The sequence below is a fragment of the Caretta caretta genome, chromosome 5 (genome assembly GCF_965140235.1).
Source record: "Caretta caretta isolate rCarCar2 chromosome 5, rCarCar1.hap1, whole genome shotgun sequence".
Taxonomy (NCBI): Eukaryota; Metazoa; Chordata; order Testudines; family Cheloniidae; genus Caretta; species Caretta caretta.
Genome location: NC_134210.1, coordinates 49404966 through 49477054, shown reverse-complemented (window position 1 = coordinate 49477054; position 72089 = coordinate 49404966). Strand labels below are relative to the sequence as shown.

The 72089-nt window shown below is 42.6% G+C and overlaps 1 protein-coding gene across 2 annotated transcripts; it reads right to left on the bottom strand.

The window, feature by feature from the left end:
• Positions 1-17382: 17382 nt before the first annotated feature.
• LOC125636366 (uncharacterized) lies at positions 17383-61304 on the bottom strand. Of its 2 annotated transcripts, none has more exons than XM_048849337.2 (3): positions 61070-61304; positions 18603-19924; positions 17383-18031 (listed from the first exon to the last, which is right to left on the bottom strand). In XM_048849337.2, exons 2-3 carry the CDS (start codon positions 19348-19350, stop codon positions 17757-17759), a joined length of 1023 nt encoding a protein of 340 aa, XP_048705294.2. In that variant the 5' UTR covers positions 19351-19924; positions 61070-61304; the 3' UTR covers positions 17383-17756. The 2 variants fall into 2 exon arrangements, with proteins under 2 accessions (XP_048705294.2, XP_074984342.1); XM_075128241.1 differs by lacking the exon at positions 61070-61304 and adding an exon at positions 32853-33011.
• Between the last annotated feature and the right edge of the window lie 10785 nt (positions 61305-72089).

The window sequence follows — 72089 nt, the reverse complement described above, 5'->3', positions numbered from 1 at the left end:
CAATGGCATAGAGAGTACACTTATAAAGTTTGTAGACAATACCAAGCTGGGAGGGGTTGCAAGTGCTTTGGAGGATAGGATTAAAATTCAAAATTATCTGGACAAACTGGAGAAATGGTTTGAAGCAAATAGGATGAAATTCAATAAGGACAAATGCAAAGTACTCCATTTAGGAAGGAACAACAGTTGCACACATACAAAAAGGCAAATGACTGCCTAGGAAGGAGTACTGTACTGTGGAAAGGGATCTGGGAGTCATAGTGAACCATAAGCTAAATATGAGTCAACAGTGTAACACTGTTGCAAAAAAAAAGTGAACATTGTTCCGGGATGTATTAGCAGGAGCGTTATAAGTAAGACACGAGAAGTAATTCTTCTGCTCTACTCTGCGCTGATTGGGCCTCAGCTGGAGTATTGTGTCCAGTTCTGGTTGCCATGTTTCAGGAAAAATGTGGACAAATTGGAGAAAGTTCAGAGAAGAGCAACAAAAATGATTAAAGGTCTAGAAAACATGACCTATGAGGGAAGATTGAAAAAATTGGGTTTGTTTAGTCTGGAAAAGAAGACCGAAAGGGGACATGATACAGTTTTCAAGTACATAAAAGATTGTTACAAGGAGGAGTGAGAAAAATTGTTCTTTTTAACCTCTGAGGATAGGACAAGAAGCAATGGGCTTAAACTGCAACAAGGAAGGCTTAGGTGGGACATTAGAAAAAGCTTCATAACTGTCAGCATGGTTAAGCATTGGAATAAATTGCCTAGGGAGGTTGTGGAATCTCCATCACTGGAGATTTTTAAGAGCAGGTGTGATAAAAATAAAGGGAAGAGTAACCACATTCAGCACAGCTTATTTTACCAGCCATTTAACAAAAGGAAATCTAATGCATTTCTAGCTAGATTACTTACTAACTAACAGAAGTTCTGAGACTGCATTCCTGACTGTTCTGGGCTTTTTTCATTGTTACACCTCAAGATAATCTGGTCTTTAATAACAGACTTGTGATGGGTGCCCCCCAGGGTGCCACCTGGACCTGGGGTACCACTGAGCCCCCTTGACCCACCCACCTTGACCTTTTACACCGGACTGCTGTGACAAGCTGCCAAACCCTCTCTAGTCTGCACTTTCACCAGCATACACATAGGTAAGGACACATCCAGCTGCAGTTACATGCAGGCAGGCTCTCTGACTAGCCCCAGCATGGGAAGGATTCAGCTAGGGGTACCTCCCAGCTCCTCAGGCACTCACCCCCTCTGGAGTATAAACCCAAAATTATACTGTCTTGCATTGCACAGGGAATCGTACTTCTTAAGCATTAAGATTTGCCCCCTTCCTCAGTGTGGAAAGGAATATGAAACAGCTTTCTGCCCCTAAGTTATGATTTCCACACACTAGTTTAGATAAAGCAAAAACAAATTTATTAACTACAAAAGATAGATTTTAAGTGATTATAAGGGATAAACAGATCACAGCAGATTGCCTAGAAAATAAACAAAAAATGCAAACTAAGTTTAATATACTAAATAGATTGGATATAAATAGCAGATTATCACCATAAGTGATGATACAAGCAGGCTGCAGATTCTTAAGGGGCAAGCTGCACTTGCTTATAGCTTAGAATCCCCAGGTGTTCCATTCACAGGCTAAAAATCCCTTTAGCCTGAGTCCAGCACTTCCCCCAGTTCAGTCTTTGTTCCTCAGGTGTTTCCAGGAGTTTTCTTGGGTGGGGAGGCAGTGAAGAATCCAGATGATGTCACTCCCCTGCATTATGTAGCTTTTGCATAGGGCGGGAACCCTTTGTTTCAAAGCTCCGTTCCTATGCCAGTCAGTGGAAAAATACTGACATCCCAAGATGGAGTCCAGCACCAGGTGACCTGGTCACATATCCCTGTAGAGACACAGCAGCAATCCCTCACAGGCTGTTTGAAGCGTTCACAGAAAGGCCCACCAGGTACGAGATAAGCTTCTCCTAAGGCCCATTGTTTCTTCCTAATGGCTTATTAACGTGAATGGGCACTTCCCAGCCAGCCATCTAGACTGAGAGAATTTTGCCTAGTGAGCATTGTGACACTACTCCTATTCTTCATAGAAATATCGTTATAATATGATTTTGGCATAACTATGATCTATTTTGTGCAAGATAAGGCATGTGAGGTATCACTGCAAAGATAATGATTTACTGAATATGATTGTCCTAATTGTATGCATGTATCATTTCTGTATCTGAAATTAGGAATATTCACTGTGTATCAATTACAAAAGTGCTTGCACCTGGGGAACACCCACCAGACAGAATGCAATCAGTCTGGATGGGCCATTAGGAGGAACAATAAGACTTTGAAGATGCTAATCTCCCACCTTCCTGAGAAGCTTCCTGGGATGCTACAAACAACCTTTGACTCATGGCTGCTTTGATACTGCAGTCATGTGATTAAGTCATCTGGTACTGGATTCCATGATAGAATACCAGTATTTTTCCATGGGAGAAATCACACTGGCAAACAAAGGGTTCCTGCCATATGTAAAACCTATTTAAGACAGGGGAGTGACTTAATCAGTGTTCTCCACTGTATCACCACCCAGGATGACTGCTGAAAACATCTAAGAAAGAAGGACAAAAAAAACGGGGGGGAAGAAGAGCTGAGCCCAGGTTGGAAAAAGGTGTCTGGCCTGTGAAAGAAATGCCTAAAACAACATTTAGGGTGAGAAATTACTATTTGTAATGATTTTTTTTAATGTATTAAGGTTAGTTTGCGTGTTTGTTTTATTTGCTCAGAAATCTGTTTTGATCTGTTTACTATCTCTTATGATCACTTAAAATCTATCTGTTGCAGTTAATAAACTTGTTTTTGTTTCAGAATTCATAACTGGGGGGCAAAAACCTGTCTTCCTCCACATTCAGGGAGGGGGCGAATTTCATGAACTTATGCTGCATAGTTCTCTGTGCAGTGCAAGCCAATGTAATTTTGGGTTTACACTCCAGAGGGGTGGAGGGGTGCACTTGAGTGCTGGGCAATTCCTTAGCTGAAGCCTTCCCATGCAGTGCTGATTTCAGTGTCTCTGTCTTTCTGCAGCTGGGTGTGTCCCTACCTGTGTGTGTGCTGGAGGATGCTTGAGGTCCTGGCTCAGCAGGACAGTGCAAGGGAGCCCAGCCTGGTGGAACAGGCAGGCTCAGTGGTACCCCAGTACATCAGGTGGCACCCCAGAGTGGGGGGTAACCCATCACAGGAGTTGCCCAGGAATAGCTACATGTGAAATACATACATAGTCAATATTTATAACTTTGGATAGAAAAATGATACATGAATACAAATAGGATAATCATACTCAGTAAATCATAACCTTTCCAATGACATCTCTCATGACGTATCTTGCATAAAATATATCATAATTATATCCTACTAATATCACTATGAAGAATATGAGGTGCAGGGTCACAAGCGTCTCTTCATATTCCATGTTCACAGGACTGACTTTTTAGTTTTAAATCTGTGATGAACTCCTGTTGTTCTGTGGTCTCATCCTGAATCTATATTTCTCATAAGTAACCTTTTTATCTAAGGACGCAATGATCCTCAAGCATTTTCATTATTTCTGCAAAGCTTTCCTCTCTCTTGCCACCATCATCTTTTGCTCATTCTCCACTTCATTTGCCCTGTGGCTATCTGAGCCATTTTCCAGGCACATTCAGCATTTCCCCTGATTCTCAGGGCTGGTGATGGAGTTATGTGCAGTTTCACAGGCTCTGTAACAGCCATTTCAGTGTTTCCTTTCATTGGGTCTTCCAGCACACTGTGCCTTCCACTCCTGGTACCATGTAGCATCTTACTGACAGGCAGAGAGAAACCCTTAATTATGAACAGGGCATTAACAGAAAAGAGGTAACAAACATTCTTCTGCTCTCTGTAGCTACAGCTTGTGACTGCCTTGTCCTGGGCTGCTTTTTCTCTGCCCAGCACAAAGTGTGTCCTAGGAAACCAAAGATGGCATAGAGAATACAGGAAGTGTAGCATCTCTCACTTCCTGGAGGACTAACTATAGCATGCCACTTTCCATCCAGGCCAGCCAATGGAAGGATAGAATACTGTACCCAATACAAGTTAGGAGCCTAGGAAGCTGCTGTGGCAGTGACCCGGAGGCCCTCTTCTGAGAGTCAGAAATCCTTCTGGGGATTTTGACTGTAGCATAGCATTCCCTAGACTTCAGCATGCATGAGCACAATCTAGCCCTTCAATGGGTCACGGTAGAGTAATTTTCTAATCAGCACAGAGATAAGCTATATTCTGGATGGCAATGAATTCAAAACCAGAGGCTAAAGAAGAAGCATTGCTCTCTGCTTGGGTCAAAAAAAGAGGACTTTACTTAGAGGGAATTGAAACAACAACCAAAAAATTGGCAGAAGAGACTTGCCTCCATCATCAGGGCTATTGTACCTCAACCAGTTGTACGGGTCTAAATGGTTATTTGCAGAAGAAATTTTACACCTTTCGATTGTTGTATTCTCCATTCATCTAATCCACTGCAGCTTTCCTCTATGGGCAAAGTTTTACCCTGGGGAACAAAAGACATGAAAGTTCAAAGGCAGTTTGAGCCAAAACAAAATATATTTGCCTATCTAAACGTATTCCTCTGAGCAGCTGAAGGACCTGATTCTACTCAGTTACCCCAGTTTAAATCTGGAATTGCCCCCATGAGCTCATTTTAACTGAGAGCAGGATTTTGCCCATCATATTTTTGCCAATTTCAAACTATATTCCAGAAAGCCATTTAGAAAAAATGAAACAGTAAATTGTATCCATGTATGCAAGATCATCATGTGTCTTGTACAGACATTTTCAAGATCTGTCTCAGTAGAAGAGCACTAGGGGAATTTAGTTTTGTGTGCTCACTGAGGGGGAAAAATGAATTAATGATCGTTGTTTCTATTTTGGCAGTTCTTCTTAGCTTTGTTGCCTTTGAACTGTGTCTGAAAACAAATACCTTTTCTTCTTTATTTTCCCCTTGGGCCCGTCAGTAGATCTGCTTTCAGGTAGTTTAATGAGAAACAAGCCTCTGTTGACAAGATTTAAGGAACATGATTAATTGCTTGAGTGAGAGGCTGCTGGGTGCCTCAGCCTATTATCTGGAAAACCAGAGTTCAGTGGCAATGTTGTGTCTTCTGAGGTGTGACTGCTCCCAAATGCAAAAAAAAAAAAAAAAAAAGTCTCTGAACCATGACATTCTGCAAACAGGCAATTACAGCACTATTTATGTTTTCATCTGCACAGTCTCCACTTACATATTTGCACCTGTGTGTGTCTGCCTTGTAAACTTAATCCTATAGTTTAATTTTTAAAGTCTGTGGGCCAGATCCTCAGGTACAAGATTCATAGATACGAAGGTCAGAAGGGACCATTATGATCATCTAGTCTGATCTCCTGCACAACGCAGGCCACAGAATCTCACCCACCCACTCCTGCGAAAAACCTCTCACCTATGTCTGAGCTATTGAAGTCCTCAAATCGTGGTTTAAAGACTTCAAGGAGCAGAGAATCCTCCAGCAAGTGACCCGTGCCCCATGCTACAGAGGAAGGCGAAAAACCTCCAGAGCCTCTTCCAATCTGCCCTGGAGGAAAATTCCTTCCCAGCCCCAAATATGGTGATCAGCTAAACCCTGAGCATATGGGCAAGATTCACCAGCCAGATACCCAGGAAAGAATTTTCTGTAGTAACTCAGATCCCACCCCATCTAACATCCCATCACAGGCCATTAGGCCTATTTACCATGAATATTTAAAGATCAATTAATTACCAAAATCATGTTATCCCATCATACCATCTCCTCCATAAACTTATTGAGTTTAATCTTAAAGCCAGATAGATCTTTTGCCCCCACTGCTTCCCTTGGAAGGCTATTCCAAAACTTCACTCCTCTGATGGTTAGAAACCTTCGTCTAATTTCAAGTCTAAACTTCCCAATGACCAGTTTATATCCATTTGTTCTTGTGTCCACATTGGTACTGAGCTTAAATAATTCCTCTCCCTCTCCGGTATTTATCCCTCTGATGTATTTATAGAGAGCAATCATATCTCCCCTCAACCTTCTTTTAGTTAGGCTAAACAAGCCAAGCTCCTTGAGTCTCCTTTCATAAGACAAGTTTTCCATTCCTCGGATCATCCTAGTAGCCCTTCTCTGTACCTGTTCCAGTTTGAATTCATCCTTCTTAAACATGGGAGACCAGAACTGCACACAGTATTTCAGATGAGGTCTCACCAGTGCCTTGTGTAATGGTACTAACACCTCCTTATTTCTACTGGCAATACCTCGCCTGATGCATCCCAAGACCGCATTAGCTTTTTTCACGGTCATATCACATTGGCGGCTCATAATCCTCCTGTGATCAACCAATACTCCAAGGTCCTTCTCCTCCTCCGTTACTTCTAATTGATGCGTCCCCAGCTTATAACTAAAATTCTTGTTATTAATCCCTAAATGCATGACCTTACACTTCTCACTATCAAATTTCATCCTATTACTATTACTCCAGTTTACAAGGTCATCCAGATCCTCCTGTATAATATCCCGGTCCTTCTCTAAGTTGGCAATACCTCCCAGTTTTGTATCATGTGCAAACTTGATTAGCACACTCCCACTTTTTGTGTCGAGGTCAGTAATAAAAAGATTAAATAAGATTGGTCCTAAAACCGATCCCTGAGGAACTCCACTGGTAACCCCCCTCCAGCCTGACAGTTCACCTTTCAGTAGGACCCGTTGTAGTCTCCCCTTTAACCAATTCCTTATCTATCTTTCAATTTTTGTATTGATCCCCATCTTTTCCAATTTAACTAATAATTCCACATGTGGCACCGTATCAAACGCCTTACTGAAATCTATGTAAGTTAGAACCACTGCGTTTCCTTTGTCTAAAAAATCTGTTACTTTCTCAAAGAAGGAGATCAGGTTGGTTTGGCACGATCTACCTTTTGTAAAACCATGTTGTATTTTGTCCCATTTGTCATTGACCTCAATGTCCTTAACTACTTTCTCCTTCAAAATTTTTTCCAAGACCTTGCATACTACAGATGTCAAACTAACAGGCCTGTAGTTACCCAGATCACTTTTTTTCCCTTTCTTAAAAATAGGAACTATGTTAGCAATTCTCCAATCAAACAGTACAACCCCTGAGTTTACAGATTCATTAAAAATTCTTGCTAATGGGCTTGCAATTTCATGTGCCAATTCCTGTAATATTCTTGGATGAAGATTATCTGGGCCCCCTGATTTAGTCCCATTAAGCTGTTGGAGTTTCGCTTCTACCTCATATATGGTAATATCTACCTCCATATCCTCATTCCCATTTGTCATGCTACCATTATCCCTAAGATCCTCTTTAGCCTTGTTAAAGACTGAAGCAAAGTATCTGTTTAGATATTGGGCCATGCCTAGATTATCCTTGACCTCCACTCCATCCTCAGTGTTTAGCGGTCCCACTTCTTCTTTCTTTGTTTTCTTCTTATTTATATGGTTATAGAACCTTTTACTATTGGTTTTAATTCCCTTTGCAAGGTCCAACTCTACTTGACTTTTAGCCTTTCTCACTTTATCCCTACATGTTCTGACCTCAAAAAGGTAGCTTTCTTTGCTGATCCCTCCCATCTTCCACTCCCTCTATGCTTTCTGCTTTTTCTTAATCACCTCTCTGAGACGCTTGCTCATTCAGCTTGGTCTACAACTCCTGCCTATGAATTTTTTCCCCTTTCTTGGGATGCAGGCTTCCGATAGCTTCTGCAGCTTTGATTTAAAGTAATCCCAGGCCTCCTCTGCCTTTAGATCCATAAATTCTTCAGTCCAATCCACTTCCCTAACTAATTTCCTTAATTTTTGAAAGTCAGCCCTTTTGAAATCAAAAACCCTAGTTGCAGATTTATTTTTGTTAATCCTTCCATTCAGTTTGAACTGAATTAGCTCATGATCACTTGAACCAAGATTATCCCTTACAACCATTTCTTCTATGAGGTCCTCACTACTCACCAAAACCAAATCTAAAATGGCATTCCCTCTAGTCGGTTCAGCAACTACTTGATGAAGGAATCCATCAGCTATCGCATCTAGCTGAAAATCTGAGCCCTATTATTATTACTAGCAATCGTCCTCCAGTCTATATCCGGGAAGTTAAAGTCTCCCATGATCATGCAATTTCCATTAGTATTTACTTTATTAAAAACATTGAAAAGGGCTCTTATTAGATATCCAAATTAGATCCCGGTGGTCTATAGCACACCCCAAGCACTATCCCAGGGGAGGCTCTAATAGTTTTCTTCCCAAATGTAATTTTTGCCAAGACGGACTCTGTCTTATCCATTCCATCGCTTCTTATTTCTTTACATTTTACCTCATCATTGATATACAATGCTACTCCACCACCTTTACCTTTATTTCGGTCTTTCCTAAACAGCACATACCCTTCCATAGCTGTAGTCCAGTCATGACTACTATTCCACCACGTTTCTGTTATCCCTATAATATCTGGTTTCACTTCCTGCACCAGTAGCTCTAGTTCCTCCATTTTGTTACCTAGGCTCCTCGCATTGGTGTACAAACATCTTAATATTTGCTGTTTGGCCTCGCTCACATTCTGTACCCTATTAGGCATGGTCATTCCACAGCCGGTATAACCTATTAGACTGGTATCCACACTGCCCTTCCTCCTTATATACATTCTCCTACCCACGGCTGTATCCTTTCTTACTTCGTTTTCTTCTCTCTCAATGCTAAAATCCGGCTTGGAGATTACCTGGACATCTCCCCCAAATTCCTAGTTTAAAGCTCTCTTAATCAGTTGTGCCAGCCTCCATCCTAGAAGTCTATTTCCTTCCCTACTCAGATGAAGTCCATCCCGAGAGAACTGTCCTCTGTCCATGAATGCTTCCCAGTGGCCATACATCCCAAAGCCCTCCTTATAGCACCACTGCCTAAGCCATCTGTTGATAGTCATAATCTTGTCACACCTTTGTTGCCCTTCTCTAGGAACAGGCAGAATCCCACTAAAGATTACCTGAGCCTTGATTTCCTTAAGCATCTTCCCCAGCCTAGCATAGTCTCCCTTAATACTTTCCAGCGAGAATCTAGCCGTATCATTTGTTCCCACATGAAGGATAATTAGGGGATTCTTTCCTGCTCCCTTTAGGATCCTTTTCAACCTCAGGTCTACATCCCATATCTTAGCACCTGGAAGACAGCATACCCTTCTATTCTCTGGATCAGCTCTGGTTACAGGCCTGTCTATTCTTCTCAGTAAAGAGTCCCCGATCACGTAGACCTACCTTTTCCCGGTGATGGTGCTATTCTCCACTCTATCCCCTGTTCCCTCTGGCTGCAATTTCTTTCCATTCCTATTCTCCCTTGTAATCCTCTTCAACCCATCCTGTATCCTCCTGGGGCTCATATTTGGTGTAGTCTCCATTGACTCTTCCCCTTTTCCTATAGGACTAGCTGCTCTTCTCTTCTTCCTTGCCCTTCCACCTTCAGTGACTACCTGCTGAGCCCCTCTTCATTTTCCAACTCTTCAAACCTGTTCTTGAGCTCTATTTCTCCTTCACTGGCCTGTCTTTTCCTCTGCCTAGTTCTTTTAGTCACATGCTTCCACTGACCACTTTCCTCACCCAGTCTCCCCTCAGAATTCCTCAGTCCTGATTCCACCTGCAAGTCTGAGCTTTTCCCTTCAGATACCTCATGTCTTTGCTCTATCATCCGCTCAAACCCCTTCCTAAACTCAACCAGACTTTCCACCTGCATCTCCAAACCTTGGATCTTCTCCTCCATCAGCTCTATCAGACGGCATTTCATGCAGACAAAACTCTTACCAGGTAGCCCCTCCAGGATCATGTACATACTGCAGCTTCCACATCCAGCCATCTTCATTGTGTCTTCCACTACATGGGTCACTCCTACTGCTGACTCTGTATCTGCCATTGCCTTCCCACCTAAATCCTGTTAATCTGGGAAACACAAACCCCAAACAAGCACCACAGTACAAACTCCCCTTACAAACTCCCACTGAAACTCCCCTGTTTATACCTCTGTTTTCTGGTTCCTGTGCCGCTGCAGCTGTCTGCAGAAGATGGCTGCTTTACAGTGCTCCAGCAGCAAAAAACAGTCCTAAACCAGCTTAACCTGGCCAATTAAGAAGTCACCCTGGGTACTGGTATCCCTGGGTGGCATAGCGATGCTGTAGTGGCTCCTCAGGTGCCTTATCTCAGCTAATGGGACAGGAGGTATGGCTAGGAAAATGGGGGCATGGCTGGGGTGTCCCTAGGCCCCTGCTATCCGAAAACTGCCAGAACAACCCCTTAAGGCCATGAGCAGCTGAGGTAAAACACAGCAGCCCAAAGTCTGCTCTAATTTACATCAGGAGCTGACTCAGCATCTGGAGGACCCAGGGTCAGGGAACACAAAAGTAGTTAAAGCCCTATTTCTTTAAACCCATTCTGAACTGTGCTGAGCTCATCTCAGCCACAGTTCAGCATCTGGACCTTTACTCTTGAATAATGTAGCTTGAACATTCCCCCTACTATCACTGTAAGATACTGTTGAGCTATCAGAGGGGTAGCAGTGTTAGTCTGTATCCACAAAAACAACGAGGAATCTGGTGGCACCTTAAAGACTAACAGATTTATTTGTGCATAAGCTTTCGTAGGTAAAAAACCCACTTCTTCGTGCATCTGAAGAAGTGGAGTTTTACCTATGAAAGCTTATGCCCAAATTAATCTGTAAGTCTTTAAGGTGCCACCGGACTCCTTGTTGTTTTTGGTGAGTGATGTAATTTTAGCCATAGCAGACTGTCACCATGCCACCCTGGGTCACAAGTAAGAATACCAAATTCAAGACAAGCTGCTGAGAAATAGGGCAGACACACCCCAAAACTGGTGGTTATTCTTCCATGAGATATACCAAACCAACAAAAATTCTGTCTCAGCACACTGGCTAACAAGAAGTCAGAAATGCAGCCGCCTCAGATATTCCAGTTCTGGATTCAACACCCAGACACTAGACTTAATATTGGGTGGTTATTTAAAACCAATTTCATTAAATCAAAGGGTTCTTCTGATCCCAAAGGACCAGCCACATACCCAGGTCAATATATAACTCGGATCTTACCCAATAAACATACTCTTGCCAATCCTTTAGTATCTAATATCTAAAAGGTTTATTTATAAAAAGAAAGAAAGAAAAAGGAAGGTGAGAGTTAAAATTGGTTAAAGGAATCAAATATATACAATAAACGCAAAGTTCTTGGTTCAGGCTTGTAGCAGTGATGGCTTGTTAAGTCTCTGGTTGCTTCCAAATCATTTGAAGGTCCTCAGTCCTTTGATTAGAATGCTCCCATTAGTATAAGTTCATAGTCCAGAGGTTTGAGTGGGAAAGAGGCAAAATGGAGATGTTTCCAGGGTCTTTTATAGCTTCTGCCAAGTAAAGGGAAACCCATTGTTCTCACTGTGGAAAATTACAGGTAACAAGATGGTGTCTGGAGTCACATGGGCAAGTCACATGCCATGCATGCTTTGCGTAGTCATAATAGAGGCCATTAGCCATACTCTAGTTAGAGCGTTCACAGGAAAGTCCATTAAGTGTGGTTGGGCGTCTTCCCTTGTCCATTGTGAGTTAAGTATTCCTTGATGGGCCATTTAACTTGAATAGTCCTTTCAAGATGTGCAGGCTAAATACCTTGTGGTGTCATGTAGAAGCAAACACATTTGAGATACAGGTACATAGTTAATATTCATAACTTCAGATACAAAAATGATACATGCATACAAATAGGATAATCATATTAGGCAAATCATAACTTTTCCATAGACACCTTACTTGACACACTTTGCAAGATTTGTTGTGATTATATAACAGTGGTAGCAACAATGATCTACATAGTCATTTTAATCAGATAATGTCATTCCTAGTGTAACTCTGCAGGAGTTGCATTTACAGCAATGATTAATTTAGCCCAGTGTTTTTAGCTAAGGAGTAGGGATATGAGACTCAAATAAGAAACTTGCTGAATTTAAATATCAGTGAAGAAGAATACTCAGCCACCCATCCCTGATCCGGGCTGTTGTATTAAGATGGAATAAATGGGACAAAGCTGTTAACCTAACCTAGTCACTCTCCACCATTAAACTGTGTTAAACAAGGTTCAGGGTCTGGTATGCAGAGACATCTACCTGCTTAGTACCATAGCAAACATACCATTAAATGTCCTTTTAACCTTTTATTAAAGATGCAGAAAAGAAGGAAATACAGTTAAAACATTTGAAATGTAAAGTATTAAATAAGGCTTTCATGTTAATAACAGCCCTCGTTCCCTTTCCCTTTAGCTGGAGAGAGTTTTTTAGAAAAAAAAATTCCCTTCTCTGATGGTGTGTTAGAGAATATCAAAGGTGGTAATAACGGTCCTTTTGGGGAAATGGGAAGAAGATAGTTGAGATGGATTGTTGCTGTTAAAGTCCAGTCCTGTTTCATCCCAGGTGGTGTTTGTGATGCAGCTGGGGCTGATAGAAGTGGTGATATTTTAAAGAAGCCTTATTGAGGACAGGAACAAACCATCCTGATGTGCAGAAAAAACAGCAAATATGGGTTACCTAGGGAGGTGGTGGAATCTCCATCCTTAAAGGTTTTTAAGGCCTGGTTTGACAAAGCCCTGGCTGGGATGATTTAGTTGGGGTTGGTCCTGCTTTGAGCAGGGGGGTTGGACTAGATGACCTCCTGAGGTCTCTTCCAACCCTAATCTTCTATGATTCTATGTCATCTGGGTCCCTCTTTCTAGCCCGGGCTGATTGGGACATCTCTCAGGATTAGGACCAAGAAGGTCCAGGAGACAGTGGGGGTGACAGCCATGATAGTGAAGCTTGCTCTACTAGTCAATTTTTGTTCCCCAACATCTTTTTCTTTCAGGAGTGATGGGTAGAATAACCCAGTGATGAGCTGCCAAAATTTTAACAACCGGTTCCCTATAAAAAGTTCTGATTTAAGGGATGTGCCTCTGTCCTGCCCCTCCCATGCCCCCCCCAGGCTCCATCTGCCCTCCAGGCTCTGTCCTGCCCCCCCATACCCCCAGGCTCTGTCCTACCCCCTCCCGCCCTCACCCCAGGCTCCGTCCTGCCCCCCTGCCCTCCCCAGGCCCGTTCTCCATCCCAGGTGCCTGTTGGTGGTGCAGGAGTCTTGCAGCCCTTGCATCAGTGGGGTCGCTCCTGGTATGTGGGGCAGTGGCTCCCTGAAGGCAAAGGCTGCCATCTGCCCGATTCCCCACCGCAGGATGTGAGTGCCCCCGAGCAGCGGAGGCCGGACAGCCCCACAGCACAGGAGCGGGTGAGATGGGGGGGGGACGACTCACCCCAGCATGCCCAAGGCAGCCCCCAGCCATGGCACCAGCTGGCCCTGCCCTGCTCCTGGGGCAGAGGAGGCTGCACCCAGTCACATGGTGCCTGATCTCCCTGCCCAGCGCAGCTGGTCACACTTCCTGGGCTGGGCAGGAAGCAGCATGGAGCTCGGCCACGGCTGCTGAGTGAGGCAGCATCAGATTGGCCTCTGTGTTGCTTCCCCTGGGCCAAAATACTCCAAAGGGGACAGAGAGAAAGCAGGTGCATAGCCCGTTCCCCAGGCACTGGCCAGCAAAGCTTTCTGGGTGCATGGAGATGGAAGAAGAAGGGGAACATAGTGCATTGAGAGGTAGACCCCTCACAGAGCCCTACACCATGCACCCTCCCTAGCGCTGAGTCGGGGGCCCCCTTGGCCTGGGGGGCTGCCCCAGCCAAGGCCCCGCCTGGCTGGGACTTTCTGGGGTGGCGACTGTCTACCCAATCCCCCGTTCCCTGTGACCTGACCGCCCCCTAGAACCTCCGCCCCCTCCAACCGCTCCCTGCCCCTTATCCGACCCTTCCTCCCAGCCCTGGCCCCGCCCTGGCCCCGCCCCCTTACCATGCTGCTCAAAGTGGCAGGAGCTGCAGAGCTTCCCAGGAGCGGTCCAGAGCCCTGGAGCCAGCGGCGCGGCACGCTGAGGCTCTGCGAGAGGAGGAAAGGCGGGGGAGGGGCCGGGGGAGCCTCCCCGGCCGGAAGCTCAGGGAGCCCTAACAACCGGTTCTAAAGCTGCTTCTAAATTTAACAACCGGTTTGCATGAACTGGTGCGAACCAGCTCACCACTGGAATAGCCCATCCCCTCATTATATTGTCCTGCAATCAGGCCGAATATCTAGCAGATCAATTTAGATTCACTGATTTCCTGTTCCACACTTTTCCTGTTTACCAAGCATGATCTTAACACAGTCCTTGAGTAATATCAGGAGGGCTGAATTTGTCCAAATGAAAAGTCTGTCTTTTCTTTCATATCTTTTCCCATCAACATTTGTTATGGTAGGTTATGGTGACAGTTTATGAATGTACACTCACTTTTCACAGGTTTCAGAGGAACAGCCGTGTTAGTCTGTATTCGCAAAAAGAAAAGGAGTACTTGTGGCACCTTAGAGACTAACCAATTTATTTGAGCATGAGCTTTCGTGAGCTACAGCTCACTTCATCAGATGTTTACCGTGGAAACTTTTCACAGTTGAGCTTAAAGTTAGAGTAAATGTGTAGGCCCAATTATCACAACAGGGCTGTTGCTATTGAGAGACCAGGCAAAGCTAGGAGGGGAGGAAAGCTAGTCAGATCCTCCCTGCTTCAGACCAGTGGCCTGAGCTGCCAGGCCTCAGCTTTGCAAAGGGAAGGGAAAGGGGAAGATTAAAACACAGCCATTATTGCTCTCTCTGAACAGAAAGGGAGTGAAGATACTGACAGCACTCTAGTGCCCCTCTGGTCCCATGCTGAAGGGAGGATGGAAGATTTCCCCAGTGACGATAGCCTATTTCCCCTTCTTACAAGAATCTTACAGTATGTCTACACTATGAAAATTAAGTCGAATTTATAGAAGTCGGTTTTGTAGAAAGCGTTTTTATACAGTTGATTGTGTGTGTCCCCACACAAATGCTCTAAGTGCATGTAGTCGGCGGAGTGTGTCCACAGTACCGAGACAACCGTCAACTTCTGGAGCGTTGCACTGTGGGTGGCTATCCCACAGTTCCCGCAGTCTCTGCCGCCCATTTGAATTCTGGGTAGAAATCCCAGTGCCTGATGGGGCTAAAACATTATTGCAGATGGTTCTGGGTACATATCGTCAGGCCCCCGTTCCCTCCTTCCCTCCCTCCGTGAAAGCAAGGGCAGACAATCGTTTTGCGCCTTTTTTCTTGAGTTACCTGTGCAGACGCCATACCACGGCAAGCAGGGAGCCTGCTCAGCTAATCATCACCGTATGTCTCCTGGGTGCTGGCAGACATGGTACTGCATTGCTACACAGCAGCAGTTTATTGACTTTTGGCAGCAGACAGTGCAGTATGACTGGTAGCCGCCGTCGACATAGTCCTGGGTTCTCTTTTAACCGGGCGCTGGGGCAAACATGGGAGTGACTCAGCCAGGTCATTTCCCTTGTTTCGTCTCATGGCGATTCAGTCCTACCGGCAGTGCACTGTCTTTTAATCTGCAGCTAGCAGAAGATGATGGCCAGTAGTCATACTGCACTATCTTATGCCAAGCACCCAGGAGATGATGATGGCTAGCAGGCGTACTGCACAGTCTGCTACCAGCAAGATGTATAAAGATAGATGAAGTGGCTCAAAACAAGAAATAGACCAGATTTGTTTTATATTCATTTTCTCCTCCCTCCCTCCCTCTGTGAAATCAATGGCCTGCTAAACCCAGTTTTGAGTTCTATCCTTCAGGGGGCCATTCAGTTTCTCGCAAAGCCACCCCATTTGTTGATTTTAATTCCCTGTAAGCCAACCCTGTAAACCATGTCGTCAGTCGCCCCTCCCTCCGTCAGGGCAATGGCAGACAATCGTTCCGCACCTTTTTTCTGTGCAGATGCCAGACCACGGCAAGCATGGAGCCCGCTCAGGTCACTTTGGCAATTAGGAGCACACTAAACACCACGCGCATTATCCAGCAGTATATGCAGCACCAGAACCTGGCAAAGCGATACTGGGGGAGTAGGCGACATCAGCACGGTGACGTGAGTGATGAGGACATGGACACAGACTTCTCTCAAAGCACGGGCCCTGGCAATGTGGGCATCATGGTGCTAATGGGGCGGGTTCATGCGGTGGAATGCTGATTCTGGGCTCGGGAAACAAGCACAGACTGATGGGACCGCATAGTGTTGCGGGTCTGGGACGATTCCCAGTGGCTGCGAAACTTTCGCATGTGTAAGGGCACTTTCATGGAACTTTGTGACTTGCTTTCCCTTGCCCTGAAGCGCAAGAATACCAAGATGAGAGCTGCCCTCACAGCTGAGAAGCGAGTGGCAATAGCCCTGTGGAAGCTTGCAATGCCAGACAGCTACTGGTCAGTCGGGAATCAATTTGGAGTGGGCAAATCTACTGTGGGGGTTGCTGTGATGCAAGTAGCCCACGCAATCAAAGATCTGCTGATATCAAGGGTAGTGACCCTGGGAAATGTGCAGGTCATAGTGGATGGCTTTGCTGCAATGGGATTCCCTAACTGTGGTGGGGGCCATAGATAGAACCCATATCCCTATCTTGGCACCAGAGCACCAAGCCAGTGAGTACATAAACTGCAAGGGGTACTTTTCAATAGTGCTGCAAGCACTGGTGGATCACAAGGGACGTTTCACCAACATCAATGTGGGATGGCCGGGAAAGGTACATGACGCTCGCATCTTCAGGAACTCTGGTCTGCTTCAAAAGCTGCAGGAAGGGACTTTATTCTCAGACCAGAAAATAACCGTTGGGGATGTTGAAATGCCTATAGTTATCCTTGGGGACCCAGCCTACCCCTTAATGCCATGGCTCATGAAGCCATACACAGGCAGCCTGAACAGTAGTCAGGAGCTGTTCAACTACAGGCTGAGCAAGTGCAGAATGGTGGTAGAATGTGCATTTGGATGTTTAAAAGCACGCTGGCGCAGTTTACTGACTCAGTTAGACCTCAGCGAAACTAATATTCCCACTGTTATTTCTGCTTGCTGTGCACTCCACAATATCTGTGAGAGTAAGGGGGAGACGTTTATGGTGGGGTGGGAGGTTCAGGCAAATCGCCCGGCTGCTGGTTACACACAGCCAGACATCAGGGCGGTTAGAAGAGCACAGGAGGGCGCAGTGCGCATCAGAGAAGCTTTGAAAACCAGTTTCATGACTGGCCAGGCTATGGTGTAAAAGTTCTGTTTGTTTTGTCTTGATGAAATCCCCCGCCCCTTGGTTCAGTCTACTTCCCTGTAAGCTAACTACCCTCCCCTCCTCCCTTCGATCACCACTTGCAGAGGCAATAAAGACACTGTTGCTTCATATTCATGCATTCTTTATTAATTCATCACACAAATAGGGGGATAACTACCAAGGTAGCCCAGGAGGGGAGGTGGAGGAGAGAAGCACTAGGAGGGGTGGTGGAGGAGGGAAGGACAAGGCCACACAGCACTTTAAAAGTTTAAAACTTTAAAACTTATTGAATGCCAACCTTCTGTTGCTTGGGCAATCCTCAGGGGTGGAGTGGCTGGTTGGCCGGAGGCCCCCACACCACATTCTTGGGTGTCTGGGTGAGGAGGCTATGGAACTTGGGGAGGAGGGCGGTTGGTTACACAGGGACTGTAGTGGTAGTCTGTGCTCCTGCTGCCTTTTCTGCAGCTCAGCCATATGCTGGAGCATATGAGTTTGATCCTCCAGCAGCCTCAGCATTGAATCCTACCTCCTCTCATTACGCTGCCGCCACCTTTCAGCTTCAGCTCTCTCTTCAGCCCGCCACTTACTCTCTTCAGCCTGCCACCTCCCCTTCCTGTCATTTTGGGCTTTCCTGCCCTCTGACATTGTCTGCCTCCACGCATTCGTCTGTGCTCTGTCAGTGTGGGAGGACAGCATGAGCTCAGAGAACATTTCATCGCGAGTGCGGTTTTTTCGCCTTCTAATCTTCGCTAGCCTCTGGGAAGGAGAAGATCCTGTGATCCTTGAAACACATGCAGCTGGTGGAGAAAAAAAAAGGGACAGTGGTATTTAAAAAGACACATTTTATAGAACAATGGGTACACTCTTTCATGGTAAACCTTGCTGTTAACATTACATACATAGTACATGTGCTTTCGTTACAAGGTCGCATTTTGCCTCCCCCCAGCGTGTGGCTAGCCCCTCCCCGTGGCTAACAGCGGGGAACATTTCTGTTCAGCTACAGGCAAACAGCCCAGCAGGAACGGGCACCTCTGAATGTCCCCTTAAGAAAAGCACCCTATTTCAACCAGATGACTGTGAATGATATAACTCTCCTGAGGATAACACAGAGAGATGAAGAATGGATGTTGTTTGAACGCCAGCAAACATACACTGCAATGCTTTGTTCTTCAGTGATTCCCGAGTATGTGCTACTGGCCTGGAGTGGTAAAGTGTCCTACCATGGTGGATGGAATAAGGCTGCCCTCCCCAGAAACCTTTTGCAAAGGCTTTGGGAGTATATCCAGGAGAGCCACGAATGCCAGGGCAAATTAATCATTAACATACTTGCTTTTAAACCATGTATAGTATTTTAAAAGGTACACTCACCAGAGGTCCCTTCTCCACCTGGCGGGTCCGGGAGGCAGCCTTGGGTGGGTTCGGGGGGTACTGGCTCCAGGTCCAGGGTGAGAAACAGTTCCTGGCTGTCGGGAAAACCGGTTTCTCTGCTTGCTTGCTGTGAGCTATCTACAACTTCATCATCATCATCTTCCTCATCCCCAAAACCTGCTTCCGTGTTGCCTCCATCTCCATTGAAGGAGTCAAACAACACGACTGAGGTAGTGGTGGCTGAACCCCCTAAAATGGCATGCAGCTCATCATACAAGCGGCGTGTTTGGGGCTCTGACCCGGAGCGGCTGTTCGCCTCTCTGGTTTTCTGGGAGGCTTGCCTCAGCTCCTTAAGTTTCACGTGGCACTGCTTTGGGTCCCTGTTATTGCCTCTGTCCTTCATGCCCTGGGAGATTTTGACAAGGGTTTTGGCATTTCGAAAACTGGAATGGAGTTCTGATAGCACGGATTCCTCTCCCCATACAGCGATCAGATCCCGTACCTTCCATTCGGTCCATGCTGGAGCTCTTTTGCGATTCTGGGACTCCATCATGGTCACCTCTGCTGATGAGCTCTGCATGGTCACCTGCAGCTTGCCACGCTGGCCAAACAGGAAATTGAAATTCAAAAGTTCGCGGGCCTTTTCCTGTCTACCTGGCCAGTGCGTCTGAGATGAGAGTGCTGTCCAGAGCGGGCACAATGGAGCACTCTGGGATAGCTCCCGGAGGCCAATACTGTATAATTGCATCCACAGTACCCCAAATTTGACCCAGCAAGGCTGATTTCCGTGCTAATACCCTTGTCGAGGGTGGAGTAAGGAAATTGATTTTAAGAGCCCTTTAAGTTGAAAAAAAGGGCTTCGTCGTGTGGACGGGTGCAGGGTTAAATCGATTTAATGCTGCTAAATTCAACCTCAGCTCCTAGTGTAGACCAGGGCTTACTCTACAGTGGTAGTCCTAGGCTTCCCACAATCACATGGTGTTTAATAAGAAGGCAGGGCAGACTGGTCACCAGTTTATGGACTCCCTTTTTATGGGGTGCGTGGTTCACTCTCCCCTTCCTCCTGGGCTATTCAGTGGAGTGGAAGAGATCTGGGTCTTATTTAGTCTTTACCCAGTCCTGTTGATAAGAGCCTCCTTCAGCTGGTATTCCTATGCTGGGTCCTTCTGCTTGTTTCTTTTATCATATCCATCCTTTGTACTGTGCTGTGCAGCTTTAAGAGCTTCAGTCTCCAGCTGTTAGAGAACTATCTATGCCTGCATCCCCACTTCTGTTTCTTTTATTTCGCTGATCCAAATCTCCCTTGACAGCCGGGGAAGGTCCTATGAGAGAAGAAGGAGAATCCTTGATCTCTGAAAGGATTTCTTGATGCAAGGGATTAACTCTCCTAGAAATTTAACAGTGATTTTTCACAAATTCTGCACAGTGCTAATTACTTTGGAGCATTGTAACTTAAACCAGCTGGAATATAACTGCATGGCTTTCGATGTTTTCTGTACTGCCCACCCACCTACTATGTGCAGCAGATCTGTCTCACACTTCTTTAATGTAGCCTTGTCCAGTTGTGCATCGTTGTTAAATACATTTATTAGTGTTTCCCCTGTTGGACTGAAACATTTTGGTGTTTATATTTGATTGATAGTATAGAAAATGGAGAGGAGATAACCATACCTCTGGGGTGAAATCTTGGCCACAGTGAAGTCAATAGGAGTTTTGCCATTGACTTCGATGGAGTCAAAATTTCATGCTGTAGTCTGGAAGGAGATAACAAGGCTCTGAGATGATGTCCAATTGGCATGTACTGTGCTGTCTTTCAGTTAAATTCCAAGCCAAAAAACAAGGCTGTCACAGCACTGGGAGCTAAGTAATGAAGAACAATACATCACTACAAGTTCCAGACCTGCATATTTCAAACAAAAGGAAGTTTTTCCTAACAGCAGTCTAGGATACAATTGCGCTACCATATGCTGCTACTGCCATTGGAAACTAAGCTAATACACTTCTTAATAATGTCTTAGTTGGCTCCCTATAATGACTGAGTCCTTCAAATAATAGTTAGAATTTTCCAGATCATTTTAGCTAAGCAGTCTGGACCATCATCCAGCTAGAATCGGGGCCAAAAATCACTTTCAAGATGGAAGCCTGGCTGACTTCTTGTTCCATTCATTCACCACCAGCCTAACAAGAAATACAATCTGAGCCCCATGCATATGGCTAAGGAATATTTGGGATACAAACTCAGAATGACTAGAGCATACATTCTTAGAAATGAGTGGGAAAGTGCATGGAAAGGGCACAGCCTCTACAAACTGGGACAAATTCTGCTCTGAACAGTGTAACTGCTCCATTAAGGTCGACATTGGCCATTGTGTCTGACTGTATATTTCAAAGACTATGATTCGTACACTCTATTCCATAGGTATTACTACAGTTCTGATATTACAATTTATTCTGATGAAAGGTGTCATTATTGTGACTAACACGGCATGTCACGGACCAGAGATGATCCTCATTTGATGCAATGCTTGGGTTTAGCTCTTTGCCTGGACTAGACAGTTTCCCACACAATAAAAATACTATTTCACAATCTCGATTCTGTTCTCGTACAGCATCCCAATATCATAGTATCTGAGTCTGGTTCAACTAGTGCCCTACCTCACAAGAAGGGATACTGCTCCAGCTAGATGATGTGGTAATTATTATATATTTTGGTCCAGATCCCAGGCTAAGTCCAAGCTGTGCTTGATGCACCTCAAGAAGGAGGTGGGGTACAGCAAATTCTAAAGGCAACTGATTGCCCCAAGGGGCTCTTCAGCAGCCAGACACAATGGTATCCTAGCCATGCCCATCTTTCATAGCCATGCCCTATACACTAGGAGCTTCATGGGGCAGTGGTGATGGTGGCAGATTAACCATGATAGTAGCCCTATGCCACTGGAAGATTCCCCCATGTAGGGCAAAACCTCTATTTGCCATTTAATCTGTCTTAAAGCTGCTTTTCATCACTGGATCAGTATAAAGCAGTCTTTGCGGAAGCAAGGATCTGACCTGTGTCTGTATCGAAGCACAAACTTGTTTTCTTAGGAATGGTTTTGGGTAGTTTTGCTTTTGTTATTGCACTTATCTTTGGCTCGGAACAAAGATAAATTTACTGCCTTGGTGAATCTGTGAATAAAGATTCTCTAATTACTTTCACATTTGTTTACTGGATTGCTAATACAATATGATGGATAAAATGGAGTGAATTGGCCAGGTGGAAGCAGGATAACTTTTTGAAAAAGTGTTGATGACATGTCAATGTTGTCTACCTTGCCAGTGTAGGAGGCTACAGGGGTATCAGATAGGCACTGGCAGTTAGGATTTCCTAAGACAACTGTAACTGTTAATGCAGATTCCAAGGCTATGGTATGAATTTGGCAGTGAAAAAAATTCTAGCACTGGTCCTGAGGGAAAAGTGTAATTTGCTAATGGGCAACTCAAGAATGCTTGAATAATTTACCCCTAGCCACTTATTTCAAGACATTTTTATTAAAGATGCTATTGAACAAATCAGAAAGTTGGGTAAACTTTATTTTCCAAGGTATCAGCAAGGAACAGCATCCTGACCCACAGAGTTCCCTTGATTAAAAAATAGGTTACCTGTTGTGGATCTCTGCTCACTTCATCATTACAGTGAAGATGTGGGTCTGATTCTCCACTGCCTTGCACCTTATGTAGCCATTTATACATGTGCAAAGAGAGTACAACAAGGGCGTAAACCACCACTACATCACAGTAGTGTCTTGCTCCCATTTTATATTTTTACTGCACAGGTGTTTAATGACTACAGAAGTTGCAAGAATCGGGTCCATCAATATCCATGATGAATCCTTTGTCTATTTCTTTATCAATCAACTCCCCCTGTAAATGGTGTAGCTTGCTTACATAGCCTAGATTACCAGCTTTGGTTGGGATGAGTAAATTGCTGATCTTAACAGAAAGAGTGATGACTTTGATGTCTAGTTACACTGCCATGTTATATAATGAACATAGCTGAAAGTGAGGCACAGTACTTGCTACTGATATAGTTAATATAAGGCTGGCATGTACCTGGAGATCCTTCTTCGGGATGACACAAAATTTCACCCTAGCAACTTCTCTTGCATTGCAAAGTAAATATAGCTACACCATAGGAATAGTGTAGGAATGTACTAGTCAACTCAAATGTTAAAGGTGTGTAGAGGGCAGGGGCTGTTAATTAATTAAATATCTTTCTTTTAAAGTGTAGGTCCTGGGAAGTTAGCAAATTGCAGAACAGCTGGTTTATGAACACATGAGGCCAGATCCTCAAATTATGCAAATAGGTATATCTCCATTGAAGACAGATAGAAGCTATGCTGAGTCAGCCCTTTTGTGACTCTGGCCCAAGATACTGACATGTTCCACTGCTGATTTCTATAGTACTAAGGGCTTGCTTGTGTTCTCACACTGTTGTAAACCAGGAACATCTCCATTGCATTAAATAGAGCCAAGTCTGGTCTACATGAGAGAAGAATCAGAAACTAGTTAAATGTTAGTACTTAGATTTTAAAAATATTGTGCACTTTTTATGCTCCTAAGAGTCAGCATTTAGGTGTGTAAGTAAGTGCATTTTTTTGTCTGGTGCCAAGAAAGCAGATGTGCGTGTTATTTCCCAATAGTCCTGGGCAGGGTCACACAGCTAATTCAACACCTCTCAAAAATGGGTGGATGTCTAGACACATAATGGAATTTTGAAATAAAGTTATTTGGGTATGTTTCATTGTGGTCAGCTAAATTTAGCTGGGTGACACCCATGACTAACAAACACTGAAGATTCTAAAATTATAAAATCACAGCAGCATGAATGCTTCCAATAAGCTGCTACAAAGTGCCTCTAAGGTCTGGCTCAGAAGGGACTGTAATAAAATTCAGGGAGCAAAATTCTATGGTTGTCAAACAGAACACTATCTATAGTGGTAAAAATCATCTCATTTAAATATACCCTGCTAACCGAAGAAGTAGTACAAAGAAAACCAAATGACATATCTTTTCATCTACACACCATGAAATCAAAACAAAAGTTTTCCTCCTGCCTTTCCAATCACTCCTTCAGCGTTTTCTTCAAAGGATCCTCCTCATCCCCCCTATAACGATCTGTGGGGGGTTTTCACTGGGTTCTGTCCTCGGTCTCCTTGTCTTCTTATCCACAAACACAAATTCAATAGTCATCTCTATGCTGACACCTCACACATCTCTCTCTTTACTCCAGACCTATCTCCTTTCATGCAAACTGGAATCTCAGCCTGTTTCGGACATCTCCTCATGCATAGCTAATAGTCAACTCAAGATCAACAAGGCTAAAACAGAGCTCTTCATCTCCACCCCCACCCCCATCCAAGCCTTCCTCACTATCTCCTTTCTTGATCACTGTGGATAACACCACCATCTGTCTGGTCACTCAAGCCCATTACCTGGGCATCATCTTCAATTGGGACCACCCTAGGTTCTCACATCCAGACTATGGGTATGTCTATACTACCCGCCAGATCGGCAGGCAGTGATCGATCCAGCGGGGGTCGATTTATCACATCTAGACAGTGAGGTAAGAAGATCTAAGTATGTTGACTTCAGCTACATTATTCACGTAGCTGAAGTTGCATAACTTAGATCGATTTCCCCCTCCCCCCACAGTGTAGACCAGGCCTTAGTCTAAATCTTGCAGGAGTCCGTCTGCATAACATCTCTAAAATGCAGCCTTTTCACCTATCTGCCCAGCTAAAACTCTTGTCCGGTCTCTCATCATCTCTAGTCTTGATTGCTGCAACATCCTTCTCTCGGGCCTTGACAAATACAAACTTACCCCGCCGTTATCCATTCAGAACCCTGCTGCAAAGATCTTTTTCCTAGCCCATTGCTTTGACCATGTCACCCTTCTCTTTGCAGCCCTCCACTAACTCCCTTTAGTCTATCGTCTCAGACAGAAGCTACTTGTCTTCACTTTCTTCCATGCTGCCCCTAACATTTTGGGAGGAGCTCCCCATAATCATTTGCAAAAGCTACCTCGTCCACCTGCAAATCCCTCCTTGAAACTCTCCTGTTCCATGATATGGAAAACCTTAATATGGCTGGGCTGCTGGTGTGCTGAGACCTCTGCCTATCATACTGACCAATATTGTCTCAGTGTTTCCTTACACCCCATCTATCTGTTTGAATACATATACTGTCATATTTTATACTTAGATTGTCAGCTTTTTGAGGTGGGGACTGTCATTTTTTTTGTTCTATGTTTGTACAGCACCTAACACAATGAGGTTCTGGTCTATGACTAGGCTTCTAGGTGCTACGGTAATAATAATACATTGCTATTAATGCAGTTGTAATTAATGCCTCCAATTCTCATGACAAACTAAGCAGCAGAATTTTGGTGCTTTAAATTTGCTGAGAAGAAAATATTTCCCCCACAAAAGCTAGCCCTTCCAAGTCTATTCTATATAAGTTCCTATATCATACCTATTACCAAGGTATATGGGCACAGAGCATCTCAGTGCAATAAAACAATGTAATGCACTCAACACTTCTTCCTTTCTTTCTTTCTCATTGAAATGTTAGTTATATTTCCAGAAGCATGAAATACTCCTATTTTGGCCCAGCACCTCGTATAGCATAAACATTTTTCAGTTCAATTAAAAAAAAACAACCACACTGCCACCTTAAGCATTTTCTTTTTTTCCGTAAAACCATTACAACAGCTACAACAATTTTATAGCCGTATCAGCCTATAAAGACCACAGGTCCATGTTTCCATACCAATGACTTTCAATAAAACACCTGTTGACCTGGTTGGGAAATGTGGCTATGTGCCATACTTTTGTGAGTTTCTCCAATTTAGTGTTTCTTACAGGGAAGTGAATGCGAGTGTAAAATACCAACCTACACCTGTTTATTCCCAAGTACAAGATAAGTGATAGAAGCAGACTAAGAAATGCCAGACTGGCTGCAGTTCCCCTATTGCCTTAATGGCATAGACACAACTGATAAGCCAATAGCATACATCATTATTTTGCAAATCTGATCTGTTGCAAATTGATCATGGGTCTCATTTGCAAACGTGGCTGCTTAAATAACCTGCGCACGTTCCACAGCTACTTGTGTAAACAGGCACGTAAGCAGCGCTAAACAAGAGTGCTCTTTTTGTGCCACACTCTTACATGCCCATCTGTAGCATTTATGTATGCAGTTTGCCTGACCACTTTTGAAAAATGAATCTGTTACAGTACAGCAACTGCCGTCAGTGAAAATATTTTATACTGTAGAGCAGTAAAAATCAAATCCCACCCACAACATACAAGTCAATTAGTCTTCTAAGTAGTAAGGAGCCAAACCAAATGGAATTAGCCATTTAATGTAATCTCCCTTTGTGGCTGGACTCCCTTTGTGGCATATCCTCAGAGATGCTGGATCAGGGAATTTGGGGGGATGGAAATAAAGGTGGTTTCCCACCACTTGATCCCTGGGGGGTTTATGCATGTCCTATCCCCTCCCCTTCTGATGCTATATATGCTGCTAATACTTAGATGGATGGATGATGGGAGACACTGTGAAGTTTTTATGGCCATGAATTTGGTTTGACCTCATGAATAGTGGTGCTATAAGTTGGGGAGGCAGATCTTCCCCAAAACAACCAAAGAAAATTCTTTGACACATGCCCATCCATCAGATATTTTATTACGGCTCGCAGTTCAGTTTTACACTCCCTCACTTACTTCTCCTTTAAAATTCATTAGTAACCATGGAAACAAGAATGTCAACAATATGGACAGTTGAATGACACCCAAAAGTGCAGTATGACATGAATTTATACTAGGATTTGGAAAGATTGCAAAGATTTTGAAGCTACAGGAATTATGTCCCCAATTCTCAGTCTGCATTTTAGACAGGAAGGGAGATGGGGTGCAAAAGTGGCTGTATTTTAGAGGCTACTATGGCGCTGTACAGTCCTCTGTGGATTTTGGGAAGCAGATAATAGCCAAAACATATTGTATCCTGACCATACTCTGCCCTTACATCTAACTGCTGACCTCCCTCCTTCTCACTGCTCCTTCCTCAACCTGTGCACTGGTGACTTGGTGCTCTACACTGGCCAGGGAGGCTCCCCACACAAAAAATATTTTCTCAAGGGTCTGTTTCTACCCCTTTATGCTGCTAGAGTAGCATAGAGGGGCCTCCATGGAACTGAGAATTCGGCCCTATGTGATGGTTATCAGGCAGACAGACAAATAATGAATTAATTAGTCAGCCCAAGGATGATAACATTTTTGCCCGGAACAGCAAGAATGAGAGAAAATGAGGCTGTCTAGTAGGACACTTCCAAGTGAATAATAATTAACCATAGCCATTGTATTTTACTAAGAAACAATAATGTTAATCATCCAGAGCAGCGACAGCCAATTTATAAAGAAGCCTGTTTCTATAACATGGAATTTCCTGATGTCGTTCATAATATCCAGAAGCAGCTCCCTCTTTGGAGGGGCAACACGCTCCTTATGGATGATATTTAAGACACCTGTGTAAAGGTACTGCATTTCATTCTCATGTTACAGGTTTTTCCAATGTGTTTCTTCAAAACATTCCTGTTCTCACTCACCATTTTTCACAAAACACCCTCATCCAATTATCACAGCTTTAGGGTCCTGAAGAAATGAGCGCAATCACTCACTGTAGTTAAATGTTTCATATTTTATTAGGACCTGCATACAATATGCAACGTGGAGGTTTCAAATGAAACACTCCATATCTTTATCTATACATCACACACACAATCAAATCCACCAAGACAGAGATTTCTCTCTTGTGCAACTTTTGTATTGCAGTGATAGTTTTTGGAAGGCTGCTTGTAGTCAGATGAGCAAATCATTTGCAAGAATGACCTATTCTGTGGTCAAGAATGCTCAGCTAACAAGATACAAAAGTCATATTGTATTGGCAACATCCATATCTTGTTACCAATATGGAGATAATAAAAAAGGATGACGCTGCAGGGTCTCACTAAGACAGGGACCTTTGCAGAGCATGTAGGTATCCCCAGCCGCCCTCCTTCAGGGCTTTGAACTTCACTGAAAGGGAACTTTGTTTCCTTGTCCAGTGATCAGTCAGCTGTGTTAAACAATTAGAAGGGTTTGTATAAGGCCCAGCGAGCTGCCAATAAGATAAGAATTTCATATTAAATGGCATCATTAAGAGTTCAGTATTCCAGGATTGATTTGTCTCAGCTTTCAAAAGCTGAGGTGCATTAGTAAATGTAAAAGGTACTTCAGATGGCAATTTTCAACATGGAGGCATAAATTATTGAGAGGCATAAAACTAGCTACCTTACAAATAAACCACTGCCAGAATAACGGCCCCACACTACCTACGCTTTAGGGATTCTTAAACTTCATTGCACCATGACCCCCCCTTTGATAACAAAGTTACTACATGACTCTGGGAGGGGGGGTAGAACCTGAGCCTCGCCTGAGTGGAGCTTGGGCTTCACCTTCAGCCCTGGGTCCCAGCAAGTGTAATGCTGGCCCTGGCAACCCCATTAAAATGGAGTCATGACTCACCTTGGGGTCCTGACCTACAGTTTGAGAACCACTGGCTTAAAGAAAGGTGATGGAGAAAAGCTAGCACTAAATGTAATTGTTGTTTGATCTCCCTTGCCTGTCCTGAGAAACTGGAGCCAGAGTTACTGGGAAATGATGCTGCTGATCCATTGGGGAATAAGGCAGTTGCCCACATTTACTGAAGGCAACACCTTATATCATTCAACCATCCTGACAGCTGCATTCCCCACATTGACTTATCTCCTTGGATGTGCGCTGTGGTTTTTAGCCCCATTTCTCCTCATCCTCTGGGCAGATAATAAAAAGGAGAAACATTAAAAGTGCAATATAAATGTATTTATTGAAACCCTGATTTCCAGCGACAGATGGAGGAAACTATTTAAGTAGCTTTATAAGACAATATAATGTAATAAGCTACAACACAGCAGGGGAAAGAGAAAAGGGCCACAACCATAAAAAGCAAGACTGAAACAAAGGAGCCATATAAAATTCCTATTCAGGCACAGAAGAAGAAATAAAAAGAGAAAGAACAATAAAAGAGACATATTAAAAATGACCTTAAAATAATGTCTATTCTATACCATTAGACTTGGTTGCTTGGGACCTATATTTTGAGACATCAGCACATTAAACTCCGGATATTGTATTGGAAACCTGAGCTTGCATGGTTAACAGGGACAACTGTCTCTGAATAATTACCCCCAAGATACTGGCTGTATTACTCAGACGACTAGCACTTTTGTCCATTTCCACTGCAGAAGAAGTTATTGTTTGTGTCACAGTGGTTAATTCCTATAGGATGTAAATATTTTAACCAATAAGCTGGCTCATTGTGATGTTAAGTGGCATAGTCCAGTAGTTAGGGCACTGCACTAGGAATCAAGCAGCCTAGGTTTTATTCCTCGCAATGCCACTGATTTGTGTGACTGTAGGCAGGTCACTTCACCGCTCTTACTAGTAGTTGTTGATGGTGTGTGTGTGTGTGAGAAAGTGAGTGAAACTCAGTTCAAAAGTTATTATAATTTGTGGCCTTCCTGAAAATATATGCATAATATGCTAGTTAATGAAAACAAACCTAATGGTTAGCCAATTTTCTTGAGACTAATAATACATAAATAACATTTCAGTGGTAGACTGTATGGTTATTAAACGGTTACTGCACGTGCCTCAAGATGAAACCTTGTCTTGCCCGCCCATATAGGGTTGCCAACTGTCTAATTGCACAAAACCGAACACCCTAGCCCCTTCCCCGAGGCCCCTTCCCCTTCCTCACCCCTTCCCCGAGGCCCAGTCCCCCCACTCACTACATTCCCCCTCCCTCGGTGGCTTGCTCTCCCCCACCCTCATTCACTTTCACTGGGCTGGGGCAGGGGTTTTTGAGGTGTGGGAGGGGATGAGGACTCTAACTGGGGATGCAAGCTCCGGGGTGGGGCCAGAAATGAGAGGTTCAGGGTGCGGGAGGGAGATCTGGGCTGGGGCAGGGAGTTGGGGTATGGGAGGGGGTGAGGGCTCCAGCTGGGGGTGAGGGGTTTGGGGTGCAGGAGAGGGCTCCAGGTTTGGGGGGGCTCAGGGCTGGGACAGGGGTTTGGGGCACGGGCTTACCTCGGGTGGCTCCCGGTCAGCAGTGCAGCAAGGCTAAGGCAGGCTCCCTGCCTGTCTTGGCAGCATGCTGCGTCCCAGAAGAGGACAGCAGGTCCAGCTCCTAGGAAGGGGAGCCAGGAGGCTCCGCATGCTGCTCTCACATGCAGGCACTGTCTGCCCCCACAGCTCCCATTGGCTGTGGTTCCCGGGCAATGGGAATGCGGAGCCAGTGATCGGGGTGGGGACAGTGTGCGGAGCCACATGGCCCCCACCCCTTGCCTAGGAGCTGGACCTGCTGCCTGCTTCCAGGGCGCAGCTTGGTGCCAGGACAAGTAGGGACTAGCCCACCTTACACCCACAGCGCCATCGACTGGACTTTTAATGGCCCGGTTGGCAGTGCTGACCGGAGCCTCCAGGGTCCCTTTTTGACTGGGCATTCCAGCTGAAAACTGGACATCTAGCAACTCTACCCCCATAATAGCAGCCAGCCAGTGCAGGGTAGGGCTGTGGACTGTTTCCTCAGCTCCACTTGTAAACAGCTGAACACAAGGCCTGCTTACGTGGGTTGTGCACTCACTTGCAGATTTTCACTCTCAATGAGCAGCCAAAAAGGTCTTTCCCAGATGAAAAACAAGCCTTCTAAAGCCATGCCCAACAAGAAAGGGGGGGGGGGGGCGGTAATTAGTCAGTTCAAATTCCCTTCACCATTAATGGGACCTATACATTCATATCAAATAAAGTTTAGGTCCCTGTGTTTGGAAACTGACGGGCTCTATTAATACATTCTCAGCCTAAATGTGAATTCTAACAGTTCATCTTTCTTCTAGATATTTGACAAATACAATCGGGGTGGATATTCTTGTTCTTGAGGGAGATTTTTAATAAAGACTACAGATATATAGTTCTCAGCTCTTTTGGTAAGCAGGCAGGTGTCCCTGTGTAGCGTCTGGTACTTATTATTTCTTTCCGAGGGACAAGCACCTAAAATCAGGATATTGTATTGGAAACCTGAGATAGCTTACTACACCTGAACAGCGATCACTGGATAATTCCTTCCAGAAGGATGTAAGGCCGGTAATGGCAAAGCAGTGCAAAGGGCATGACGAATACTCAGGTATTTTTTTCCCAATAATATATATTATATTACAACAAAAAACTACATTAAAAGAACATTATTCAGGTTTGAAAGTCAACCACTCAAAAGTTAGGAAATGCCAGAATTAAGGTCGCCGGTGCAAGTGTCCCGTGTGTATGCATTATGATACAATACTTATAGTCTGTAGTCTTTATACGATCACATAAAAAGCAAACTGACAAAAAAGAAACTTTCTCAGGTGGCATCGTATTGACACATGCATGGTTCCTCAGCAGGGTTGGAAACTATAGATCCACTGCACAGACCTCTGCCATTTAAGCTACTGTAATAAATGACACCAACAGTAAATTGTCATCTTCTAGCTGGGCCAGAACTAGATGGGGATGCGAGAGACATTTTGCCAGCAGATTTCACAGATATTTGCTGACAGCAGACGAATGGTGAGACTCGGGAATCTTGGGTTCCATTTTAGGCTTTAAAGGGGAGTGTACTCTAGTAGGCACAGACTCTTCTATTTCCCCAAGCTTGACCCCCTTCTTTCCTGTCCCCTCTAACCTGGTCCTGTCCCAGTCCTGTCTCTTCCTGACCCAGGCTCCTCTTCCCAGGCCCATTCTCTTCACCTAGCCAGTCCTAGTCTCCACTCCTCAGGCTTCTCATCAGAACCCCAGTCTCCTTGCTTAGCCAGTCCTAGTCTCCCGCTCTGGGCTCACTGTCTGAGTTCCAATCTTCCACCCTGATCCCAAGTGATTCCCCCTCCACACGTCCAGTCCCAATCTGCTTGCCCAACCAGTCTCAGCTACCCACTCCTGCCCCAATTCCCTTTCCCCAGTCTCCTTGCCCAGCCAGACCCCAGCCTTTTCTCCATCTCAGAGTCCCCTGCCAGACAACTGGCTCTCAGATACCCCACCATTTTTATCACTGGCTCCCAGTCCTAGTCTCTCCCGCGGCAGCTCCCAATCCCAGCATCCCTGCACAATCAGTCCAAGCCTTCCCTGTCCTCCTGGCTCCCAGTCCGTCTTCTTGCCCAACCAGTCCTAGACTGACTTCCTCCGGCAGCTCCTAGTCTCCCTCTCAGGTCCCAGTCCCAGTCTCCTTTCCCAGCCAGTCCCAGTTTCACTTCCCCCTCCTCCTGTCCCAGTCTTACCAGATGCCTCATCCCAGTCTACTCCTTTCCCTCCCCTTGGTCTGACCTTTGTATTCTAATCAGACGGCTTCTGCCCATGTGCCGCCAATGTGGGGGCCATTGTGAGCATAGGAGAGGCAGGCTGCTGGCTCTCCTTTCCAATGCCCAGCTTTAGAAGGAAAGTCCTTTTTAAATCCCTGTAGCCTGAGGCTGGAGCATGCTCAGTTGCTCTGTTGGGATGGTTCACGTGCAGTCTGGTAGGTACGAGGTGCTGTGAGAGGCTCAAGCATGCTCAGTGAGGCTGGAACCTTCAGAGATTATAGCTGTTAAAAATGATCACGTGCAAACTGATTTTTCAAAGGATTATATCTCAGCCAAATTTGGGCAAATTTTCATAGGGATGGCAAAATGGAACTCAGACACAAAGGCCAAATTTTCTTTCTCTGCGCCAAGGTCTGGGGGTCCTAAACATTTGAAAGAAAAGGGCTTAATTTTTTTTTAACAAGGACAAAACACCATCTTTTCCCCTAGCCTCATTCTCGGAAACAGCTGAACAGTTTTGGCTAAATTTCCCCCCAAAATATTCAGCTTGAAGCAGACATCCCGCATGGAAAATTTTAGCCTAAATGGTTTGGTAAAGTTAAAAGCAACTGAAAACAGGGTCTTACAATGGGAAGTGTTGGGCAACCTTAATAGACATTGCTACCGGCCTGCCTATACTATTTAATTTCACCACAAAGTGTGCAAAAGATATTTTGAATGTTGTCAGTCATTCTGTCACACTCTTAAGCACCAAGAAGCTCTTAAATACCTTATATGGTCAAATGAATGAAATTTGAAATACTCACCTGCACTTGATTCTTCAGAGGCAGTGTGGCTCATAGAGGGTCCTGTTAATGATACTATCGTTCAACAGATGTTCAGTGCATCAGACGTTTATGTGCATGGAAGGAAAGTGGAAATATTTACCAGCTGACTGATTGCACTGCAGCCATTGTAATGCATGCTGGAATGCAGCAATGGCTTATGAATCAACTCATCTGTCTTTTCCATTAGTGAGGCCTTCTGTCTCATGTGTGCCAACTGCAGGATCTGAACATTCATCTTTCCTCTTCCCAGCTCGTCCGAGGTGAAATGCACTCTGACAGTCAGCACAAAACCCTTCGCAACATTTAAGCTGCCCGCAGTGGGGGGCTGCATGGAAGGCGCAGCCATACAAGCGAGCCTGTGCACATTACAGAGGGAGTCTCCATCCTTAGTACCGGGTTTATAATGGCGCCAGGCCCATGCTCAAAAGGGACCCTGGCCTGGCCTGATGCTTCACTTGTGCTGTGGCCAAACTGGCACTGGCTGCTCTCCACCCCCCCATCCCCTTCTGCCACTGGCCCTCTTGGCAGCCTGGCCAGCCCAGGGTTTCTCCCCACCCCGTGACCTGACCTGCTGGTTCCTCCCCACTCCCTCCCCCTCCCCCCCCCCACCGCCCACTTGCTCCTCTCGGCCAGCTGGCTGAGGCCTCCTCTCCGCCCCCTGTCATCAGCAGGCAGTTCCTGGCTGCCTGCCAGTGAGGCAGGCAGAGAGGAGCCCTCAGCTGCTGCCGCTCCAGCCCCACCTCCTCTCCCCAGCAGCTCGTATCACTTAGTGGAGCAAGCAGGGGTGTGTGTGTGGCTAGTTCAGCAGGTCCAGGTCAGGGGTTTCTAGCTGTCGTGTGCTGCAGCCAGCTGGGTGCCCCTGTGGTGTCTGCACATCGATTGCGCGGCCAGCGCCTCCTCCCTGGGCTCTCAGATCCCACACCCCGTGCACTTGCCCTGGCCTGGCCCTGCCTCGGCCATTATTCTAATGCAGAGGCCAGGGAGCATGACTGGGGATTCAGGTTGCGGGAGGTCTGGTTCAGGAATTGAGGTTTGGGAGGAGCCCTGGTCTGGTGGGCAGTAGGGAGGTTGAGGTCGAGAACGGTCAGTTTATAGAGGAGTCTGATCCAGTTTGGGCTGGAAGGGGGAGTCTAGTCCATTTTGGGGGTTTGGTCTGGAGAGGGATGTGGGCCTTGTCCGGTTTGGGGGTGGGGTTCAGTCTGGGGAGGGATGTGGGTCTGGTCTGATTGGCGGGTTGGCTCAGTCTTTTGGGGGCACAGCTGGTCCAGATCCTAGGCTCTGTGCCTCTCTGCCTGGAGGGAAGGACTAGCAAGACGAATGTGAATAATGACTCTGTAAATAAAATGTATTAAAGTTTTTCATATTTTTTTATTTTTAAAATGTTTTCAACAATTTTTTAAATCCGCCCCAATTTCATACACTGATTTAATTCAAGCCCTGGTAGTTCATATGAGAAATGTGAAGGATGAGATAGTGTGACGGTGGCTGGTGTAGGGTTGCCAACTCTCTTAACTGCACAAAAACCAAACACCCTGGCCCCACCCACTGCCCCTGTCCTGCCCTGCCCCTTCTCTGAGGCCTCACCCCCACTCACACCATCCTCCTCCCTCCATTGCTCGCTCTCCGCCACCCTCACTTACTTTCACTGGGCTAAGGCAGGGGGTTGGGATATAGGAGGGGATGAGGACTCCAGGGTGGGGCCAGAAATGAGGGGTTCAGGGTGTGTGAGGGGGCTCCAGACTGGGGCAGAGGGTTGGGGCATGAGAGAGGGTGAGAGTTGCAGGCTCTGGGAGGGAGTTTGGGTGTGGGAGGGAATTCCCACATGGGGCAGGGGATACAGGCATGGGAGGGGGTTCAGCGTGTAGACTCTGGCCAGGCGGCACTTAACTCAGGCAGCTTCCCAGAAGCAGCTGGCATGTCCCTGCAGCCCCTAGGTGGAGGGGCCAAGCAGCTCTGTGCGCTGCCCTTGCCCTCCGGCACCGGCCCCACAGCTCCCATTGGCCAAGGTTCCCAGCCAGCGAGAACCTAGGGGCCGCAGGGACATGCCAGCCACTTCTGGGAGCCTCGCGGAGCCAGGGCACACAGGGAGCCTGCCTTAGGTCCGCTGGACCACTGACCGGACGTTTAATGGCTCGATCAGGAGTACTGACCAGTGATACCAGAGTCCCTTTTCAACCAGGCATTCCGTCAAAAACCTGACACCTGGCAACCCTAGGCTGGTGTTCTGGCCAACTTTGGATTTTGTTAGCTGTTTTTACCCACTGTGTTTTATTTTGTATTTTTTTCTCTTAGAATTTTTTTATGTACACTTTTGAGTCTTCTTTTCACCCTAGGGCTGGTACCCTAATGGCAGCCACTTCCATCTTCACCTTAAACTTGTAAATATTGTAAATAAAACCTGCGCAGCTGTGTGCTGTGTCAAAGACAACTCCTGTGTCGATCGCCTGTCTTTTACAATCGTTCCCCATGGGGCCCCACAAATATGTTTAGAGCTGAGTCCACAAAAAATTAATCTGGTCCTGTCCCAGGGTGACTTTCATTGGGCCACCACACAAAGGACTACTGGAGGCAGGCCCAGGGAGAGGCCATTGGAACCACTCTTATATGTATTTTGCCCCCAAACTCCTGTTTTGGGGGACCAACCTGGCCTAGAAAAGGCCCAGGATTGGGCTGGAGGCTGCAACTGTGGCTTCAAGCAACCTTTGTCAAGGGGTGCTGGAACAATTTGTATGGTGGGGGTGCTGAGAGCCATTGACCTAAACTGCAAACCCTGTAAATGATGGAAACCACTTCAAGCCAGGGGTTACAGCAGCACCGCCAGCACCAATAGTTCCAGCACCTATGCCTTTGTCCCATCTCTCACCACTCTTGAGTTTCACTGAGAGATGTTCAATCATGGAACTCATTTTAAGTCACATGGGCAAGCACTGGCCAGATACTTAGACGCATGGGGGACAGCCGTCTGTGAAAATATCCTATAAATGCTCTTTTAAGATCAAATCAATTTTTTTCCACAAGTGAAGTAAATCAGGCTGTGTTCCTAGTACAATTAATATAAATATACCCTGAACAACATGCATAGTATAAGCTATAAAACCATAACCTAACAGAAAGATACTTTAAAGCCGATTTCATAGGACTCTGTTAGCCATGACCTAACATAAAAGGGAATCCATTCATCTAATCTCACCAGGAAAAGCATTTCAGTATAAAGGCGCATAAAAATAAATGTTTGGCCCTAGTCGGAGACCATTTTCCATAATGGGAGGTGGAGGGAGATCATGCAGAAAGACAGCACCTGATGATGACTGGAGATAAGTCTCGGATAAAACTTGGAGACTGGCTGAGAGTTTAGCCTTGTGGTTTACATTAGAGTCTTATCTCTCCTGAAAGAAAATTGAAATTATTATTTAGTACTTTGAACTAAGTAGAAAGACAAAAGCTAGCAAATGGTTGATTAAATCTCTTCATGAAGGCATTCAGGCATAGGCTATCACCCATTAAATTACTGCTTGGGCAGCATTAACTGGCAGTGAGATAGCTCAGACCCTTCTTTCAACCCTTCACCAGCAAAGATTACCCATGTCACATCAGTTGCCTTGGCCCTCAGAGTAGAGAATATAAGTGGGAAATAAAAGGAATTTTCCTCCTGTAAGAAATTCTGATATTTCTGTTTGTTTTTGTTGTGAATTGGGATGAAAAATTGAAATATTCATTTTGGGGGAATGAAAAGATATGAACAATTTTGACATGTTGTTTTGACATTTCCAATCAAAATAAAACATTTTGAGGTTCCGGAATCAAAAAGTTTCATTTTTGTTTGTCAGATCAAAGCATAGTTCTGACAAGCTTTCTGACAATAATCTGCTTCTGCCTGAGCCAGGCCTCACAAGAGAAGTAGAGCCTCATGTCTCTGTCCTTGCAATGGGGCAGATTCCCTGGGCAGACTACATCTTCCATATGCAGAGCCTTGAAGGTGAGATCAAGAAGTCGAAATGGAGGTGGTGACAGGATTTGATTGACAGGTGTATTGTACAACCTGGAGTCATGTGATTATGTGAAAAGCTCAGCTTCGATATTTGCTATTTAAAAAGTTTCTAGTCCTCATAGTTTCAGAGAAAAAATTGAAAACATGACTCCTAAAGACTCAGAAGTGAGAAGGTAAATTTATATATATATATATAGCCAAATATATATATATATATAGCCAAACCCAAAATCATGAGCTGGTCCCCAAGAATCATGAGATTTTTCTATATATTGAAAAATCTCATGATTCTTGGGGACCAGCTCATGATTTTGGGTTTGGCAATACTGTAGTATTTGATATAAATATTAGAAATGTAGTGGTAGTCACATTACCTAATGCACTGCAGGAAGGCACAGAGATACTGCAGTATGAAAATTACTAAAATAGAATAAGAAAAATGAACGTCAACCACAGGAAAGAAATGAAACAAGCTGCCAGGACAGGATGTGGACTCACCTTTGATTAAGGAACCTAAGAAACCCAGCTATCATAGATAGATATTTAGGTCAGAAGGGACCATTATGATCATCTAGTCTGACCTCGTGCACAACGCAGGCCACAGAATTTCACCCACCACTCCTGCAAAAAACCTCACACCTATATCTGTGCTATTGAAGTCCTCAAATCAAAGTTTAAAGACTTCAAGGAGCAGAAAATCCTCCAGCAAGTGACCCGTGCCCCATGCTACAGAGGAAGGAGAAAAACCTCCATGGCCTCTTCCAATCTGCCCTGGAGGAAAATTCCTTCCCGACCCCAAATATGGCGATCAGCTAAACCCTGAGCATATGGGCAAGATTCATCAGCCAGATACTACAGGAAAATCTGCTTTTTTTCCCTGGAAAAATCATGGAGCAGGTCCTCAAAGAATCAATCCTGATGCACTTGCATGAGAGGAAAGTGATCAGGAACAGCCAGCATGGATTCACCAAGGGAAGGTCATGCCTGACTAATCTAATCGCCTTTTATGATGAGATTACTGATTCTGTGGATGAAGGGAAAGCAGTGGATGTATTGTTTCTTGACTTTAGCAAAGCTTTTGACACGATCTCTCACAGTATTCTTGTCAGCAAGTTAAGGAAGTATGGGCTAGATGAATGCACTATAAGGTGGGTAGAAAGCTGGCTAGATTGTCGGGCTCAACGGGTAGTGATCAATGGCTCCATGTCTAGTTGGCAGCCGGTGTCAAGTGGAGTGCCCCAAGGGTCGGTCCTGGGGCCGGTTTTGTTCAATATCTTCATAAATGATCTGGAGGATGGTGTGGATTGCACTCTCAGCAAATTTGCAGATGATACTAAACTGGGAGGAGTGGTAGATACGCTGGAGGGGAGGGATAGGATACAGAAGGATCTAGACAAATTGGAGGATTGGGCCAAAAGAAATCTGATGAGGTTCAATAAGGATAAGTGCAGGGTCCTGCACTTAGGATGGAAGAATCCAATGCACCGCTACAGACTAGGGACCGAATGGCTAGGCAGCAGTTCTGCGGAAAAGGACCTAGGGGTGACAGTGGACAAGAAGCTGGATATGAGTCAGCAGTGTGCCCTTGTTGCCAAGAAGGCCAATGGCATTTTGGGATGTATAAGTAGGGGCATAGCGAGCAGATCGAGGGACGTGATCGTTCCCCTCTATTCGACATTGGTGAGGCCTCATCTGGAGTACTGTGTCCAGTTTTGGGCCCCACACTACAAGAAGGATGTGGATAAATTGGAGAGAGTCCAGTGAAGGGCAACAAAAATGATTAGGGGTCTAGAACACATGACTTATGAGGAGAGGCTGAGGGAGCTGGGATTGTTTAGCCTGCAGAAGAGAAGAATGAGGGGGGATTTGATAGCTGCTTTCAACTACCTGAAAGGGGGTTCCAAAGAGGATGGCTCTAGACTGTTCTCAATGGTAGCAGATGACAGAACGAGGAGTAATGGTCTCAAGTTGCAGTGGGGGAGGTTTAGATTGGATATTAGGAAAAACTTTTTCACTAAGAGAGTGGTGAAACACTGGAATGCGTTACCTAGGGAGGTGGTAGAATCTCCTTCCTTAGAGGTTTTTAAGGTCAGGCTTGACAAAGCCCTGGCTGGGATGATTTAACTGGGAATTGGTTCTGCTTCGAGCAGGGGGTTGGACTAGATGACCTTCAGGGGTCCCTTCCAACCCTGATATTCTATGATTCTATGATACAGAAAATTCTTTCCTGGGTAACTCAGATCCCACCCCATCTAATATCCCATCACAGGCCATTGGACCTATTTACCATGAATATTTAATTACATGGCTGTTCAGGAATAATTTTCAAATTAATCACTTAAAAATATTATGATCCAGAGGAATGAATGAAGAGATGGGAGTCCAGAAGGCCTGAATTCTAATCCTGGACCTGTCACTGACTTCCAGTTTGGCCTTGAGGAAATCATTAAACCCCTCTGCCTTAGTTTGTTATCTAAAAGAGGGATAATGCCTCCTTACTTTGAATTTAAGCATTACTATGCTGTAGCTCACGAAAGCTCATGCTCAAATAAATTGGTTAGTCTCTAAGGTGCCACAAGTACTCCTTTTCTTTTTGCGAATACAGACTAACACGGCTGTTCCTCTGAAACCTGTCATTATTAGCTACATCGTTACTGCAAGGAATACCCTTGATGTCCACTAGAGGTCCCCTCCATGAGCCTGTGAAAGTTTTTGTAGGTGAACACTAAGCATTACCAGGGCTAGGAGGCAATAAAACAAAAATGTATACTGAACTTCAGTTAGCTAAAAGCAAAAAGTCACACAGAATACCAAAATGGGGAAATAAACGGACTTCATGCTGAAGCAGACAAAAATACTCGGTGTTGAAGCCAGTGCCTAGAAATACATCAGTCTTTGGTACCCACAACAACAGTGAAGCAAAGAGTGGTTGTGGATGCATTTACTTTAGCACCAGGAATGAAAAAATAGCTTTGATCCTTTTAACATTAGGTTGTACCATTTGTAATTGACCTCAAAGTTAATAGGCAGGCAGCAATGTCCTGCTGTCATTCAGACCTCCCATTGCTCTGTATCTCATTATAAAATTAGATCCAACCAAGGGAACAGTGCAGAGACTATTATTATTATTCCAGGATAGAAATATATCCAATAGAACACTGGCCCATTCTGCAAACAGATTAAGTCTGTGCTTATCCAAAGCAATCACATGCTATTGCATTAATAAAACCAAATCAGGAGGAAATGACAGCATCCCTGCCTCATTCAGAAATGCGAAACCACTTTAAACTGGTGCACTCATGGCCTACCTGTACTCACATGTAAGTCCATGGGAGCAGGAACAGGCCCCCAGTGCACACAATTGGAGCCTCATAAGTGAATTGTTTAATAGTTACTATGATGGAGGTATGATTTTTTTTTGTGCATCTAATATTTGTGTTAGTTACTTGTGCTCCCTGTAGAATTCTATATTTGTATGTTCCTATGTCTTTTTTTATCTTTTAAATGTAATGACATATTTTATTGCCATAAATTGCATGCTTAGGCATTTAAATATTCAAGACCCATTTCTATCCTGCTCAGGTGCAACTCCCATTGATGATAGTGTAAGTGAAAGCAAAATCTGATGCACATTGTTTAATATAAAAAAGAAAAAAGAAAAGGAGTACTTGTGGCACCTTAGAGACTAACCAATTTATTTGAGCATAAGCTTTCATGAGCTACAGCTCACTTCATGGGATGCTGTAGCTCACGAAAGCTCATGCTCAAATAAATTGGTTAGTTTCTAAGGTGCCACAAGTACTCCTTTTCTTTTTGCGAATACAGACTAACACGGCTGTTACTCTGAAACCCATTGTTTAATATGTCAGTTTTCTGGTATTACAAAAATCTATTAGAAATTGTCACCATTAAAAAGTCAGCCAACACCAATAGTTACCATACAATGTTATTTCCTATTCCAATGAATTTCCTATTCCCTGAAAGGGGCTATTCCAGTATTTCATATATCACTGCCTGGTAACTGCGAGTGAATGTTGACTTTTTACTGGTGACCATTGGTATTTTCATTAATGCATCTATATAACGGTAGGTGAGGATGTGCTACTCAATTACCCGGCCTCATAATCATGAGAAATTCATTATGGGCAGTTCCTTCTGTGACCTCAGTTCTATAGCCAATAAAAGTTGGCTATTTTCCATCCCAAATTTTTTGTGCAGTGTGCTGGTGCCAAAGGCATGCCTTATTCCACCTCCAGATAGCTGCATTTCAGCTGAGAAATAAGGCTGCTGCACCAAGATTTTAAAATACTTTGAGAGCATATGTGGGTGGAGGAGCAATATACAAGCAAAATATTTTTGTGCCCAGAAAATCTGATCATTGATGATTTGGTCAAATTTTGCAGTTTAAGTATCTCCTTAGTTACTAAAATAGTGATAAAAGTAAACAGCTTGGCATTCTGCAGGAGCAACAGAATTGTCCACAAAAGTGAGCTATCAAATACAGCCATGCTTCATGCTTTTCGTTATAAGAAGGGGCTAATTCTTTGAGAGAGGAAGAAAATAAATATATGTGTTTCTGTGCATGGGATCAAATAATGGGCTGTCAGATACAATAACAGCTTCAATATGAGGTTGGACATTGAGGAAAAAGGAAAAGATGGGCCCAAATCAAAACCCTGGTTCTGGACACTTTTGAACTTTGTGGAAGTGCTAATCCAGATCTAGATCCCAGTCCAAACCTCATAGCTGTTAGTATTCTGATTCATAAGCCAAATCAAAATGGCACTCCTGTAAAATAGGCCATGCTGTATTAGGACCTGATCCTTTGGCTCAGCCTCTCACCATGCAGTATTGTACACTTTTAATTAAAGCTGTAGCTGGTATTTCCATCTTAAATATTTTTACTTGTGATGGCTTTGTCTTCACTATGTTTTTCCTCCAATGTCTTGATGTGGAATCATTTTAATTCTAATTGTGTATGCCGAATCTCACCGCAAAGAATAACCTTTGTTAATCTAATCCAGCTCCTCCTAAACTGCTGAGGAGTTCAGAATTTGGCAACAAGGAGGTAGCCTGGCTCACCTATTTCTTTTTTTTAATTCACATCATCCAAAACCTGCAGGACAGAATCGAAACACAGAGGGCCCTGTTATTGAAATGCAAATGGAGAACATACATTGGAGTGTAGTAACTGAGGTCCTTTATCAAACCAGTATTCATAATTACAGCATCAAGTCATTTCCTAATGTAAGTATGATGAAAGGCAAAGCAGCAGAGTTAATAACAAATTAAGGTTGAGAAATCAAGCGCTAAAAAGAGATTCCAAATGTTAAAGTTGCTCTCACAATGTTAATTTAAGTATATTGATAACCTCTGTGTTTTTGGTAGATACTTATAAATCAACATGTAACAGAGGAAAAAGACAGCTAAATGTGACCATTATAGTTGTGGAAGTCACTTTTCACTTTTGGGATTTCCTTGATGTTGGAGAGCTTCATTTTTTAATCTTAATGCTTCTTGTTTACATTTATTTCACCCCCTTTTTAAAGAAAAGAAAAAGAAAGAAATCAATATCTGAACTATTTGGCTTTCACAGTCTATAAGCTCCATGGGCTTCACCGGGGAAGTCATAAATTCCTTGCAACTGAGATACTCTTAGATTGTAAACTTTGCTAAATTTTAAACTATTTCAGGCAGCGACTGTCTTCCTTTGTGCGTGTGGTGTCAAACACGTTGTGAACATCTTTGGAATACAAATGGTGATGATAATTCTGACTACAGCGGTTACAAGCTCCACAGCTGTGCCCGCAGAGCTTCTAAGATTTGGTAAATCAAATGGCGTTATTAGTAGGGCTGTCGATTAATCACAGTTAACTCATGCGATTAACTCAAAAAAATTAATCACAATTAAAAACATTAATTGCACTGTTAAACAATAGAATACCAATTGAAATTTATTAAATATTTTGGATGTTTTTCTACATTTTCAAATATATTGATTTCAATTACAACACAGAATACAAAGTGTACAGTGCTCACTTTATATTATTTTTATTACAAATATTTGCACTGTAAAAGTAATAAAAGAAATCGTATTTTTCAATTCTCCTCATACAAGTATTGTAGTGCAATCTCTTTATCATGAAAGTGCAACTTACAAATGTAGTTTTTTGTTGTTACATAACTGCACTCAAAAACAAAACAACGTAAAACTTTAGAGCCTACAAGTCCACTCAGTTCTACTTCTTGTTCAGCCAATCGCAAGAAGAAAAAAGTTTGTTTACAGTTACGGGAGATAATGCTTCCCACTTCTTAATTACAATGTCACCTGAAAGTGAAAACAGGTGTTTGCATGGTACTGTTGTAGCCGGCGTTGCAAGATATTTACGTGCCAGATGCACTAAAGATTCATATGCCTCTTCATGCTTTGGCCATCATTCCAGAAGACATGCTTCCATGCTGATGATGCTCATTAAAAAAAGAATGTGTTAATTAAATTTGTGACTGAACTCCTTGGGGGAGAATTGTATGTCTCCTGCTCTATTTTACCTGCATTCTGCCATGTATTTCATGTTATAGCAGTTTCGGATGATGATCCAACACATGTTGTTCGTTTTAAGAACACTTTCACTGCAGATTTGACAAAACACAAAGAAGATACCAATGTGAAATTTCTAAAGATAGCTACAGCACTCGACCCAATAATCTGAAGTGCCTTCCAAAATCTGAGAGGGATGAGGTGTGGAGCATGCTTTCAGAAGTCTTAAAAGAGCAACACTCCGATGCGGAAACTATAGAACTCAAAAAAGAAAATCAACCTTCTGCTGGTGGCATCTGACTCAGATGATGAAAATGAACATGCATCAGACCGCACTGCTTTGGACCGTTATCGAGCAGAACTCATCATCAGCATGGACGCACGTCCTCTGGAATGGTGGTTGAAGCATCAAGGGACATATGAATCTTTAGCGCATCTGGCTTGTAAATATCTTGTGATGCTGACTACAATAGTGCCATTCAAACGCCTGTTCTCACTTTCAGGTGACATTATAAACAAGAAGCAGGCAGTATTATCTTCTGCAAATGTAAACAAACTTGTTTGTCTGAGTGATTGATTGAAGAAGAAGTAGGACCGATTGGACTTGTAGGCGCTAAAGTTTTACATTGTTTTATTTTTGAATGCAGGGGTTTTTTGTACATAATTCTACATTTATAAGTTAAACTTTCATGATAAAGATATTGCACTACAGTACTTGCATTAGGTGAATTTGAAAAATACTATTTCTTTTGTTTTTTTTCTTTTACAGTGCAAATATTTGTAATAAAAATATATATAAAGTGAGCACTGTACACTTTGTATTCTGAGTTGTAATTGAAATTAATATATTTGAAAATGTAGAAAAATCCAAAATTATTTAAATAAATTGTATTCCATTATTGTTTAACAGCATGATTAATCATGATTAATTTTTGCTATTGTTGTTATTGTTTGTCTTATTGCCATCCCATTATGTTGGCACATATCAAATTGGTGTGAATTTCTTTCTGGAAATCTTCCATTATCCACACAGATCTCAATTGCTTTTTGAACTGTATCCACCCTTCACTCAGGTAAAGCTCCTACTGAAGACAATGGACCAAATCCTGAAACCCTTCCTCAGTTTTTTACTCAGTCCTAAGAAAGACAAAAGTCCCATTGTTTTTACAGAGTTTTGTCTGAAGAAGAACAGCAGGATTTGTTTCAGTTTAGAGTTTTGCCTGAGAAAACCATCCATAATTTAGACCTTCATCAATCTCCCTTGAGTATGACGTGAACACTGGAATACTGTACACTCACAGATGTATTTTTACAACTTCATTTTAGTTGGTGGACCACATTGTCCAAACGACTTTTTCAGTGACCATCACCAAACAGAAATACCTACTATGCAATACCTTTCCTACCCTCAGTCAAGCTGATCCTAGATATTTAGGAACAGGAAGAAGGGATAGCAGTGCATTTAAAATAGTTTTCTCCCAAATTAAAGCCAGACATTCAAACAATTTCAACAAGGCTAGTATTTTTTTAAAGAATAAACAGCTAGTCTGATACAGACACTCACTCACTCACTCACTCGCTTGCTCACTCACTCACTCAGAGGATACATTATCTGATAAAAAATGAGACTGGCTAGTTCATGTCTGGCTTGCTCATATTAAAGAGTGTTCTGGTTCTAAAAAACTTACCATGCGCCCATTCTCAAATATAGGAACACACCATCTGAGAACAATAATAAACAAAAATTCCCCTCTTCATTTCTTTATAGCTCTCCTAAATAGCTACACCTGTATTCTGATGGCAGAGATATAGTATAAATTAATCTCTATTGTTACTTACAGTACAGCACCCTGTGTGTCCTTAGCAAACAAAATTTAACTGAAAAGAAATTGCACTAATTTTAGATTCTATGAATACCTGTCTGAGCAGGGGGCAGGTTTGCAATATACAGCTATGGCATTGAGTAGCACTAGTGGGAATGCTCAAATATTTACAGTGCTCATCTGCAAACTGTTATATGCAGTGTTGTTGTAGCTGTGTTGGTCCCAGGATATTAGAGAGACCATGTCGGGGGAGGTAATATCTTTTAGTGGACCAGCTTCTGTTGGTGAGAGAGACAAGCTTTCAAGCTTACACAGATCTGAAGAAGAGCTCTGTGTAAGTTTGAAAGCTTCTCTCTGCAGTCTCTGCGGACCACTTAATGATCTTTCCAAATGTTGTTTGTACTGTTAGCGAACTATTGTAAAGCACTTTGGATAAATGAGCTATATATAAAAAAACCCTTAATAATGCCAGCATATGCCAGAATATCTAAACAAAGCTGAGAAATGCAATATGAAAATGAGAGTCACTTTTTAATATTATTCATAGATGCATTATTCAATGGACTGAGGGAAACCATGCTGTCTCAGAACTGCTAATGAAATTCACAGTCCTAGCAACAAAAGCATTAGATGCAGTATGAAATGGTCAGTATAGATCATTCTGAACAGCCCTGGTATAACACCACATCATCTCCCTTCTTGATGCTGTGGACAATATTGTCCAATGTTTATTTATTTTAGAACAATCTTGCAAAATTCTTTCCCCCCCGTCCTCCTAGGATGTGTCATTTTTGACAGTTCATTCCACTATCATTCATTTTTAGATTATCATGGGGAGATGAGTAGGTTTCATGCCTGGGCTACTAAAATTTCATGCCATTTTTTAATTCTGCTTTAGGAATTCCCAGTTCATGAACATTATTTTCTTTTGTTAGGTGAGATTTCAAATTTGGCAGCTGGGAGATTTTGGGAAGAGATTTGTTCTCTTTGTTCATACTTTTCCCTTACTTTTTCCTCTCAAAATTGAGGTTAAAACAAGGTTTAGGCTTCCCAGGGAACCCTCTTTGGAGATTACCAAATGACACATACTGGGCCAGATTTTCTTCCTCTGTCTCATCAACTGAGACAGCTGAGAATTCCCTTAGCAAGAGGAAGCTCTTTGCTGGTGTGAAGCTGGTGGAGCTGGCCTCGATACCAACCGCCTCATTGTAGGGCCCTCTGGGACCATAACCAACATGTAAGAGTCTAGAAGTTGCTCTAATGCACATTGAGACTGCGGTTTGCACAGGCCTGGCTTGAGAATCAGAGGGCCATAATCAGCTCTCTGAGGCCCTTTCCCTCCGCATTCTGACCAGATGTTGGTGTAGGAAAGAATGTGGCCCTTGAACCTAAATAGGTTAACTGTACCATTTTGAGGGATCAGTGATACACTCTATTATTATTACATTCCAGAAGACCGATAAACGATTTAATTTACAATATTAATATGTATATGTAGTGTTTTATTTGTCTTACTTATACTGCATAGTTTTTTATATTTTCAAACTGTTGTAGAATAAATACCACCCAAATGCAAACTCTAATCAAAATTCAGAAAGATCTGTGAGGTAGGAAAATATCATCATCCCAATTTTATGTAATGGGAAACTGACAGAGAGCGGATATAAGACTTCCTTGAGGCCCCATAGCAAGTCAGTAGTGCAACCAGAGTTATAATATAAGAATTGCTACCTTCTAGCCCCTCTGGATTCCAATCCAGTCATGCTTACTTCTCTAGACTATAACTCTCTATGGTCCCTATTCTGCAATCCTTATTCACATTGGCTTTCAATGGGACTACTTAATGCTTCTCAATGAGAATATTCATGTGAGTAAGGGCTACTTAGCATGGTAAGGGTTGAAAAAATGAGCCCTGAACCAACATATTCTCAAAGACTGGAACTGACTTCCACATTCAAAATATGGATGCATTAAAATCATATGTATGTACACAAATATTGCAAAAGTAGATGCAGATTGGTATTTGCCAGTATCTGATTAGTTCACACACATGTGCATGTATGCACATTTTTTGCAGATGCAAGTTACCTTCCAGATTTAAAAAAATTAGCCTGTAATGTATTTCCAAATAGTTATCACAGTTATTTTTTCTGGAAATTAGTACATAAGGAAGAATGACAGAGCTAGTAAACACAACTTCAGTTGTCAAACAGAATGCCAGCAGGAACAATTACCCACTTTCTGCTTCTGGCCTCTTGCTAAAGGAATGGTATCAAATAGCTGTTGACTAAACTTTCAAATGCTACAGTATCCACACCATTTTTCATAATTCTGAAAAGGAATGTAAATACTGCTAAGGACTTCCATTTATCTAATGAACATGAGCTTTGATTTTTTTTAAAAATCATGGTAAAAAAACACATCACCCATATGAAAATGTGTAGGTTAGATTTAGAAGAACCTGAAAGACAATGATGGATTGTGCTGAATTTGTCCAGGGCTTGACATGTGGAGAGGTCAGTGTGGATAGTGGTAGTTTTGTTTTTACTAAGGGGGAGGGGGCGCTAATGATTGAGGTCTATAAAATCATGACTGGTGTGGAGAAAGTAAACAAGGAAGAGTTACTTACTCCTTCTCATAACACAAGAACTAGGGGTCACCAAATGAAATTAGGTTTAAAACAAACAAAAGGAAGTATTTCTTCACACAGCGCACAATCCACCTGTGGAACTCTTTGCCAGAGGATGTTGTGAAGGCCAAAACTATAACAGGGTTAAAAAAAGAACTAGATAAATTCATGGAGGATAGGTCCACCAATGGCTGTTAGCCAGGATGGGCAGGGACGGTGTCCCCAACCTCTGTTTGCCAGAAGCTGGAAATGAGCAACAGGGAATGGATCACTTGATGATTACCTGTTCTGTTAATTCCCCCTGGACCACCTGGCACTGGCCCCTGTCGGAAGACAGGATACTGGGCTAGATGGACCTTTACTCTGATCCACTACGGCCATTCTTATGTTCTTATGCTTCTTTGTAACAATGTACAATGAAAATGGTTGAAGGATGAGGCACTGATTTACTTATACTCGTTCCAAACCAGAATATTAGCTCAAACAGGGCCACAGAGAGAGGGGTGGACGTGGCTCCTACTGCAAGTTCAGGGGCCCTGATAGACCCTGTGGATCCTGCAAAATGGACAAAAAAAAAAATGTGGAGTAGTAGCTAGGCAATCTCTTGGCAATCCTGATCTCAGTCCTTTCAATCTGATAAGTACTGTAGTCCAGTGGAGCTCCAGAAGTGATTATTATACTCTTCTCAGCCACTTATCTTTCACAGGTTTTAGATGATCCTTTTTTAAATCCAGAAAGTTTAAAGTATATTGAGCAAGGAGTCTGATTTGCTACTGGGAAAGTTTTTGCCTTTAGGAATACTGATTTATTGGTTTGGCTTGACTAAATTTAAAGGGCCTGAGTTAGCTTTTCGGACCCAGAATTTTTATTTCATTTTCCAAAAACAATCTTGACCTCCAACAAAGAAGTTTCAGGAAGATTTGCTCTCCTTAACAAGTCCACCTATGCTAGGACACCCAGTATTTTAGCTTACAGCTTTTTGTCATTGTTGCTATCATCAAACTTTCTGGCTAGTACTGATGATGACATAAATAACAGATTTACAGTACTGAGAGTAGTCATTTTTAGACAGGAGATTCCATTAAAAAGTCAAGAATAATCATTCCAGCTATCTGCAGTAACTAGTTTCTTCCTGGAATTACAATACAAGATACTCTACAAAGTGGTAAATATCAGGTTTTAATGGCACCCACTGTAAGTTACTATAGAGATAATCATAAAGACATCTCTGATATTAACTCCAGAGCCCAGCTACAATGTTCTCTTTGTAAAACCTTCAAGTACTATCAATTCTTATTTGTCTGCCTTGTGGTAACATCCACTATGTGCTGTACACACATAAAGGAAAGCATGGTCCCTGCCCTGAAGGTCTCCAATCTAGCCAGGCAACAAATCAAGGATGAGGGAGAAGGATAAAGTGTTGTTGTTTGTTTGTTTGCTTATTTAATAACAGCAGTAATATTATGGCACTGCATCTCTGCTGGTGTTTTCCGAACACTTTAGGCCTGATCCTGCTTTTAAGAAAATCAGCTGTATTTTCACAAATAAAGTGAATTTTCCACAATACAAGGTGATGCAAAGCACATAACACAGGGCAATATAAAGCCACCATTTTGCCTTTCGTGTATATACACTTTACTGTATGGAAACCTCTCTGTCTCATTTTCCCTATTTTAAATATGGGTGATCATTTCTACCTACCATACAGCACCATCACCACATGAGTGTTGTAAGGATTAATTTGTCAATCCTTAGCTAGTGTTGTGAAGCATTTTGAACACACAAAGTGCTAGATATGTAACAAGTGTTAAAATTATTTCTGTCTTAAAGGATTGCAACAGTTTGATAACATTTTTAATATATAGCAATATAAGTGGCTCTGTGCAAAAGGCGAGTCAAGGTCCATAGCTAACAATGCCTCAGTCCCAGAGAGTTTATAACCTGAGAACATGACTTGGTACAAAACAGTGCACCAGAGTGCAAACAGAACGAGCACAGTGTGTAGTGTAGGCTTTTTTTAACGTGTATTTCACAAAACATAGTAGGTACTGATTTTCCATCATTAGCTGTAGCAGAATATTTTATATTATTTCTTGTAGCATTACTCAGATTATATTTAATCTAATTTGGAGCAGGGAACATCTCTTTGCTATGTGCGAGTACAGTGCTTAACACAATGGAACCCCAGCCTTGTTTTGGGTCTCTAGGTGCCACTGCAACACAAATCAAATAATCATTATAAAATAACAATAAAATATGGCAAAAATACCAAACACCAGGAGGCTATTCCTTACTGGAACTCATTTTCTAAACAGACTATTGAGCTCAGAAGGGAATGAAATACAAACCTATTTCCTTTCGTTTAAAGATTTCAAAGCAAAGTTACTGCAGTGACTCAAAGGTTACCAGGTTAAAAATATCCCAACATGAATTTTCATAGAACTCAGTGGAGATTTTAAATCATGCATGGAAGGCTTTGTTCTAGAGGGCAATATGGCATTCCTTTCTATTGGGCAGGAAGGGGGTGTTTGCCTACAATAAAGGGTATAAAAGAGCAAGATTTGATCAGAATTAAGATGTATACAGGGCTTTACACTTTCAAACCATTGTATATACATTAAGCTAACCAGCTGGGTCCAATCCTAGTCAACTTTTGCATGGGTGTGCAAAGGGGGGAAGATGTGAAGAGCCCTTGCATGTCCACCTATGGGGCTGGCCACAGTTGAATCTTTTGAATCCCCCAAGAGCTAACCACAGTTTGAAGCCCTCTGAGCTCAAAAGCTGCTCAAGGCAGAGCCAGATGCCCCTCTGCCTCTGCACTGACTAGCAGAGTTGGCCAGTGCATCCACTTCTTAAAGGATAGCTCAATAGCTCTGCTCCCCAGGAATTCTAGGAGATATTAGCGTTGCCTCGCCAAACTCTTGCTGGGAGGGTGCACACCTGCACCACTCTTCTATTTAGGACTGTTCCTTCATGGCACACTCTAGCTCTTAATTGGAGACTCCATATTTTAATGCAATACTATTGCTGAAGCCAATGTAAATAGATAGAAATGTTTAATATAGAATACTAAATATAGATCAAGATTTTCTTAAGTGGGGGACTAAAGCAAGGCACTTAAATACTTATATAGGTACCGATAAGTGTCCTGATTTTTAAAATTGCTGAGCAACTAGTAGCTCTCACTGAAACCAGTGTAGCTGCACCATGGGTGATTTTGAATTATTGTGCAAAATAAATGAAAACTCTTAACTATCCAGCTGAAATTACTGTTTGAAAAAAATCATGGTTTTAGAAAAAGTAAAAAACTTGTGGTCTTAATAAAGACACTGGGTTTATGGCTTATTACAACAATCTGTAACCCACTAACCCCCCCTTTTGCCCTATAACTGCAGAGGTGTTAAGGGGTTACTTCACCTTGAACAAAAAGAAAAGGAGGACTTGTGGCACCTTAGAGACTAACCAATTTATTTGAGCATGAGCTTTCGTGAGCTACAGCTCACTCCATCGGATGCATCCTGTGGAAAGTGTTCACCTTGAACAGTCTCTTACAATATGTGTTAACTACTTATGCTAAACAATCTGTGCCACTCTGCATTTAGTAGTGACACTCTCAGTACCTTTCCCAGACCTGTATCGGGGATAGCCATGTTAGTCTGTATCCACAAAAACAACAAGGAGTCTGGTGGCACCTTAACAACTAACAGATTTATTTGAGCATAAGCTTTCGTAGGTAAAAACCCCACTTCTTCTGCATCTGAAGAAGTGGAGTTTTTACCCACGAAAGCTTATGCTCAAATAAATCTGTTAGTGGTTAAGGTGCCACCGGACTCCTTGTTGTTTTCCCAGACCTGAAGAAGAGCTCAGTGTAGCTCCAAAGCTCATCTCTTTCACCAGCAGAAGTTGGTCTAATAAAAGATAAAAAGAAAAGGAGGACTTGTGGCACCTTAGAGACTGACAAATTTATTTGAGCATAAGCTTTCGTGAGCTACAGCTCATAAATAAAATAATACTAAAAAATAAAAAATACTAACTAATCACTTTGTCCATTTGAAAAACATGCAGAGGGAGATTCTACTTTAACTTTGTCTTCCACTTGGGGTCAGTATTTAGACAAGTTCAGAAAGACCAGCTACTTGATGGGATTGGAAATCACTGAATTTCCACCTGGGCTCAGGGGCTAAAACAATGAGATTTGGTGGATCTCAGCTCTCAGAAGCGGCATTTCTGTTGGCATCATAGTAATGGATAACTAATAATATTGACAGGTGTAGCAATAAGGAACAATGATGATGCAAACCATACAGGTTTGGGGAATTGAGACAAAGCACGTTTTGGGGAAGTGGTGATTTTTTCTTCATTCTATTAATAATGAACTTTGAAAGGCTTTGAATCAAATGTTTTCCCACACTTTCCAGCAGTGCCAGGAAAAAACTATACTGCTAGTCAGCCTTAAACCTCAAAGCAAATCTGTCCTACTTTAATTGGCAGGTAAATCCTAAGGCAGTGATGACACTGGCTCCTTTGAAGATAAGGGCTCTCCGTGCTTAGCCAGAGCCCTCCTCTTTACCTCACCATGACTTAGTTTTGTTTGAGATGACAGGAATGGAGAATAGGAACCATGCCAATGAGAGAGTTCTGCTATTGACAGCTAAATCCTAACTGCATCCCATGCTCCTCCCTCTGGAGCTGGAGAAGGTGCAGCTGCCTGCCAGTATTCGAACTGCCTCAAAGCAAATTAAACACAAGAAGTAAACTTCCGTATCTCAGGCCCCAGGTCCACATAACTGAGTAACATGTTCCCTAGGATGAAGAGTTCTGAATGCTCAGGACATTTTTATAAAACAAGGGCATTCAATATATGCTTACTAAATGCAGAGATTAATAGGGGGCAACTTTGATCATGCAAACGTCCTGAAAACCTAGAGGGAGAGGCTTATAAAGAAGCTACTTGGTATGCAATTTCCAGGAGAATTAACCATTGTTAGCATTAACATCACTGATAGGATTAGTCATTGATTACAAGAGAATTAACTATTGATATGTGGAGCATTAACAATTAAAAGCTAGTGCCCTTTATTTACTTTGGATTTCATTTATCTCACCTCCACAAAATGCAATCAAAATTCTTTCTATTATTTGAGTATTCAGTTTCAGCTTTCTTGTGGACTATTATGACTCGAAGGTAAATACTGCAGCTTCTAAGCATGCTCACAAACCTTAACGCTAGTAATCCCCAAAGTAGACTTGTTTCAGAGATTAGCAGAGGTTATCTTCAAAGGAAAGACAAGAAAAAGAAAGATTTCTTGAAGCACTAAAAGTACTTTCACTCTAGTGGCATTCTGCTACTTAAAACTACTTTAACACAAATATTTTATTTTAAAATCCCGGTTACAGTCCAAGTAAATAGCTCAGAAGGCAGCTCTTAGATGTAAATGTATTTAGTTTCATAATCGGAGTGCACTTTAGCTGCAGAATAATCCGTTACAGATATGGTTAAAATTTTAGGTGGGCCATTGTAACCTCTCTTACCTGCACACATGCTCATTAAGGATCTGATTCAACTCTCATGGAAGTCAATAGAAACATTCCCATGGATGCCAGTCAGATTGGATTAGGTTCTAGGGGTACGTCTACACTGCAGTTAAAGCCTGCAGCTGGCCCATGTCAGCTGATTTGGGCTCGCGGGCTAAGGGGCTATTTAATTGCGGTGTAGATGTTCAGACTTAGGCCGGAGCCCAGGCTCTGGGACCCCATGATGCGGGAGAGCTTGGTCTCCAGCCTGAACCTGAACATCTACATCACAATAACCCCTTAGCCTGAGCCCTGTGAGTCCAAGTCAGCTGTACATGGGGCAGCAACAAGTGTTTAACTGAACTACAGACATACAGTAGGGGGGGTCTAACCTGCATCCAGTGATGTCAATGGAAGCGTTGCCATTGACTTCACTGGGTCCAGGATCAGTCAGTATTCTATTCTATGTGGGTTCTTATACTGTGCTCATCACTCTAGTATCTGGGGCCCAGATCTGCAAAGATACTTAGATGTCTAAACCCCAGACCTAAGCATCAAAATCCCATTTTGGCTCTACTGCGATCCACAGAACTTCCACTGAACCCTGAGGCTTCTAAACTCACTCGACACCTAAGTTTCTCAGGGTAAAATTCCCTAGATGCCTATGTTTCTTCTTCTGGGCATATGCACAGCTGCCTCATTCTAGGCATCTGGCCACCTATCTCCCACTTAAACCTCAGAGCAATTCATAAACCAGGGGAAGATAGGCAGATATACAGTTAGGGCATGTGCAAGGCCTGATCTGGTAGGAGTGCTCAGAGGCCACCTACTTGACTGGATTCCATTTAACAGGCATCTGGAGGAGAAGGAGGTGTGGTGGTGGTGTTATAACTTTCGTGCCACTGTTTAAAATGCTCACCTGGGAGCTGGGAGACCAAGGTTCAATTCCCCACTCTTTGCCAGAGGCAGAGATAGGATTTGAATAGGAGTCTCTTACTTCTCAGTGGAGTGCTGTAACCATTGAGCTCTGGAATATTCTAATATGGGGCTCCCTCAGACTCTTCTGCTGAAGATGTTCCACTGTCAATAAATAATGAAAGAGTCATTGGAGCAGGGGTGGTAATGATGCTTCTCATTAACAGGGGGACTGGACCTAAGGTCTCCCATCTCCTGGGTAAGTGGCTACCGCATCACTTTCTCCCATCCAGGGACAGTTCCACTGTGGATAAATATTTCAATAATATAGAATGTTAATTATAGTAAATGGATTTATATTTGGTTTATTATTTTTCACTCGCAGTAATGTGCTGCAACCATATTACTTAGACTTCATGACATACTGAGGAGGTAGCCACTGTTTTAACAGTGTAGCTGTTTTACACTTTGTCATTTCTGAAACAGAGAAGAGACAGGTTTCAGAGTAGCAGCCGTGTTAGTCTGTATCCGCAAAAAGAAAAGGAGGATTTGTGGCACCTTAGAGACTAACCAATTTATTTGAGCATAAGCTTTCGTGAGCTACAGCTCACTTCTCACAAAAGCTTGTGCTCAGATAAATTTGTTAGTCTCTAAGGTGCCACAAGTCCTCCTTTTCTTTTTATAGAAGAGACACACACACATATATGTTTGATAAGCATTTTATCCCCTTTTATTCCCACCTTGATACAGTACACTTTGTAGTTGCTATTGTATTTCTATATCACAGTTAAAGGAGGGGGTAAGTGGCTGATGCTGGGTTCAAATGCCCTCAGAGGCTGGACAACAGAAGAGTATCTAAGGATTCAGTGTATGAGTGTTTATAAGAATAGTGTCTTATTCCCTCCAGGATCCTCAGCTCCCCCATCCAGACCTCTCACATCTTAGCGAAATGCACTAGCGCTACTGTAGAGGTCAGATTGCAAAAATAAATAGTTCATTTACCAGCACGGGCCTCTGCAGTTCACTCTGCACCTCTACCACAGGTGGAACTGTGAATACCTTTAATCATCAACTGTTTTAAACAGTGAGAGGAACTTTCAACTCAACTTGTTCTGCCTGGGTATAGAATGAAAACATTTTCTTTGCTAATTTGTAGTGAATGTTTATTGTTTAGTTATTTTGCACAGTGCTGGGTTGGGGCTTGCAGACTGAAGTAGTCTTCAGACTCGTGGAACAGTGAGAGCATTGGCAGAAGCAACAGCACCATAGATTTGCCCCTCCCACAACATACTGCCAATGGCCAGCAATTGTACTTGTTTACATTAACACTGTTACAAATATTATTGATTATACACCTTCTGTGGTGATCACCAAGCGCAACCACAGACGTAAAAAAGTCTGATCCTGAAAACCATAGTCACATAAAATTGGCATTGACTTCCTTTGGGTCTGCATGATCAGACCAAAGGTCACTGGCTTGAAGTTACAAGTCTAACTCAAACAAAAACAAGACATGAGTCAATCATTCAAACTGAAGAGGAACAGATGAATTATTGGCAAAGAGAATGCAACATTCTTTGAATTACAATTGATGACAGACTGCAATATCATGAAACTTTAATAATATTTAAACTCTAGCTCACCTAACTGCCCAAGGCAGTCAAACCTTAAGCACATAGGAAAAACAAAACAAGGTTTTACAGACAATAGTACTGCATGATGGCATGTTTTACTCTGCATTAGCAATCTACCTGTACCCAAGTGCATATCGCTCCCTGATCAGAGTATAAGGGTGTGTGGAGTTCAGCGGTTGTTATCTTTATCAGCCAGATTTGTTTTTAATTTCAGTGGAATGCTTATTATTGGTTCCTTTCGAAATTCTGGTACAGGAAGAACACTGAAGAATAAGAATTGATTTCTTAACCTTATGGAAGTCTTTTGGGAAATTCTCTGGCTTTCAGATTAACTGCTGATTCTTTTGTGTTACATGATGAAAAAAGGGAATTTGCTGATCTTCTGCTGTGCTCTTGAAGTCAGTGGAGCTATGATGCATACACCAATTTAGGGTCTGTTCCTGAATTTTTTAAATTGCATTTTAAAGCATGGTCTTCTTTTAAAAATATACTTCCTGAGTTGGATCACTGACCTTGGTAATTCAAATCTTATTGCAATTTAAACCCTTGCTATCTCTAAGGCAGTTAGCTAAGCTAAAGTCACCCCCAGCTGATCACTGGTCTCCATGGGGAATCCCACCCTGCTACTTTATTCTGTTCTTAAAAAGCCAGGTCAAATAGCTGTTTGAATTGTAACGATCTCCTTGTGAATTCCTCTTTTGACCAGAATAACTGATATCCTCTTAGCTCTCAAGTGATCATACTAATTTCATTCTTTTCAACTATATCCAGTGCAATGCTTTCTCTGCTGTTTCTGACAACCTTTTCAGACACTATATTTCCTTTTCTGGGAAACAAAAAAATTTAATTTCCAATCGACTGTGTAGTTCCATGGTCAGACGAAGCTGGCATAAAGATTTGTCAATTCTCCCAATGCAAGGTAGTAGAATGTTAGGTGTAGAGATCTGATTACTACTGAAAGGTGTCAGCTCTCACTTGAAAATAATCAGCCAGAGGTTCTTAGTCTTTTTAGCGGCAGTTTATCTGAGTGAGATCTGATAGACAGGTGGTGACATTATAACAAGGGTCCCAGTACAATTATGGAACTCCTAAAGTGCTCCCCAAATTGTCCAGGGGGTGAGTGTGCTTTGCGCCCTTGTTATTTATCGCATCTGCCCAGCCGTACCTTTCATAGAGGAAATCAAGCAATGCAGGATGAATGACTAAAATGTTGGGGGAAGGAGAATATTTTTCTGAACATAATGTCATTTTTACTCCAGGGGGCCAAAACGAGGCCTCGTTAAAGTTAGTTGCAAGTCCATTGAAGTCAATGGAGTTGTGACTGCTTCTAGCAAGGTGACAATTGGCTCCCGGACTTTTTTTTAATCATCCATCTATCTACCCTCAGTGTTTTCTACAGCATCTATCACTATAATATCTAAGTGTTAGATGCTGTTCTATTGATCTAGAAATAATAATAATGAAATCTTTGTTTTCATGAGCAAAATTATAATTCTGAAAATTATGTTTACTGATTGAAAAATTAAACATCCTCTCTAAGTTTATTTTCGTGGCTAATAGTCTATGAAAAGTTACTAGTCCTTCTTTGTGTATTATTTCGTGAAACAGTACACCTAAAAAAATACAACCAACAACCCTACCTCAGATCCTACAAACAATGGTAGTACTCACGTGCTTAAGTTAAGCAGCTGCTAGTCCAGCAGCTAAATGAGTCTGGATAGTCTTCAGGGAGAGGGTAAGAGTCCGTGATGTTATTATGTAAATTTCTGTAGGCAGCCTGGAGCAGAAAGTTATAGGGCATCTTTACACCACACAGGGGGAGCACTGAACTGGAACTAGTACAGCAGATGCGATTAAAATCTTTACTGCAGTTTGGTACTTACCTCCACCATGGTATTTTCTGTGTTTTCTTTCTTGGTATTTACTCCAATACGGGAGTAAATGTAACTCCTGCACACAGTAAATGGAAAGATGGGAATAGCACCCACTGTATTTGGAAATGAAATCCTTCTTTAGTGCAGCAGTTCTCAAATTTTAGCAACCTGAGGACCTCCATTTTTATTTTAAAATTTTCACGGACCCCCAAGCCCCCAACTCAACCCCAGGCCCTGCCCTCACTCTACCCCTACCCCCAAGGCCCTACCCCACACCTCTTCCCACCCCTGCCCCTTCTCTTCCCCTCCTCCATCTGCCCCCTCCCTGCTCCTCCCTCCTTCAACAGCTGTTCGGCAGCATGCAGGAGGCACTGGGAGGGAGGGGGAGGAGTGGATCAGTGGGGCTGGCAGCCCCGGACATAACTCACAGGCTCCCTGGAGTACTCTTGTGGACCCCCAGGGGTCCATGGACCCCAGTTTGAGAAACCCTGCTTTAGTGGATTTACTCTCTCTCTCTTCACTTGTCTTTGTTCCTAAGAAAAGCTCCAGATCAGGACACATACACCTACACTGAGATCCATCCTGAGTGTGTAAAGCTAACCTACTTAGAAATGTACATGCTGGGCATTTTCATAGCTCAGTGCAAATGCAAGGCTATTTGGAGTGAATTCTATGCAATTAAAAGAAAGAAAAGAAAAGAAAAACGGACACGGAGAAAGAGAAATGTATTGCAATTCATTGCTGCTTCACCTGTAGCAGCCTTCCAGTAGGAACGAATGGCTGAACTGCCATGGATGTAGTGTTGAGCTGGGTGAAACCTTGTAATGGGTTGAGGTAGAATCTCATTCAAACCGATGTGCGAAGATGCCCTTAAGAGGCCACAGCTAAAATAAGGTTTAACAGAGTCTGCCAAGAAACTTGCTCCATGTGGGCGAGGGGATCCACTGGTATTGTCACCAGATGGGTATGGGGTGGATGGAGGGGAGGGGAGGGAAGAGAACACATAAAAACTGAGGCAAAAAATCAAGAAAGCCAAGCAGTAGCCTGTGAGCAGGGTGTTACTCTGGAAACAGTCAGAGGGAGAGCTTTTGGTCTGTTGACTAAGGAGCCATTGGGGTTATAAGCTAAGAAACTGCTCCTTTTGTTCTTGCTTCCTCCTGTGTTCAGAGAAGCAGGACTTCATACATCCCTTGGAAATAAACAAGATTGAATCACAGAGAATACTGGACTCCATCAATTTCTACTTCCAACTGGAACATCCCCAGGGCCCCAAACTTTGACTAGCCACTTGGGTCTAAAAAGGGCAATAATAGCATGCTGAAGGATCATGAGACTAGGAGACCCACACAAAGAGATAGTCCAAAAACACAACCTGAGGGAATGGCAAAACAATGAGACAGTGTCTGTTTCTAACCTCTTAATTAGATTTGAGCAGTACACACTCCTCATGGTATGCATATGTGCACACTGGATCTCACCTCCCACCTAACAATATTCCCTAGCTCCTACTAAGCATGCATTTTTCAAGTAGTCTTAATGTGGCTTCAAACCAAGCAAAAACACTAGTTCTTACTGAGGAGCAGTCAAGATTAAAACTTCAACGGACATCCTCAGCGGGATCTGACCGCAGGTGGTTTTGACATAGCCCTGTTCAAAGGAGCATCTTCAATTTTCCTAACACAGGAAAAAAGTGTATTTTTCTATTCCCATAAGTCAAAAACAACTGAAGGAATTTTACTCAAACCTTTACAAAAAAATCTCTTACGAATGGAAAATTTCAGCCCCTAAAATGAATGTTTTATAAAGTTCTGATGTGAGGAAATTGAAGGTTATGTGTAGAACTGGCAAGTGGTTTGCAATCTTTACTTACTTGGTTACTACCAGCATGACTGCTATTATTGCAGAGATTACAGAGACCCAGGATAATTATGATGGTTTAAACAATCCCATAATTCCTGTGAAATACAACTGCCAGGAGTTTAGGAGGCAGGAACCGAACTGTGCTGTTACTCTTAGTTTTGTTCCTTTCCATTCATAGCATGCTACTGCTAATTCACCAAGGAGATGCACAGGCCTGCTGCATTTTGGTAGGTAAACCTACTTCAGAATAGCAAATCCCCTATAGATTTCAGTAAGAATAGGATCAGGCTGCAAAATGCTGCCTTCACAGTTAATCATCATGGAGTCATAATATACCACTCTGTTGGTTGAATATATTCATGACTGGATCCCCTCTATACTTTTAATGCAAAACAGAGTCATGGGTTCAAATGCAATTTTGGACAGAAGTGAAATGTGCTTCATGGTGTCACTCTAGCTCTTAGTGGATTTTCTCAACCTTCTAAAAATCACCATACAAATTGATGTAATGGGAAGTCTCTAGACTTGTATGATCTAATGAGAAGAGGGACTATGGATGAGGATGGAATTACATTGGTAGAGCTATTTAGGGAAGTTTTGCTGAGCATACATACAGCTCAGTGTTACCATAATCATTATAATGAACATTAAAATACTTGCCAGAGTCATTCTATCTTCCCTCCAAATGACCACTGATAGTTTTCATGGAGCTATTTTTCTCTTCCCTGTGTAACACGCCCTTATATTTTAAGAAATACAACGGTCTTGGTCCAAGCCAGACCTTCACTGGTGACTTGTTTTTGCCTCCTCTTCAGGTTTCCAAGCACATTCTGTGTGTAGCAGAAAGATATCATTTTAATTAGATCCATAGAGTGTTTTAGCTGATGGTAAACGGCACAATCCATTTTCATCTGAGATCAGCAGAGTACATTGTGCTGATGTCAGAATGATTAAAAACAAACTTTGGCTTAGCAAAACAAATTATGGCCATCATTCTCTATATCATAGGAGACATCCAACACCTTCCTCGAAGACTTTGTCTTCACTTCTAAAAAATAGGTGTGTTTTTAACTGTGGATAGCTAAGGCCCGTTAGCGATTTAAGGCTGTAAAATCCTAATGGGAACATGGAACTGTATTTTAATGGAAAATAATCTTGGCAGGGTGTGTCGTGTGGCCCTTGCCTAACTACCACATAATAAAAAGTGCCTCGTCTCCACTGCAATCTTACAGTGAGATAATATTGCAAGATAGCTATCTCACTATCAAAAAGCCACCATAGCTGAAGTATATAAATGTATCGTGTAGTAACCGCCAAGTTAACCAGCGTAGCAGAAGCACAAGGGTTCCTGACATTTGTTTTCTTATATGTGGATTTCTGTCATGCAGATTTTGTCCAAATTAAATAAATTTATTGCTCACCCAACCGTTTCTGCAGAATAATAGTGGCAGATGGAGAGAACAAAATCTGGATTTCTTGCTTTCAAGGAATCGCCGCTGAAGCTAATGAGGTGATGGTGACTGTTCTGCAGTTTTAATTCAATCAGGTCTCTGTACAGTCACCATGTTTCGTTCTCTTTCTCTCGGGGATGGAGAGAATAGAATATGAAGGGAGTGACCCGAGTCACTGTATTAGGCGCCACCAGTTCAGATGCAAGATTATACACTGGGGATGGGATTGGGGGGGAAGCAATTTTTATTGTGATTTGTTTCTATTGGACTAGACTGTACCACTATGATAGGTGCCTCAGAAGCATTCACTGAGGTTGAGACACTGAATTACAATATAATAAGGTGCTTTATTGAGATCAGATAAATATATGTTAGTAGTTTTGTAACACGTCTGCCCCCTCAAAGTCTAAGGGGCATTGACTGAATGCCCAGTCTCTGCACACTTCTCAACTGGAACAATTCATTTGTGAGACTCAGTATTTTTCTAGCTGAGTACAATGGGCGGGTGTTATTTTCTCACTGGTGAAAATATTAAACTATTTCCATTAATTTCAACAGACATTTTGACATCTCCAGGATTTTATTGACAGAGGAGTCTGAGAAACAAGCCTTTACCTTCTCTAAGGATCAGACAAAATAAAAATCCTTCCTGTCAACTGTATTTGACATGGTAAATAACTAAGACAGATGGAAAAAGAAAAGGAGGACTTGTGGCACCAAATAAATTTGTTAGTCTCTACGGTGCCACAAGTCCTCCTTTTCTTTTTGCGGATACAGACTAACAGGGCTGCTACTCTGAAATAAGACAGATGGGTGTGTTTAAAGCAAGTTTTCCTTCTCCATTCTGTCATTTTCTGACCTTTTGGGGGCCTGGAGCTTTATAATGGATGAAGCCTTCACGATTAATAAGCATTTACTCTGTTGTTTCCTAAAAAGCCATTCATTAGATTAACAAAACAACAGTTACGAGCTAATCAAGGTCCTCTCAGCTCAACTCAAGGGAAGGGCATGTGCCCTTGTCAAATGCCTCTAGGCAAAATGTTATTTAAACCCTAGTGTCAGAATTGGTCACAAAGAAAGACTGTGACCTATAATTGTGTCCAGTGACTTCAAAGAATTGAGAGTTTACTATGGGTGTGGGCAGGTAGATTTTCAAAAGTGTTCAATGCCCACAATTGGGGCCAGATTTTCCTAAGAGCTCAGCACTCAACAGTTCCTATTGTTATGAATGGGAGCTGCTGGGAGCAGAGTACTTTTGAAAAAGAGGTATTATTATTCTGTGTGCCAAGGCAGGCATTGAAGATGATCTTTGGGGACCTAGGTCTAGATTCACAGAGGACTAATAGCTAGAGATATTTCACTTTCCCAAATTTATAGAATAATAATAATCCTATTTCTGATCAACTTAATTTAGGATTTTAACTTTAAGGGTTGGGGCAAGTGGTTCCCATAAAATAAGCACTGACCTGAATTTGCATCCAAAATGACAAACAAAACAAAACCTTCATAATATTTTAAATTACATAATGCCTATGATCCTAAAGCACTTAATTGTATATGATTCACTTCACCACTGAAATGTAGCCAGCTCTGTCTGGGGTGAAATTTGGCATGCAGTGCACACAATACTACACCAGTTTTAAGAAAGAAAGAAAGAAAGAAAGAAAGAAAGAAAGAAAGAAAGAAAGAAAGAAAGAAAGAAAAAGAATGCTGGATTCCATTGAAATGAAGGAGAAAATTCTGGTAGAGAGAATTTGAGCCCCAATTCAAATTTAGCCTGCGTACTCATATTCTCATTGAAAGTACCATAGTTAATTACTACAAGGGATCAGGGCTTTAATGTTACTTCATATGAAAGATGAAAAGGAGTACTTGTGGCACCTTAGAGACTAACCAATTTATTTGAGCATGAGCTTTCGTGAGCTACATGCTCAAATAAATAAAGCTCATGCTCAAATAAATTGGTTAGTCTCTAAGGTGCCACAAGTACTCCTTTTCTTTTTGCGAATACAGACTAACACGGCTGTTACTCTGAAACCTGTCATATGAAAGATGACACCTCCAGCACAGTACCCTGTCAACCCCATGCTGGTATTTTTGTTCAATATAAATGTCAAGAGAAGGGCACCATCTACCGAGTTATGAAAACAACTTCCTGCAGCAAGAATCTTGCATCTTCACTGGAAGTCTTCCATCCATGTCCATGGTCTTATTATTGTTCTTCATTATTGGGATTTTCCTTTTTAAATGGTCTGTCCCCTCTCTTAAAATCTTCATCAGTACAGAGTAAGTTTCACAACTTCCACCTTTTCCTTTTGTATTTTCTTTCATTGCCAAGAGGATTAGGTTTGTACTCCTGTTTGAAGGGTGACTGACTTTTTAAATCTTTGAATTCTCTTCATACACAACTTGCGGCACTACAGAAAGATTTGTTGATGGATCCTTTTCATTGTGCTGGTTTGTATCTGCAAACCAGCCATGAATAACGCTGGTCAGCCTCCCGACAGCAAACTCGGGCTCAGATTGTTTTCTAGCTGCAGTGTTTTTCCTTAATCCCAATGAGAGAGTGTTAAGGAAGGAGGCATTACAAATACAAATCATAGTTCATATGTTTTGCAGTCTTGAAGGCTAGCGAGATATGGTGAAGATAATTTCATCGCTCTCCCTGGCAATTATTGCAGTAAGACCAAAAGGGATCACTCTCCAATAGGCTTTAAAGATTTCAGTCCATCCAGTCTGTTCTTTACTCCCAATTTTGTTAATTAAAGTTGTCCCTCAGTAGCTACAGCAGAATGTTTAGAATTATGGGCTATAGTTGCTAAAATGGTAGATTGCTCCCTCCCCCCAAATGTATGGGGGAAGAACAGGGAATTGACATTAAAGAACAGATTCAGCCATTTGTGAATGCATAAAATTATACAACTGCATCCAAGTCAATTCAAGGATTTACTTTTAACCAAGATCTCTGGCCTGCAATAAAATCCTTTATGGGGCTGTGACTCTTGAAGAAACAAAATGTCTTCAGTGATGATGAATTGATTCACTAAAAAGCAAACTCATACATAAAAAGAACCCTCCTGCTCTGGCAATAGAAGTGGTAAAATGGGCCATGTAGTATAATCCACATACATATGTCGACAATGAAAATGCTTGCATTAGTACATCATAATCATAAATATTCTAACTCCAAAGCCAAGCCTGGATGCAGAGTCCATTTTTTCCTTTGTATGCTTGTCACTTTGAAATGGTTCAGAAGTTTTATTTTCCCTCAGCCCCCTTCCAACCAAATCCCTGAAAAACAAGCAAATGACATTTGAAAACCTCCACTTTTCTGTGATTTCTTTCTAAAGAAAATGGAGCATGTTTTCTATTGCATGCCAGATGCTGTTTGTGAAGACTGGACATGTAGAAGGTTCCTAATTAAAGCACTAAATTTGGGGATAAAAAAAGTCAGTCACAGATTTTTTGATACCCTGATAGTGGACATGCAGGCAGCCTGCAAAACAGCCTTTTCAAGTGCCTTCCTCTCATTGATCCTTGGGGAACACATAATGGCAAGCAGCAGTTAATTTAAAGCTAATTGAGAAATCTCTGTCCTTTCTTCACACAATAAAACAAGGTGTCAGGCCTCAGCTGGCATTTGCACCTTGACAGGAAGAAAATGGCCGAAATCCGAGTGGAAAAGCTGCCACCTCATTTTCACTTCACACAAACAAAGCTTCCTATGTTTATTGTTTCAACAGCACCTCAGCCCATAAATAAGAACCGTCAAGAGGAGTGGCTGCAGCTAGGGATGAATCCTGGCAGTAAACAAAGGCTGCTACTTTAACAATACCACCTCACAGAACCAAGATGACAAAAAGTCATGGCATTCTAAACCAGTAACTCACTGAGGCAGCATAGTACCAGACCCTAAATCCCCACAGGTGAGGGAACAACCAAAAGCCCCAGGTAGTCCATTCTCATGAGAAACTAACCACCAGGCAGATGCAATACCTTCATCCACTGAAAACAGTTGCATCTTATCCTACCAATGCTGCTCCCTGAAGCTTTCCCTAGCATATATCAGGAGAAGAGCTATACAACCCAGATAATCTTCTGAATTCCCTGTTAGCATCAAGGATTGCTGTTCCAACTATAAGATAAATACAGCAAACACTTGCTGTGATAAGGCAATGGAGGAGGAGGAGACGTGATGAACATATCAACAGACAGCAAACAAATAGCATTATGTCCTGGGAAAAATATACTTTGACAATCCACCTAGCACACAGAGGGAAAAACAACCTGAAAGTGACCTAAGGTATGCTCTTACTCCAAGTGGGCAAAAGGTGAGAGTACCATAGAAGCAGCAAAGTAGTGAGCTGTAGCTCACGAAAGCTCATGCTCAAATAAATTGGTTAGTTTCTAAGGTGCCACAAGTACTCCTTTTCTTTTTGCGAATACAGACTAACACGGCTGTTACTCTGAAACCTGTCAACAGTCCCTTTAGGGGTCAAGTAGTTGCCAAGCAGTGGACACTTGCCAGTCATGGTCCACAACTGTTGATCTGCTTAATCACAGAGCTAGTAACTGATTGCTGGCAATGATTCCTAACTGTGACCGGTGACTTCTGAGCAAGGTCCTGGAGCACTGAGTGAACCAGCCCATTATTATGGAACCAAACACTCTTAAGCTCCACAGCGTTCCTCACTCCCCAGCGAGCTTCCCAGAGTCCTCTCTGCTGTTAAGCCTGCTTCCACATATTCTACACCTTGGTACCTGTCCCCATCCCAGCTTGACCTTCCTGCAGACCTTCTAAATTCTGCATGACTTGCTGTGGACCTTAGTTAAACATATGGCTGATGATGATGACTTTAAAAAGTCTATATGTAGCTCCATTGACTCAGAAGACCTGCTGCTCATGTAGTCCCTCTTAGTCAACGGAGCTGCTCCAGTTTACACCAACAGAGTATTTGGCCATAAGTTTCCCCATGAAAGCACAGCTGGGACAGGGCACAGGAGAGGATTACTCGAGAAGGGTTGCAGAATTCATTAGCCTTGAAGAGCTTATGAGTTCCACAAGCACTCTGAGCTGTGAGGAACAGACCATTTAAAAAGAAAAGGAGTACTTGTGGCACCTTAGAGACTAACCAATTTATTTGAGCATGAGCTTTCGTGAGCTACAGCTCACTTCATCAGATGTTTACCGTTAAAGGTAATCAGACTTCTAGACAACCTTCCAATGCCCTGTAGAGTCTCCAGTGTTCCTTAGGAACCTGATGGGCCATTCCAATGTCTTTGATTTGCAGCTGAATAGATTTCCATTTACGCCTTTCCCCATTTTAGAAATGGCCCCATGCACCAGACTTCGCCACTACATTTAGAACAAACTTCATGTCAAATTTTTAGGACAAACCATTTACAAAAAATAAGACGTAGCAAAACCAAAAACCCCACAAAGGAACGTTCAAATGATGATTAATATCTATCTGTTGTCTATGAAGCAGAATGAACCTTTCTTGTCAGTTTTGGGAAGAGATGGTAAATTGGCACCAAGTATCAACCTTAACTATGGAACAGACACTACTGCTGAATAATGTATGGTTTTGATCTATTGTTACTGTTGTTTAGTCCAGCAGTGGATCGGTCAGTGATCAATATTTCTGCTGGTTTTGCCAACAGTGAGAGGTTTTATTCACACAACCCTAAAGACAACAAAAAAGGATCCAAATTATGGGCCAGCATCTTAGCTGGTGTAAAATCAATGTAAACTATTCAAGTCATTAGAACTAGGACTTAAACTGTTATATCAGCTGGGTAACAGGCCCTCAGACTCAACACTCCCTTATCCCAAATAATGATTCTGGATATTGACACAATTTTGCAAGCTGCAAGGAATAATGTAACAAAGAGATCAATTCTCTTATTCTTCTTTCCAGGTGGATATGTTGGTTAATACTACAGAGGCGCAGAAGTAATGGTGATCTAGAAATACATATTATTTCAACTTCTATATTTCTACACAAACATACCATAAAAATAGGCTTTAGCAATTCATAACCTTTGGGAAATCAACTGAGGGGTAGGAAGAGTTTATTTTTTTAAGGGACAGTTTGTAAATCCCTGAGATCATTATAAAAAGGATTTGCAAAGTTGTCGAATTATCAGAAGTCCTCCTGTGGCAGAGGAAAGGGAAGCAGCCACAAAAGCAATATCACTGAAATGTAGAAAGAGCCTGTCTCACCAGAGAGCTGTGGAAATGAATAGTAACCTAATCTGCAGTGTGCAGAAATTGTGAGATTAGCTCATCTGAACAGGAAGCTTTAATTAAAAGACATATCCAGCCAAATTGCAAAGTATTATTCTACTTTTGAAGACCCTGGGAAAGAATCACTGGGGGAAGATGGGAATGAAGGCTGTCACCAGCACATCCAAGCTGGAGAATAGTGGGGGCTGTCAGTCAACTGCAGTGTCAGGCACTGTTTGCTCTCAGGGGGAAGGTTAGAACTGAACAGAAGAGGTTTTGGGGTGGATAGTGGCAGCTGGGGTGAAGGAGATTGAAAATTCAGATACAAATAGATTCATCAGTGTCACTGTGGGTCTGTTCCAACTCCCCTGAGGCCAGTGGAAAGACTCCCATTTGATTTCAGTGGGAGCTGGCTCTGGCCCCAGCTGAGCAAACAGCAGAGAGCATCAGGAACAGCACTTTGCGCTAAAAAGACAAATGACTAAGGGTCATATTCTGTTCTCAGCTACACCAGTGCAAGCCCATTGGCTTCAGCGTAGTCAAGGGCAACATTTTGCCCATACCATACAATTATATGTGTAAGCTGAGCACTCTGAAAGCATGAAAGGTTAGCTGCCAATTCCTCCTAGTTTATTAGAAGCAGAAGGTCGTGCACTATGTCAATCAAAGGGAATTTTCCTTACATTTACAATAATGCTCCTATTTTAACCTATGGCTTCAGTGTTCCAGTGATCTCCATACATGTCATATGCTGGGAAAACAAGTATAATTTTGAGTAGCTATGCTAGTATTTGATTAATTTACAATACCACATTTAGCAGAGCTCATCAATTTCAATAGGCTCAATTGTGCCTTTAAGGGACTGGCACATATTGGGAGTGGGTGCCAAACCACACTGACCTGCAAGAGCTCTGTGCAGGCATTCGAACACAGAAGCACAATGCTTCTTCAGAATTTCCAGGAATTCAGGACGAGCATGTCCACTCCAATACACTGAGGCAGTGCATTCAGCGTACAGTCCTCTGAAGCTAGCCAGCTTTTCTGGTTGATGGTGAAGCTGGGTGGGTTCATGGTCTCTTCTCCTTCCTGCCCCTTTTGGTGTGACTTGCACCACCAGAGATGTTAGCAGCGACTGAGCTCAGGGGAGATCAAGGATGGCTATTATTGCCAGATCCTGTGCAGGAAAGTTTGCATACTGATATATGGGCCAGTCACAATCGGATTCTAAACTCTTATTTATTTACATTGGTTAATTCTTCAGGTGGGCACTGTAGCTCAGAAACAACATAACTAGATATTAGCGGTTGGAGAAACTGGTGAGAGAAAACAAACCAGCTGTTAATCAAAACTGGGATTTTGGGGGGGTGGGGGGTGAGAAGTTGTTACTTGTTTCACAAAACAAAATCACATCTATTGTTTGAGCAGTGAATTTTTATTTATTATTATTATTTACTATTCATAAATATAGTGGCACATAGAAACATGCCATCTGGGACTCAAGAGCTATGGGGAACGAGGTACTGTGCTTTGGCTTGATTATCAAAAATGTTTAAATGAATGAACATTTGATCTTTGGGAGATTTTCAGTGAACTGGATTTTTGTCTTGAATATTTTGCAAATTAAAATTTCCCGAGAAGCAGAATATTTGAGAACAAGAGGAGGTACCAATAATCTTAGTTTCCCCAATACATTGAATTACATCCCTCAAGGAGGAGTTTGATTTCCATTCTGCTATGTTATTTATCTGTTATTGCTTTCAGTCCAACCCATTCCTGTTACTGTGGGATGGGTCACATTTTATCTTATTGCACGACTGTGAGAGTTCACCTTAAATGGTGACCAGTGCAAGATGGAGAGAGAGAGAGAGAGAGAGGGAGGGAGGGAGAGAGAGAGAGAGAAAGAAAATGAGGTAAGGAAGAATAAATAATACAGATAAAAAATACTAGACCTTTTTGAAAACAACTCAGAGGCAGCTGGAGGGGCTCATGCTGGTGATCAGCAATGTGAGCGGATGGGACACCATGTGTCAAGCAGAGGAAGTGTGAGATGGGAATAATACTACAGTGTCATTCTCTGAAAAGTAGCAGGCGCATGTGGGACAGGAGCAGAATTTATCTCTGCCTTGTAGGCATGGACTGTCCACAGGGAATAAGGAAATGCTGCTCCTACCCTGCAAGTCCCAGCTACTATGTTTGTGGCTGGCATTGTGCCCATGGCCAAGCTGTGATTTTGCACAGATGCAGGAGGTACCTGCAGGCAGCAGGCTGTGCTGGGCATTTTAATACCCACCAATCTGCAATTGAAAGGGCATGTTTTGGTGCTCAATTCATCCTCTCTCTCCTTTCCTTTCTCTTTCATTCTGTTTGACACAGTCACCTCCAGCCTCAGGCTCATCTCACACACATTAAACAAAATCCTGCTCCAAATGAGTTCAGTGTCAGCAGCTCTGCTGGCTCACACTCTTGAAGACGTTTGAATTTTCTGGCAGCTTGTATATGCAGTTTTCTGTGGCTATATATATGATGGGATAGAAGTTCTTTCTTTGTAGAAAGGCTGCATTAAAGATTTATGGCGGATGAATAATAGAAACAGTACAGACAGTACTGTGTAGATTTCATTTCTTATAAAATTAACATGAATATTTCCAGGAACCCAGATATATATACAGGCTATCTATCTATGAATGCGCTAGTAAAATGGTTTTGACAAAGACCATTTTAATCCTGCAAAACATGCATATAGTTTTATTTCAATGTAAAATTTCCCCCAACAGCATAGAATGCCTCGTTTCTTCTACTCATGTGGGTTTCTTGTTTGTATACCAGAGATGACAACTTTATCTTTCTGATATACAAACCTTGGCTCCTACATCAGATATTGTGCCACTTCCCTCAGCAGTTGACATGTAAAAGAAGAATTACTAATACTAATCAAATACAATACAAAATCATCATCAATGCAAAATGAACTCTTCCACCCAAAAATCAAATGAAATAAAATGAATTGTGCCAATCATTAAAATAGGGAGAGGAGTCCTACAGAAGGGCTAACATTAATGTACAACCTGGAATAAGAGATTTCAGATGATTTTTGAAAATGGCTGAGGTAAATGTCTAGAGGTAGAGAGGTTCACATGTTGGGGGTCATCGCAGCAAGACTACACAAGACAGGATGGAGTAATCTTATAAAATGTCAGGTTTCAGAGGAACAGCCGTGTTAGTCTGTATTCGCAAAAAGAAAAGGAGTACTTGTGGCACCTTAGAGACTAACCAATTTATTTGAGCATGAGCTTTCGTGAGCTACAGCTCACTTGTGGTTGTTGTCACAGTTAAGTTCCCTTCTACAAACATGTCTGTTCCTCATACAGTATATGGCAATGTCTGTATAAGGATCTGGATTAGGTACAGGCTAGAGTTCAGGTCTGAGGCCAAACTGGGACTAGGATTCAGGTGTGCCAAAATCTCATGACCTATGCTTGTCAGATTTCATCCCAAAATAGCAGAAATCCCATGAGAATAATTGATCTTGCAATAAGTCTGCCATCTTGAATAGTGGAACTCTCCCCCATTTTGAGCTGCATCTGAATGAGATCCAGAAAATAGAGAGAAATGGAAGCCACAAAATCTGGTGGTGGGTCAGAAATTCCCCAGAGATACTATTTTGGGGGAGCAGAATGGGAAGAGAAGAAATATTTTGAATCTGGAGTTTTGTTTTAGCTCATTATCAACAAAGACGACAGCTGTGGAATTCAGAACCACAGTTGGAGTTCCCCAAAATTAAGTGCATTCAGGATAGTGTATATCCTGGGTTATAGTTCAGGAAGGTCCCACTTTATGGGGGAAAAGAGTTACAGAAAAACGGGATGGGGCGTAATACTACAAAAAAGGAATAAATGTGTGTGTCAGCGCGTGTGTGAGAACATACATGGATCTCCCCATAAAATAAACAAAAATATATACGTTCACAATACTTCTTATGCTACAGCACATTATTTTCTGACATCACGTAGTCAGATGAGTATACCCATTTCTGGCATGTTTGATAACACTATCCTTCTTGTCTTGAGCAAATTGTTCTAAATCTAACTTTCAGGAATATGTATGTAACCATATATTAAACCATTGATGATCTTCGATGCTGCTGCTAAGAGATTATCATGGAGGGCCCCCAGCATTAAGGGCAAGCTTTCGAATGGCTTTGAGTATATAAATTGCTGGCTATACCACAGAGTACATGATTTCTTTCATTAAAAACCACATCATTTTTAGGCTCTCTTTTGATTTAGGAAGAAGAGCAAACTTGAACGCTACCAATACAATTAGTTTAACCAAAAGCCTTATGTCTCAATAACAATTTAGTTCCTTAATGCCACTGAAATATTGGTTCTGAGATGATGTAAAATTAATTATCTCCCCTGCAAGATGCCTTTAATGTTTGGTTTTGATGGCTGTCACACTGATTGGCTATTGAACTCTTTATTGTGCCAGTTTGGCTAGCAATTCGTCTGGCTCCATTGGAAGAGTGGGCTAGCTGCCAATCTCAGAGACAATGTGCTTTAGAAAAGGTCAAAATTACCAAAGGTTGATTGAGGGCACACAGCCCTTAACTGAACTGAGAAAGGCACTGACTAGAAGGAGAATAAATGTTATCTGAATTTCCTTCCACTGGACAGATATCCAGTGAATAAATACAAGAGGCAGTTGACCCATTCTTACGTGTTTTAGGGATTACCACCAAAAAATCATGGCTCACAGGAAAAA

Coding starts and splice junctions, on each gene's coding strand:
- LOC125636366 (XM_048849337.2), bottom strand. CDS start 19,350: ATGCAATTATACAGTATTGGCCTCCGGGAGCTATCCCAGAGTGCTCCA. Junction 18,032..18,602: donor AGGTGGAGAAGGGACCTCTG/GTGAGTGTACCT, acceptor TTTCTCCACCAG/CTGCATGTGTTTCAAGGATC.